Consider the following 72089-nt stretch of genomic DNA (forward strand, 5'->3'; position numbering starts at 1 on the left):
TTGCTTGCAAACTTTTCGTTATCCATTTTCGTAAAATGCTGCCACACTGCCGATGTCGTTGACATGGTAGAGGAAGACTGACAGTAAATTAGACGCTCACAATTAAATTAATATTCAGCAAACCACCAGACCAATGCCTTCTAGTACTTTCTTCAATCTGTCTCCAGTAGGTTGGGTTAATAAAAAAAAAATTGAAAACAAGGGGGGTGTTCTGAAGACAGACTGTTACCTGTGAAACAGGGGTGCTCTGAAAACACCCCCATTTGCAATTAGTGCTTTCCACCTGATGAAATTAACATGGCAAAAAAACGACAAATCAGAATTTTGGTTGATCTAGAACGTATGACGAATAAATCGACTAGTCGACTGGGAGATTACAGCCCTATGAAGAACCTGCTTAATTTGTTGAAAAACAAACAAACAAACAAACAAAAAAACAGCAGGATTGCGAGGTCCCCTAGTGGAACGAGGCCCTGTGCGGTTGCACAGTTCGCACAGTCTATGCGACGGCGAGGAAGACCGCTTCGAGGGTACAGAGGGGCGCTGCTGAGCACACTTCAGAGCATTAAAATGATGAATGGGACGGCCTACGGACTCGTAGACTTAGCGAGCACGCGCAATTTAAGTCCACGAGACCGAAAGTCCACATGAAGTGCGCCATTTGGGACAGGGCCCAACTAGGCCTACTGCACATGCATACAGCGATGGCTGAAACCCCAAGTGCCAGATCATGCGTGGTGCTCCGGTCACTTACGTATCAGGGTGGATCACGGCTGTGTCAAAGCCCTGACCCCTTGGAAGCGCACCGACTGGTACCAGTCAGGTGTAGACATGGGGTTGTGGGGAAAGTGATTACAACATATGCCTCCAACCTGGGTTGGGGGGCACTGTGCGAAGGCAGGCCAATCTCCAGCCTCTGGTCGAGCCCGGAGAAGTGCCTACATATCAACTGTCTCAAAATCAGAGTGGTTCATTTAGCCCTGAAAACCTTCCTCCCAGATCTGGCGGGACACCATGTCCTAGTCCGCACGGACAACATGTCAGTGGTGTCCTACATAAATCGCCAGGGCGGCCTCAGATCGGCCAGCCTGGACGCTATGGCCAGACTCCTTCTCCTTTGGGCACATGCCAACCTTCGCTCGCTAAGGGCGGTGCACGAACCAGGCATTCTGAACCAGGGCGCGGATGTGTTATCCAGAGACAATGTCCCCCCAGGGGACTGGTCTCTCCACCCTCAGACGGTTCACATGATTTGGAGCACCTTCAGCAAGCAGAGGTCGACCTCTTCGCCTCAGAAGACAATGCTCACTGCCAAATATTCTTTTTGAAGAAAAGGGACGTGCTGGATCAGGAAGAGCAAGTGCTCAGTCCTCCTCATAGCCCCACTCTGGAGATCCAAAACTTGGTTCCCAGACCTGGCGAAGGTGCTGAAGGCAGATCCCTCGCCAATACCGCTAAGGAAGGCCCTCCTCCTGCAGGTGAAAGAGTCAATCTGGCACCCCCGCCCAGATCTGTGGGCCCTACATGTATATAACGACATGTAAATAACGACTTTATTCAACTAATGCGGAAGAGAAGAAATTGTTAAATAAAGTCGCTACCGTATTTTGTTTTTTTGGCGCACAAAAAGTATTCTCGTCGCTAAATAGCTGACAATGGAGCCCGCACTGAGCCATCAGATTTCCTCAAAAATATCTTAATTTGTGTTCTTAAGATGAACGAAGGTCGTACGGGTTTGGAATGACATGAGGGTGAGTAAATAATGACAGAATTTTCATTTTTGGGTGAACTATCCCTTTAAAAACGTCCTTCTGCACACGTTGATGAAAGCCTCAAACACTTCGGAAAGCCTCTGTTTCCCATCACTACTCAACATGAGATACACTTCTCTGCCAAGGGAAGGGGTGTGGCTTCGAAGATCAAAGGCAAACAACCCACAAATAACTTAATGTCGCCACCAGAGGTCGCACAAAAACAATTTACTGAACAAAAACTTTTGAGTTATTATGGTGAAAGCCATAACATTTACAGTAACATTTTTAACCCCGTTACATTTACACCTGCATCACTACTGACTAAAAAACTGACCAACAGTTAATGAACCAAAAAACTAAAAAAATGCCATAACCGAAACTACTATTCTGAGGCGTCTGAACCTGTACCTCTAAATCATTGGGTGTCCAATCCTGGAGGGCAACTGCTCTGTAAAGATTAGGTCCTCCAACTCCAATTAAACACATCTGAACCAGCTAATCATGATCTCACTAGACATACTAGAAACTTCCAGCAGGTGTGTTGAGGCAAGTTAGAGCTAAACTCTGCAGGACAGCGGCCCTCCAGGACTGAGTTTGGACACCCCGGTTCAAGAATGTCTTCAAACTGGCAAAATCATGTGAGTTCAGCAAACGGATTACAGAACATCTCAATGCCACCTTTTGATAATCAGAACTGAATCATTTATATACTGCCAAAAACTCCTTTAAAGTAAACTCCTCAGAATTTAATAATTTACACACATATGGTCTTTTCTGTAAAAATGACGCTACAATGGGCACTGCATTTGTATTTTAATGATTGATCTTTCCTGTTTTATACATCAGTTAATATTCCTACCTAATGAGTGAATTCTATAAAGATATTAATTAATTTAAATTCAATTAAAAAACATTAACTTTCACTCGACTTTTTGTTTTCTGTGCTTATTTCCCTCTTAAGCATTTTATGGTCAAGAAAAAAAAACTTTTTTGTTGATTTGTTTATTTATTTTATTTGAAACCTACGGATATAAGAACATATTAATTGTAATAACTGTATTTTTGACTAAACATAATATAATGCACTGGTAACATGCTTCAGTATGTTTATAGAGTGCTATGCTGGAGTTTATTTGGTATTTCTCTTTGGTTAAAGACTGCAGATGTGTGTTTCTCACATCTTCATCCTCTGCAGCGTTCATGGTTGTATGGTGAGCTCAGTCTCTCCGTACACCTGTCTGAGCGCAGCACAGTCTAGACTCGCCATCAGTTTAGTAGAGCCGGCCCGGCGGGGACTGAACGTCTCCGTCCATGTTATAGAGGTGCCTGGAGAAATCAGACTGAAAAACACATCACACACGTCAGAATGACACAAAACAAGCAGTACAGACTTGCATTCATGCATTTGACTGAATGCAATGCAAGTTGTTTTGGATAAATGCATCTAAGTATACATTTGATTAGTTAATGCATTCCCTGGGAATCAAATCCATGACTTTAGTGATGTGAATCTCGCATAAAACATGTTTATGTCACAAAAAGGAACCATTTTTTGTACTGCACATTATTCTCAACACTAATTAGTGTATATTGTAATTTTTACATATGCATTTTATTTTACTTGTATGCATTGCATTTAAAATGTGTATTTATGTACAGATATGTACAATTTTGATGTAATGAATCTCACATAAAACATGTTCATGTCACAAAAAGGAACAATTTTTTGCACTGCACATAATTATCATCGCTAATTAGTGTATATTGTAATTTTAACATGTATTTTATTTTACTTGTATGCATTGTATTTAAAATATGTATTTATGTACAATTTTGATGTAATGTCGGTCTGACAGTGTTCACCTGTACTGCTTTTTTTTAAAGGCCATGATTCCAGGACCCTCCATACGCAGATCCACATTCTCCAGACTGAACTTAAACGGGTTGGTGAACTCAACTGACACATGCATTTCCTCGCTCACTCTTGGAGAACCGGTCACCTATACAGAGAGACATAGCAAAGAGAGAGACATGAACCAGTCTCTAGTCTACCAGTAGAGGGCAGCAGATTCATTTACATTCAATTCTCAACAGCAACTTACAGTCCATTCAAACAACATTTTGACATTTTGTCAGTATGTGTGTAACCTGGGAACAGAACCCAGCTTATATATATATAATATTTACTTGAGGTACCCCTGAGATTTTAAGTAAAAGTTAAAAAAGTATATATATATGTATGTATATATATATATATATACACACATTCATCTAAAGGATTATTAGGAACACCTGTTCAATTTCTCATTAATGCAATTATCTAAGTCAACAATCACATGGCAGTTGCTTCAATGCATTTAGGGGTGTGGTCCTGGTCAAGACAATCTCCTGAACTCCTAACTGAATGTCAGAATGGAAAAGAAAGGTGATTTAAGCAATTTTGAGCATTGCATGGTTGTTTGTGCCAGACGGGCCGGTCTGAGTATTTCACAATCTGCTCAGTTACTGGGATTTTCACGCACAACCATTTCTAGGGTTTACAAAGAATGGCGTGAAAAGGGAAAAACATCCAGTATGCGGCAGTCCTGTGGGCGAAAATGCCTTGTTGATGCTAGAGGTCAGAGGAGAATGGGCCGACTGATTCAAGCTGATAGAAGAGCAACTTTGACTGAAATAACCACTCGTTACAACCGAGGTATGCAGCAAAGCATTTGTGAAGCCACAACACGCACAACCTTGAGGCGGATGGGCTACAACAGCAGAAGACCCCACCGGGTACCACTCATCTCCACTACAAATAGGAAAAAGAGGCTACAATTTTCAAGAGCTCACCAGAATTGGACTGTTGAAGACTGAAAAATGTTGCCTGGTCTGAGGAGTCTCGATTTCTGTTGAGACATTCAGATGGTAGAGGCAGAATTTGGCGTAAACAGAATGAGAACATGGATCCATCATGCCTTGTTACCACTGTGCAGGCTGGTGGTGATGGTGTAATGGTGTGGGGGATGTTTTCTTGGCACACTTTAGGCAAATTGGGCATCGTTTAAATGCCACAGCCTACCTGAGCATTGTTTCTGACTATGTCCATCGCTTTATGGCCACCATGTACCCATCCTCTGATGGCTACTTCCAGCAGGATAATGCACCATGTCACAAAGCTCGAATCATTTCAAATTGGTTTCTTGAACATGACAATGAGTTCACTGTACTAAAATGGCCCCCACAGTCACCAGATCTCAACCCAATAGAGCATCTTTGGGAAGTGGTGGAACTGGAGATTCGTGCCCTGGATGTGCATCCCACAAATCTCCATCAACTGCAAGATGCTATCCTATCAATATGGGCCAACATTTTTAAAGAATGCTTTCAGCACCTTGTTGAATCAATGCCACGTAGAATTAAGGCAGTTCTGAAGGCGAAAGGGGGTCAAACACAGTATTAGTATTGTGTTCCTAATAATCCTTTAGGTTAGTGTATATAATTATTATTATTTTATTTTTTTTACTTTAACTTTTTTAACTTAAAATCTCAGGGGTACCTCAAGTAAATATTTTAGGTAAAAGGGGTTTGTCTGACAAAAAAAAAAGATAATTTAAATTAATAAGAGACCTCATACGGTCAATATGATTAAACTTATGATTTTATTAAACTTTAAATGTATATTGTTTTATTAGTATATTATAATATACAAGTATAATAATACGTTTGATTAAAAGGTTAATAATATTAAAATTACTTTTATCTATACTTTATTTGAGCTTTTTCAGTTCCCTCATCAATGACAGTTTACCCTGGTTTTAATGTAAATGAGAGGTCGAGTAATAGTAATGGCTGACCGTCACTATGAGTTTGGGGTTGTGCATTGTGATGACTTTCATCGCTGTTATGATCTGTCCAGTCTCTTTAATCTTTCCTGTAGCAATGAAGTGGATGTTTCCCTGTTCCACCAGTTTGTGCATGTAGTCCTCACCGCGCACAGACACTTTCTCATCCTTACCTATCGCCAGCAGGGAGAGCATTAAATGCATGAGTATAGATGCAACAATCATATTACACTCTGCAAGGGCTGGGATGAAAATATAAATATCTCGATTTTAATCGAATCTCCTTTCTATCTACTGATATCATTTCTTTAATCCCAAAAAATTATCTTTTATTTTATTCCGTGCTGTTTTCAGTTGACAGCTTAACTAAACATTATTTGTATCACGCCGACCAACCAATAAATTACAATAAGCTTTGGGCCGTTACTTTGGATGTGAAACAAAGTCTTAGCTTTCAAATTCTGTCAATTTTATTATGAATTTTACCATTTTGGCACTCTTTCAATGTAGAGTGACAGATCGCTGTTCAAGCGCCACGTAAACCGATCAGCTCTTCCTCTTTACTAATAGTTACAGCTTCAAATAAACATGAATGAACATCAGAAAGTATGTTAAAAGAAAAGGTACAACCGTGTTTCAACCACAGAAATACGTCAATAAAACGGCTTGTAAACATTATGCCACGTAACATTAAATGTAGCCTTTAGAAAAGCTGTTCAATGACCAAACTCAATAGTAAAAAAGAAAAAAGAACTCTAGAGAGGAGCATTTTGCTAAATATATGCATTAAATTTTGAAGAACAGGTTAAGTAAAAATATAATGAATATTTAATGTGTTCATATAAATCTGTCATGAAAACAAGTTATGACTGCCACTGTGTAAATATTTTTATTTTTAAAAAACGAATTGGAGTGGAAACATAATTATGTCATTATTACTATAACGTTATTATAACAAGAACAGTTTGTATACAAATCAGGTGCTAACTTTAACCTTTAAAATTATATTAATTTACCAACTGACATTATTCCCTGTACAGTTCACAGCATTAGTTGAGATTTTTTTTTTCCTTGACATGTAGCCTACTGTAACTGATTAATATTCAAATGAATCTATAATATATTGAAACAAGATATTTTCGGGAATCGAGAAACTTGTGTACCCAGCCCTACTCTCTCCTACGTGTACTCACTCTGCAGTGGCTCTAGTTTCACTTTGGGAGTCTTAAACACAACCTCGCCGCTCGGGACTCCGGTGTAATACACCACAGTCCCGGTGATGTACACGTCTGCACTGCGGCGCTGGTCGCTGCGGTTGTTAAACTGCAGTGTCACGTCAAAGTCGTCCCCTACGCGAACGTCCAGATTAAGGATCTCCACATCTACATCACCCTTAGGAAGAGAGGATTTCTCCCTCTGACAGCCGAACTCCTCCGCTTTCTCCAGCACACGGCGCTCCTCTGGGGTCCCTGAGGAAAGAAAAGTTGAAAATGGAAGTTGATCCTGGTTATCTGACATTTATATCCAAGAGCAACCTCTCTCACCTTCAGGAAACTTGTATTGATTGGTGATGTCTCGACGCCCGTCGTGCAGCACGGCTTTGGTCAGGACCATGCGGCCCACGTGAGTGGTGTTCACCTTCACCGCGTCCAATGTGCCATCTTTATGTCTACGATAAAAGACCACGTCACTGTTCACCTGCAGAGAGAGAAAGAGAGAGAGAGGGAGAGATGAACATGTTTTGCAGTGGTTCCCTAAGGGTTAAAAGCAAAAAGGACTCTTTGGCCTGGTATAAAGATGTGTTTTGGTCGATCGGGTCACAAGTGGACAATGCTAAATACAGGTGTAAACAGGTGTAAAACGCTTTGAGCTCGTCTAAAACGCTTTGAGCTCGTCCACTTTCAAACACTTCCAGAGATTGTGGAAAAAGCATTCGACCGGATTGTCGGCTGGAGACCCAATTTTGGATTGAAGATGAAATACGTACCAAACACAATGTTCTCTCATCACTCCTGATTTCTAACACACACTCACAGCGTTCGGCTGATCTTACGGCTGTCAGAGCAGAAACTAAAACCGATGCTCTCCGTATGTCTCCGGTCGCGTTCATATGTTAATTGCGTGAGCTTATTTTGACCATTTGATCGAAAGATATGAAAAAAAAATAATTCCCGCCCATAAACCCTCCCCTCGAAGAAATCAGGACAGAAGTGGATGAAAGTGGACAAAATAGACGGATTAAAACACCAGGTGTAACACGGGAATTTGTCTCCCTCGTCTACTAGTGTTACAATGAACAATTGTCCTGTTTGATCCGATCGACCAAATTGCATCTTAATGCAGGAGTAAACGAGGCCGGTCACATGGCTTGCATTACCTCAGCAAAGACAAAAGGGGCATCAAACGGGTAGCAGATCTGGCCGTGTTTAATGGCAGCGACTGATGCAGGTCCACACCTGAACATACCTGACAGAAGAACAGCCTCAATGACATCACGCAACAACAAACAGATGGTGTGTGTGTGTGTGTGTGTGTGTCCTACCATCACTTGTCTCCTGTGGCGTAGCGTCCACAACCTGCCATCCTCCAAAGCCAGAGGGCAGATCAGGTCTCGCCATGTAGCACTCGTTCCAGCAATGATAATTCCTGCACATGAAGATAAAGCAAGTCATTTACTGCATGAGCCGCATTCAACAGGGTGGGAGATTGACAAGGCCTTGGGATAAAAATACTGCCAAACTGAACAAAAAAATCCTCCTCAAATTCAAGATAAGTGGACAAAAAAAGCCTTGTACAAATTAACAATGCAGCATTACATCATGATGCAGGGCGTAACTATTATTACAATATCAATATTATGCAATTGTGTTAATACATGTGTGCCATATATAAAACATTTGATCCAAAACAACGAATTTGTGAAATTTAAATTATTATTTTTTCTCTGCCAAATGTGTTACCATGACATGTTTTTATGTCATTTTAATTGATTATACAATTTTAAATCATATTTAGTAATGTACTACTTATGTATAATGTATTGTAAAGGTATTCATAATGTTCTTTGGTTACAATTATTTATGAAAAGATATAATGCTTTAAAAAGTTAAAACGCATGATAATATTTGCAGAGTCTGAAATGGGTTGTTTGTCATATTTTTTAATGCATTATACTTTCTAAAGGTGTGCTCAATGATTAAATAAGTATTATAATGTATTATGAATAATTGTAACAACAGTTTTATGAGACCATACAATGCATTACAAGGTACATTACAAGACATAGTTAGTGCATAAAAATGCTTTTATAATGCATTATCTATATAGGCTTTAAGTAAAGTGTTAACAAAAATTGTATTGCTATATTGCAGGCTATAAAAGAGCACAAACCAGATGGAATCCTTGGTGCGATTCCGGTCCAGTTTTCCGTTTTCGTCCAGAATGATGTCCATCTTCAAGTTTCCGTCATTGTCGTGGGCGGAGAAGAAGTTTGTCACGACCCTGCTGGGGATCCCGAGACTACGCAAGACTGTGGGGGAAAAGGGGATGATTTTAATTAATTAATTAAGAATTAATCTTATTACACAGCTCTCCGAAATGCTCGGTTCTGATTGGCCAGTCGCAACAATCTGAGGTCAGTTATTCGCCAATAATGACCGTTGTCAAAAGCAACGGTTTATAGCGATTGTTGTGTGCACTGTAATGGGTTTTAAGATAATTAACAGGTAGGATTTTAAAACACTTCTCAAATCCCTATTTCATGACCCCTCTGTTATTTATGTGGTGAAAAGCTGTGTAATAAGTGATATGATTATAGACCTTATGCACCAGAGAAACGTGGGCGCCGTCATCTTTAGAATATTGTCTTTGAACTTCCGTTTTTGCGGTCGCTCTGTATATTTCTATGGCATCGCTGTCCAGGAGTAATTAGCTGGTGAAGTGGATTTACTTATTGTAGAGTTAACAAAAGTTATCATAAGCATTGTAAAGCAGATGTCTTAACAAATGTCAACCGGGAATTTTTTTACGAGCAGTTCATTCATACCTATGCAAGATCGCTGTGAAAATATAGACCGGAAGTCAAAAGACAACGAGCGCAGCGCTAAAAAAGGGCGGGGCTACATAAGGTCTATACAGTGATTAGACTTGTTTGTTGGTCTAGGCTCAAAACTGCTTGCTAGGAACTCTATATTTGTGGAAGCTTTGTGTTGAATGAGCTAATAAAATAGTTAAACTCAAATCAATATTTCGTCTCTAATTATTTATTTATATGGCGTGTAATAAGCTTACATCCAATACAAGCTAATACAATGTAACGTAATAAGCTAATGCATCCAGCCGGTTGTTTCCCCTTCAGGGTGATACAAGACCTGATCACCCTGTCATGGTTTCAGCGATAACAACCAGCTGGATAGACATTATCCCTTACATATAGACCGGCGATCATGTGACCTATAAATGAACGTCTTGTCCTGTTGAAGTGAGCTCTCACAGGAGTTGAAGACGGCAGCGTAGACCCAGCACTGGGCGTAGCAGACCGGCGTTCCTCGGCTGTTGGCGTAGTCCAGGAGGATCTCCACGCTGCCGGTCCAGGACGTCGGTGGGACGCCGTATGTGTAATCTCCACTCCAGTTCCCCACCAACACACCGTCATCATCACGGGAGTTCAGCTGTTTTGAGCCAGGGAAGAGGTGAGCTCAACAATAACTTAAAGAAACAATAACAAAAACGTTATGTTGTTTCGCCATAGCACACATTTTAAATCATGATGTGGAAATTGTAAAAGGCTGTGTGTTTTTAGTATTAAAGGTTACCTGTTATGTAAAGTTTGAACATGTGTGTACACAACCACCCTAATGGTAAAAATCCACCTTTTTTTTTTTTATAATATAATTTTTTTTTTTTAAACCTCCCCATAAATCATAAGTGTCTCAGAACAAGCCATTTGCAGATTATAGCAGTGTGATGTCACAAATGCCCAGGCCCCGCCCACAACTGCTGATGGACTCCGCCCTCAGTGAGCTGTACACAGTCCGCCATGTTTATCTCCTCGCCAGAGCATTTAACAGCAGCGTTCAAGATTCTTATTAAAGGCACAATATGTAAGATTTTTGTAATAAAATATCCAAAAACCAATTGCACAATGTGAATATATTTCATGCAGTTGTAAATCCAGAGAAATTCCATTTTTTAAATAATGTCTCGTCCGTTGTCATTGTAACCTATTAATGACGCAATATCTACGCTATCCTCGGTTTCCGGTTGTAGAAATTATTGTATAAAATATACATAGATGCCTCATTAGCGACTAGTTTTAATGTAGCGCTATACCTGAGTGCTAATGAGGGATCTATGTATAAATCTATGATACAGTATCTCGCACACTGCAGTTGTGTGGGTCAGTCATCATGGATCACGAACATTCATTGGCGAGTACAGAAAAAACTAAACTTTTTTTTACCGTAAATGTAGATCAACTGAGGCAAGCAGGCTTTGGGACAAATGGAGTAATAAAACAAGGATCAATATCAACGTAGTGTTTTCAGGATGGAGAGAGCTTCACGACAAACATGTTTTTTTTAATAGACAGGTAATCAAATATATATTATTTATTGTACACGTACAATTATATTGTACTTTGTTTGTACATCAGTATTGCTTTTCATGTCAAGCATTACTATCAAGTCTGGTGACCAAGTCTATGGCAGTGAAATGAAATACAGTATGTGTTTAGCCATTTCTTGCAAAATGCTGCATGTCCGTTCTAATTTACTTTCATTACGAGCGTTTTAAACGTGTAAAACTGCGCGGCATTAACCCACCAAATCATTTGACAAATAAGTCACATATCAGTAACAGACTATTATAGCATTACATTTCACGTTCCTTGCAGCTAATTCATTACGATGAAAAAACAAAGTGATTAAATGTACAGGTAATACCAAACCTAATTCATTACCTCATCCATGAACATGATTTGTGAATTCTATACATCTCTGAATGCTTCATAGCGTCATCAAGTTTCGTGTCAAGTCAAGTTAGTGTTTTGAAAATGTGACCTCTGGCAGCGACAACTTACATATTGTGCCTTTAAAGCTACTAAAGTTATTCGATAAAGATCAGCGAGTGATTTTCAGTTTTTCTTTTGTTGTTTGATTCATATTCACAGCAGATGTACTGTAGTTTATGTTGCTTTCACTTTAATACAAAGATCTAATGTAGCAACAAATGCGATTTCTTTCCCTGCTGTTTACATTCACAGACATAACCAACTGTGTTTATGTGCATAAAAGTATTATTTATCTGTGAAATTATGACAGTCCGATGCTTGACTGTTAGCTGTGAACATTTACATTATAGTCCAAGTCTGGCACAGTGAAGCTCAGTTCCTCATAAGATGGTAAACAATAAGTGAAGGGGATCATTCAGCGATTTGGAAACTGTAGCTGTAGTTTCTCTGTGTGTGAGTGTGTGAGTTTCTCACCATGGCCGAGGCGACGCGGGTCACTTTAATGATGTCACCACGGTTGGACAGCGGCATATCTGCTTTATCCAGAATGAACAGACAGGCATCCAGGACACCATACTCAAACTAAAAAACAAACAAAATACAGAAAATTGCCATATTTCTATTCATGAACAAGAAAATATTATTACAGCCTTTTAGTTATAATTAAGGATGCACAATATCCCTTTCTCCTCACATAACAACACTCACTTAAAATAATTAAAAATATTTAATAATGCTATTAAATGTAATTTTTAGCCAGTTTTAAAATAAATATCAATCCCACTGTACATTATAAAGTTGTGCATAAAATCACTTGTTGAATATACAACTGTTTTTAAATACATTTTTACTTTATAGTATAGAATTTTGGTAAGAGTTTAAAATAAGGTCTAATTTGTTACCATTAGTTAATGCATTAACTAACATTAACAATGAGCAATATAATTGTACTATTTAAACTATTGCAAATGTTAACTAATGTTAATAGATACAAATTTTGATCTTATGTATGTTTTGATAAATGTTAACAATAACATTAACTGAGATTAATAAATGCGGTAAAAGTAGTGTTCATTCTTAGTTCATGTTAACTAATGTAAGCGAATGCAACCTTATTATAAGCGTTACCAGAATTTTAATACTGGCCCTAAATCAATTATTGTTCGTAACATTAAACTAAATATTGATTTATTGATATTAGCACATATTTTATAATAAAAGTGCATGCCTAATAATAAATAACTGTTAATATAAGATGTTTCAAGATTAAATGCGTCCCAAGTGTCTTTTATAAATTGTGTAGGACAAATGAATGCAGGCACTCAGATATTCCTGAACATTAGAGGGAAAAAAAGTGCAATTAAACACATTAATCTGAACATTTAAAGAACAAAAGGAAGCCGCAGCAAACCTGTCCATAGTTCCAGGCCCGTTCGGACACATCGTCATATGCTCCATGATAGATGATCCCCAGCTCGTTCATAACACACTCTTCCCGCTCCTCCTCATCGTCCAAGAACACAGCATCAGCTTTCAAAGAAACATCAGTTATTTTTTTCCTTAACACATGCACACATGCAATTTCAATGTGCACTGGCATCCATACATTTCAAAAATACAGCCTATATAATATGGGTTCTTCTACCAGAAAGAAAGAAATGTAAAACCTGATGACCACGGGTTAAAAAGGATGTAGACGTCGGTGCTCGGGTCCCTCCTCGTCCTGCGGATGCCGTAGGGCGTCACCACACCGATGTATATCACGTACTTTCCCACAATGCACTCTGGTGAGGGTGTGATGCCCATCGTGACAACATTGTCGCTGGTCTCTACGACCCGACCCCTCCAAAGACTCTGTCGATCCGCAGTGGGGAAGACGGGAATGTATGTGCCCTTACTGTACTGAGGACTCGGCCCTAGTGCACAACCACAATCATATTACAGGCTTCATCATTATGCACAAATATACACTACAGTAAGATTGGTAACAATTTACAATAAGGTTCATTAGTTAACAAACATGAAGTAAGCATGAAAAATACTTTTACAGCATTAATTAATAGTTTTAGTTAATTAATTTTAACATTTACTAATACATTATTAAAATCAAAGGTTGTATTAGTTAACATTAATTAATGCACTGTGAACTAACATGAACAAACAATGAACAGCTGGATTTTTATTGACTAACATTAACAAATAAATAAATACTGTAACAAATGCTGCTTATTGCTAGTTCATGTTAGTTAATATATTAAATAATGCTAACGAATGAACCATATTGTAGGTGTTACCGTAAGATTTTTCAGGAAAAAAAAAGTTTTTGAAAGATGTTCAACAAGGCTGCATTAATTTGATTTAAAAAAAAAACAGTAATATTGTAAAATATTGTTACAATTTAAAATAACTGTTTTATTTAAATATATTTTAAATATATTCCTGCGATGCACAGTCAGATGATTCAGAAATAATTCTAATATGTTGATTTGCTGTTAAAGAAAAAATGTCTTATTTTTATCAATGTTGAAAACTGCTTAATCTTTTTGTGAAAACTGTGATGCATTTTTTCAGTCTAATTTGATGAACAGAAAGTTAAAAAGTGCAGCATTTATTTGAGATAGAAACATTAGAAATGTCTTTACTGTCATCCTTCCTGAATAAAAGTCGAAATCTTACTGACCCCAAACTTTTGCATGGTTGCGAATGGCAAAGTCTGTTCAGCAACAGTTTTCTCAAAAGGTTTGCCTGGTCTGTTTGTTCAAATCATTTTCCCGTAAAGAGAACCTTGCTCAACTAGCCACGTTGACTTCCTTCAGCTCATGTGCTCTGTTTCCTTAAATATCAGTGGCAATGTGCAAATATCTGGATGTGTAAATATTATCAAGAAAAAAAAGAGAAGTGCACAAGGTTTCGTCACTGAAGGGAAGTGTGCCAACGAGAAGGGAAAGTGTTGATGGTGCTCAGAAGTTGCAGAACAATGACATCTCTTGTGAAATTTCACTGTCAAACACATGCAGAAAATGCATAGTGAATTACATTTATTGCTGTGCTGGACAATATGCCTCTTTAAATAATTCTTAGGGATTGCAAAAGGAGGAAACTGATCATTTAAGCAGAAGGAAGCTTTAAAATACAAAAAACATGGAGGGCTTCACAGCGATGCCATAGAAGGACCTTTTTTGGTTCACTAAAGAAGCTTTCAGGGAACAGTTCTTAAAAAGAGTTTGGTTACACTTTATTTCAATAGTCACTTTAGACATTCTAGTAACTATAAGTAACTTTTCAACTACATGTCAACTAACTGTCATTAGAGTATTAGTAGGCTGTAGTAGACTGTCAGTAGACTGTTAGGTTATGGTTAGGTGTTAGGGTTCGGGTTAGGAGAACAAGTTGACTTGTAATTGCTAAGTTACTTATAGTCAGTATAATGTCTGTTGGAGGACCAACAAAATAAAGAGTTAGCAGATATTAAGCAGACAGTCTACTAATACTCTACTGACAGTTTGTTGACATGTAGCTGCAAAGTTACTTATAGTTAGTTGAATGTCTAAAGTGGACTATCGAAATAAAGTGTTCAAGAGTTTTTTTTTTCTTAGTGTGAAGAACATTCTAAAAATTCTAAAACCTTTTTCCACTTGAATAAGCTTTTGCGGAATGGAAAGATTCTATGAATGTTAAAGGTTCTTAAATGGAACCGTCAATTCCAAAAAAGAACCTTTTTTAAGAGTGAAGAATGCTTAAAAAGAAAAAAAATGGAAAGACTTCCAGATTACCATTTTGAGATATAGTGGCGCTCATTTACACAATACTCAATTTAGACCAATAAACAATGGAATATTGACTCATTGAAAAAAGTAATTGTTTTTTAAAGTACTTAAGAATTAAAAGCGCTGATATATGACCCATATTTATTATTTATTCTAGCCAGTACTAGTCATTATCAGCAATATTAAAGATTGGTGCAGACATTTAATATGTATTGATCTGCAAAAAAAAGAAGCTAACTTTTAAATGTATTACCAAAACTTATTGACCATTATACTGATTATACTTCTTATAAACTTTTACAGATCTAGTTCACAAATAACTGACAATCGTGACCTATACGATTTTCATTTACAAGAATCAATACTAAAATTTGGGATTAGTATAACTTACTTTTTGCGCTACAACAATATCCTGGTTAATTTTTACCTAATCACTGAATCGGTGAGTTGCAACCAAAGTTTGTGAACCAATTCAACAGGTTCATTGGAAAGAATCATGTTCATGTGGATTTCTTAAGTTCGAAATAGCGAGGAACGACATGTTTTTATGAAATGGACTAAATGTAATGCTTTGGAGTGTACTGAAGTAAAAGTTTCCCAAAAGAAAAATACTTAAGAGCAGAGATACTTGAAATATCAGTAACTAAGTAAAACTACTTCATTATTGTCCACCACTGGGAAAAAGACTTGTGAACCAGTGGAGGCTCGTGAGGGAGGTCAGGGAGGCCAAGCCTACCCAAAACTTTGAAGCAAAAATGGGAGAAGGACGATTTAATGGTAATAACATTCTCAGTTATTAATTTCATGTCTCAGAATGTGTATTTATTGTTTGTAATTTCACCTCCTTAAGTCTAACCACCGCAAGCCTCTTCCCGAATGTGCAGAATCTGCGTGTTGAGAAAAGTAGCCTAACAGAGGCTAGCCTCCCTTCGTACATCAACCAAACATCGACGAGACGTAAATGACGTGATATTAGTTTGTACTGCTACCGCTGATGTAACTGGAGAGTAGAGATTTTGAATATTTGATCACAAACAAATTTATTGAACTACCATTCAAACAACCTGTTTTTAAAATTCGTTAAATGACGGACGTTTTACTATTAACACAGCCCTATGTCAGATTCTTCTAACATATAGGCTACTGATATTCTTTTTAGAATAAGTGAATCGTTTTGCTATTATTGGTCATGTGACAGGACTCCTGTCTATTCATTGTCAACTATTTTCTATAAGTATGTTTGTATTGGCTAACGTTTATTCAGCTAATGTGTGTCCTGTTTAAAATGTGCAACGTTCAAATGCAAAGACAGCACGGCACAAATAAAAGCCCTTTTTTCATTTATTTTTATCAAGTAGGCTATCATATTTGGATATTGGAATAACAAATTAAGTAGAACTATCTTAAATGTACAAATGTTTTTTTTACTGTTTTCTAGGGGTTTCTTAATTTTAGACTAGTTGACCAGCACACATTATTTTGCAATGCAATATTAATCATAAAAAAAATACATTGCAGTGCAGTGCAAGTGAAATTTAGGATTTGGGTCGAATTCAAAAAACTTTAGAAATCAAGAATTATGAAGATAGGCATGTCTTTGTGTGTGTCTTGCATTCTCAAAAAATAATGACAAAAATATATGACAACAATATAAGACTAGAAGAACAATCGCTCATTACTTTGTGTCAGAAATTAGCGGAGGATAAACTCGCCCTTACGCATCTGTCCCAGGGAAAAAAGTTCAGGCTCAGGATTTTTTTTCTACTATCACCCCTGTAAAAGTGACCAAAAAGCCATTTTAAACTAGTTAAAAAAAACAATTTTTGTCCCGCTATTTAAAAACCCACCATTCAGAATTTTTTGAAGACTCACCTATGACAAACTCAAGTGCAAACTTGTCTTCGGCCGGTTTGTAGGGCCGATTGAATGTGATCTTGATCTGGAACTCTTGAGCGCGACGCACGATGAGGAAGTCGCTGGAGTACAGGTGTGTGTGGTGCTCTTGTTTATTAACCTCATGAGGTCGTTTCAGCACATCCACACCCCACACATCAAGATACTCTGAGGGACAGAAACAAAGTTAAAGGCTCAACCATCAATTAGACTTTTTTTTTTTACAATAAATAATCTACAAAAACAGTGGCATGACTTTCGCAGAGGATGTCTTTCATTCTTTATCTCTGGGGGTTTGAAGAGAAGAGGATGACGAAAAAGTCAAATTGTTACAAGATAAAAGTGATGGGCTTCCTGCAATAAATGTTGGGGACAAGAGCTCACTGTTATCTGGTGGAAATGGTAAGCATGGAGGAAACGGTCTTCAGTGATCAGGATATTTGTTTCAGTTTTTCAGTTGAGGGTTTGTAAGACCAAGCAAATATTTTAGTAAACAAAGAAACGGTACCAAGTGTGTCTGTATGAATTATTACTGTTTTGAATTTTAACTTTTTGTGCATGTAATGCAAAAGAACCTATAAAACAAACACTTTTTCCATTTAAAATATTTGTTTGTATCAGCCAATTTTCATGTCCCTATTCATCACCATTAGCCTACATTTTAATTGGTTACGCATACAAAATTTGCTTTGACAAAATTTTTATCATGCTTTCACTTTATATGTAGTTTATATTCATTTTCATAGGAAATGCTAAATGTACGTGATTTTCTGATATTTTTCACTGGAAAATAATGGTGAGTGTTATTTTAGTATTATTTATATTGTAGTCTTTTATTCATATTTGTATTAATATTTTCAATTATGGTTTACATTAACAATTTTGTTATGTGCTTATTTTATTCATTTATATGTAAATAGTTTATTATTAATTTATTTTTATATCAGTTTGCGTTTAGCACTTCAGCTCAAACTTATTTTTTCTCAATTCCTAATTTCAAATTTTTCTAAAGTTTTTCATTTAATATTTATATTTCATTTTATTTCAGGTTTTAGTGAACAATAACAACACTGTTATAATGTAATAATATAATAATGACATCATATTTAAGAGAGAGACATTGCTTTTTTAAATAAAGTTTATATTACAGTATTTAACTCCTTTTTATTAAGTTGACACTTTGTCTAACTCAATAGTTCTGATTTGGGACAAAAATAGAGATACATTTTACTCAGACAAAAGTGTGAAGAATACTAATATTGATTATATTAATATGTATTGCAATAACCGTAAAAGATTATTAATATGTGATTTAATAAAAGGCACACCAAATAAAAGGATACTACTAAAATGTACTCTACATATAATTTCTTACAGTGACAAGATTTAAATATTCTAGCACTTTAAAGTTAGAATGAAATCAAAATGGCTAATTCTTGTTTAAGGAATATTGCAGTGTTTATTATAAATTATTTATCCGTGCACATTGTTTTTAAAATTTGTGCCTCATAATGTTGTATCTAAATTCCTTCCCTCTTGCAGTGACATCTCTTCTCTGATGAAGAGGGCGGGGCCACCTGTCAATCATATTAGATCCACCAATAGCAAACCACAACCATCCAATTAATTATTGGATGAAAAATCAACATTTATTCCTGTTCGAGAAGCCGCTAAAAAGTACTCGGTTCTCATCCTCACCACTGAGTGGAGGTGGTCCTCTGGGCATTAACATGAAGGGCTCGAACTCCTCCACTTTCCCCTCTTGTTGATTCGAGCTGGCTTTGGCTCCTGCAGTGCGCCCGCGGTGGGACACGCGTTTGGGGCGTATGGCGGGTGTGTCGGGGGGGGCCGGGTTCTCTCGGGCCTCTTGATCCGCCATGGCAGGTACTGGTGTGGTGGCCATTTAACTGAACTCAGAAAGAATACAGGTCAGCTGCACACATCGCATACACACTTCAATGATAAATCAATGAAAGAGCCTCTTCTTCTGTTTACACATCCATGCATTTTTATAAAATGTTGCTCAGGAAGGGTGTCATTTATGGCATCTGTTTTGCATTGAGGATGAAGCACTGCATGCACACAAACACAAACTCAAAGCATGTGCTGCTGCACAGTTTTATTGCAGGATTTGGCCTTTCTTCCTTTGATTTATAGCACCATAAAGTCCATAGAAACGTAAGCTAGACTAATGAGTAAGATGCAGTCTGGCTTTTCTTTCTTTCTGTCATTCTTTGAAAAAGTGGCGACACTTTACATAAAGGTTTCGTTGTTAACGTGAACAATGCTTCTACAGCATTTATTAGTCTTAGTCAATGGTAATTTTTAAATTCACTAATACATTTTTAAAATCCAAAGTTGTATTTGTTAACATTAATGCACTGTGAAATAACATGAACAATTATGTTTACTAATTAAGGTTAACAAATTAATGCTTTAAAAATGTATTGCTCATGCATTGTTAGTTCATGTTGGCTAATGAATCATGAGACCTTCATTTTGAAAGCGTTACTGAAAAAGTAGCCTATCTGCTTGACTAAATTAGTGTTGTCTTTTATTTTAAAATCTAGAAATTTTAAAAAAACTATTAAACTTGTGAAAATAACAAAATGACTTGCTTACAACCGTTTAAAATAAATAAATAAATATTTCTAAACCAGATTTTTTTTCTGTACATTGAAGTCATCATGAAACGCAAGTTGTGATAGTATTTTCTGCACAATTGTGATGTATATCTGGGTGAAACTGATTCTCAAATTACAATAAATGTAGGGCGTGGTTGATTGGTTGGTTGTGGTTTGCTATTGGTTGATCTCCTGTGATTGACAGATTGCCCCGCCCTCGTGTCAGAAAACACATCATCAGAGAAGAGAGGGGAAGTTATTTTGATTAAAGATTATGAGGGCAAATGAATTACAAAAAAAAATATATATATTATGATGTGCACAGATACATAATTTATAATAAATACTTCAATATAAAAAAAAAACATTTTGATTTCATGGTGACTTTAAGAACACAATATGGGAATAAGTACAGTGTGTGTTTTTACACAAAACCTTGTGGTTCCCTCTTCGGTGCTGTTAATGCAGGCGACATTTTCCCATCCAATAGTTCCCGGCATTTAAATGTGGAAAACTTATTTTTATGATAGGCTGCACAATGGCTGCTTTTACACTGGCAAAATCTGTCACCACAGACACACAAACACCTGTGTGATGATTACATAAACTGGGCGTCTCTTGAATGAGGTGTGTGGTTTGAGGAGATGTTTGGCCCCACCGGAGCCGTGAGTAACACCTCGAACAGTGAAGTCTCTGTTCACTTCTGAGCCACTTAAAGACATGGCTCTACACACTTTTCCACACGTTATCTTGGCGAGGTTAACTAGACGGAAAAGCTGATGCTGATTGAAAAAAAAAATTGTGTCAAGATTTTGTTTTCTGCGGTTACCAAGTAGATATAAAACAGATGCTGGGACATATTAAAATAGTTATGTTTTGTAAAGTACACAGAAAACTGGCTCTGCATGTAAACACACAGACTTTCACAAACACACATATCTGCACTAATATCCAAAATATAGACATTAAAATAACTTCAAAATTCAAACACTAACATCTTTAAAGACAAAAGCCTGTTCTTTGCAATCACACACACACGTATAGGATAAACATGCACATATATGTTTTTTCACAATAAGTTAGTTGGAGGTATTTGGATAATTGCAAATATACACTATCCTTCCGAAAGTTTGGTCTCAGTACGTTTTAATAAAACAAGAAATTTATTTTTATTAAGAATAAAATTAAATAAATACAATTTTACTTTTTCAGCAAGGATGCATTAAATTGATCAAAAGTGACAGTAAAGACCTTTATAATTTGACAAAAGATTTCCATTTCAAATGCAGCGCAGTTGAACTTTTTATGCATCAAAGAATATTGAAGAAAAAAATGTAGAAATATGAAGCAGCATAACTGTTTTCAACATTGATAATAATCAGAAGTGTTTCTTGAGCAGAAAATCAGCATATTAGGATGATTTCTGAAGGATGATGTGACACTGAAGACTGGAGTAATTCAGCTTTGATTCAACTCATCTCATAATCACATGGGTTAATGAGCTGATGAGTTGAATCAGGTGTGTCTGATTAGGGAGACAAAGAAAACGTGCAGAGTTGGTGGTCCTCTAGGACAGGTTTGAGAAACACTGGTTTAAAAGAATGATATTCAAATAGAAAACATTTTAAATTGTAAAAATATTACAGTATTTTTGATCAAATTAATTCAGCCTTAAAAAGTACTCAAACTTTTGAAAAGTAGCTGGCAATTTCCATCTTTTCCAGAGTGAACTCTTTACTATTAAATATGTAAAAGTAAACTAACCTGGTTTATGTCTAGGTAGAAAGACGGCACTGGTCTGCAGATACTGGAAGCTGGAGTCCGGGATCACACCAGGACAACTTCTGCCTTCACTTTTATATGGGGCTGGAATAACAGAGTGTGTGTATGTGTGTGTGTGTGAAACCTCATGGTGGGCGTGTCTATGTATGCAGATTAGCATGGCATTATAAAAGCAGAGTGTGTGTAGTGTATGTGTGAGATTAGAGTGGAAGTGCAAACTGCGTGTGTGAGTCTGTGAGGCTTGTAGTGAGCAGAAATGAGACCAAATAAAGAAAAGTGTAGAATGTGTCACTTCCTTCTCTTTAGGCACCGACTCAAAACACGCAGAGACAATTTACAATCAAATGCCTAAAATATTCAGTTTCATTTTTGGGCAAAACTTGCACATGCTATATTGCTGTATAAAGGCAAAACCTAGTAACTTTCAATAAAAATAATTGTATTGATATATAACTGAAATCGGGTCTCTTAGATTGTGATCAGATAAAAAAAAAAGAGTTGAAAAATGTTTATATAAATCATAATAACATCAAAGCCATTTTTTTCTAAATCCCAGTGCTTCAAAATGACTGCATATTGCCTTGTATGGCAGTATAAGTAGTTATGAGTTATAATACTGAACAGTTCCCTGTATTTCTACAGTAAACCTTTCCTCTTCATCAGATCAGTCTCTTTGCTTACCTGTAAAAAACATCTAGACATCCTTAAAGCAAGATATATTCACCTGAGAAGCAAAAGATGATGCATAAGTTATTAAGACTTGTTTTCAGCGAATATAAGAGCATTTCTTCTTCCTCCATTTTCGCACTGCATTATGGCTCTAATGGGCAGTTTGAGTCATTGCTTCAGGCATTATATATGGAAAAATCCCATTTGCCAATGTTTCTTTGAGAAAACATGTTCAGACCCCTTCGGATGCTTTGGGAGACTATGAGTCACAGGCATGAGCTCACCTTTACATTGGAGAACAGGCAACTTTCTTTCACCATGAACTTTAATTCAGAAGATGTAATGCTTTGGTACAATAAGAGTGCTTGTCAAAGCAGTTTGACCGTAGAAAGTTACATCTAGTTGCATAACAGAGGGTGGATGCAGTCCAGGGATTATAAATGGGCTTTTCATGAACATTTTTGGTGGGCCAAAACTAAAAGGTTAGGGGTTATGAGCATATATGTTATTATACGCATGTATGTTAATATATGCATATATACCCGGTCAAGACACTTCCCCTGAAATACAACAACAACATAAAACACAAATAAGCCTTACTGATGACCAAATATTGATTCAAAACAAAGCATGATGAGATAGAGCTAGTCAATGCACATATGAAAAGAGCAACACTGACCACAAGGCTCCTTTCTGATTTCCGCCATACCCATGCGAGCAGTACATGGCGTTTCCTGTGCGAGTTTCAGAAAACCACAGGTTAGTCACGTGAACAAGCTTCCACGTTCAGCACTTTGTTCCGCTCTACTGTCGTTCCATGCATGTAGGAAGTGAATCGATTATGCTTGAAAGATACTGAGGCGTAAAACAATGCCAACGTAAAACAATACAGCTGAAAACGAAGAGCAAAGGAGGACGAAGACAGAGACAAAGATGGAGAAACAGGAGGAGGATCCCTCGTTCTTGGGTGAGCAGAGTATGATCATGATTGAAGAGAGACCACAGATGTACACATGCATGACAACATGTCTGAACTTCTTTGCATTAGACAAACAATATATCAAAGCAAGTGTGTGTACCTTCAGAGCCTTTTTACATTTACTAATGACAAACCAACACAAAGTGTCACAATACTCAGGAATAAGAGGAACCTCTTTTCAAAAGGTACATTTTAGACCTTATTTACCCCTAATGTCTGCATATTAGTACCTTATACTGCCCCTCTAACAGCTTTTGTACCTTTTTTTCTGAGAGTATACTGACTGACTCATTTTCAACACCCAAATGGCTTTATGTCAAATGATTTGCTTGAAAGGTGCGTTTTTGCTATCATACTTAAAATGAATGATACTTGCTTTAATATTTTGCTATCTAATGCAATAAAACTCAGACATTTTTAAGTGTGGCTTAGGTCTGTGAATAACTTTTGGGGTCACTGCATAAGATCTTCTTCCAAAGGGAGATTCAGGCTTTTTCTCACTAAAAAGACAGTGATATGACACCTGTAAACTTTTTTAAAAATAATATAATAAAAAAAATACAGTTATTTAAATACAATACATACATATACCATTCAGAAGTTTGAGTGCAGTAAGATTTTTTAATGTTTTTTTAAATTCTCTTATGCTCTAGGCAGCATTTTTTGATCAAAAATACATTAAAAACAAAAATATTGTCAAATGTTACTACACATAAAATAACTAAACTAATTGAATATATTAAAAAGTAATTTATTCCTGTGATCAAAGCTGAATGTTCATCGTCATTACTCACATGATCCTTCAGAAATCATTCTAATATGATGATTTCTGATTATTTTCAATGTTGAAAACAGTTTTATATTTTTATAGAAACTATGATGCATTCTTTTCATGATTCTTTGATGAACAGAGAATTCAAAAGAACAGCATTTATTCAAATGGAAATGTTTTGTACATTATAAATGTCTTCAAAATCCCTTTTGCCCAATTTAATACATCCTTGCTGAATGAAAGAAGTATGAATTACTTTTGAACGGCAGTGCATTAAAACGAAAAATTACCTATCTGTCACAGACAGGAGGCCGCAGACAGTTGAGGCGAATGGAGGAAGTCTCAGTCACCAGCCGTCTCCTCTTCCTGAACTTCGTGTGGTTTTACTCGGCCGCAAAGGTGCCGGGAAGAGCTCAGCTGGAAATAACATCCTCGGCCTGGCAGGAGGGTTGGAGTCGAATAAGCCGACTGAGGAGTGTGTGAAGAGACGCGTCGACGTGGAGGGAAGGCGCGTCACGGTTGTGGACACACCGGGATGGGAATGGTACTATCCGGTGAACGGGACTCCCGGCTGGGTGAGGAGAGAAACTAAGCGAAGCATGTCCTTGTGTCCGCCAGGCCCTCACGCCGTTCTTCTAGTGGTGCGATCCTGTACGTCAGTGACAGCCGACTACCATCAGCAGATCGAGGAGCACCTGGAGCTTCTGGGAAAAGCGGTGTGGGATCACACACTGGTGCTGTTCACACGCGGGGACGAACTGGGCTCCGTTCCCATCGAACAGAGGATTCGAAACGGCGGCAAGGCCTTCCAGAGGCTCCTGGATCGATGTGGGAACCGATTTCACGTTCTGGAGAACAAGAGGCGCGTCGATGATAGATCGCAGGTGAAGGAACTGATGAAGAAGTTGGATGAGCTGGTCGCAGAGAGAGGAGGGAGATGTTATGAGATGGATGTGCTGCTTCTGGAGCTGGAGGTGGAGAGTAAACGAAGGGCGAGAGAAAGGAGGAAGAAACAGAGGCTGATGGAGGCGCAGACGCACAGAGGAACCATCAGAGCCGTGCTGACGAGTGAGTGACACAAAGACAGAGACACAGAGAGATAGAGAGATAGAAAGATAGATAGATAGATAGACAGACAGATAGACAGACAGATAGATAGACAGACAGGCAGACAGAGAGATAGATAGACAGACAGACAGATAGATAGACAGATAAACAGAAAGATAGACAGACAGAAGGATAGACATAGATAGATAGATAGATAGATAGATAGATAGATAGATAGATAGATAGATAGATAGATAGATAGATAGATAGATAGATAGATAGATAGACAGACAGACAGACCGATAGATAGACAGATAAACAGAAAGATAGACAGACAGAAGGATAGACATAGATAGATAGAAGGACAGACAGACAGACAGACAGATAGAAGGACAGACGGATAGACAGACAGACAGACAGACAGACAGACAGACAGACAGATAGATAGATAGATAGATAGATAGATAGATAGATAGATAGATAGATAGATAGATAGATAGATAGATAGATAGATAGATAGATAGACAGACAGACAGACAGACCGATAGATAGACAGATAAACAGAAAGATAGACAGACAGAAGGATAGACATAGATAGATAGAAGGACAGACAGACAGACAGATAGAAGGACAGACGGATAGATAGACAGACAGACAGACAGACAGACAGACAGACAGACAGACAGACAGACAGATAGATAGATAGATAGATAGATAGATAGATAGATAGATAGATAGATAGATAGATAGATAGATAGATAGATAGATAGATAGATAGATAGATAGATAGATAGATAGATAGATAGATAGATAGATAGATAGATAGACAGACAGACAGACAGACAGAGAGATAGATAGACAGACAGATAGAAGGACAGATAGGCAGATAGATAGATAGATAGATAGATAGATAGATAGATAGATAGATAGATAGATAGATAGACAGACAGACAGACAGACAGACAGACAGACAGATAGATAGATAGACAGATAGATAGAGAGAAAGATAGATAGATAGATAGATAGATAGACAGACAGACAGACAGACAGACAGACAGACAGACAGACAGACAGACAGACAGATAGATAGATAGATAGATAGAGAGAAAGATAGATAGATAGATAGATAGAGAGAAAGATAGATAGATAGATAGATAGATAGATAGATAGATAGATAGATAGAGAGAAAGATAGATAGATAGATAGATAGATAGATAGATAGACAGATAGATAGAGAGAAAGATAGATAGATAGATAGATAGATAGATAGATAGATAGATAGATAGATAGATAGATAGATAGATAGATAGATAGATAGATAGATAGATAGATAGATAGATAGATAGATAGACAGACATCTAGTGCCTATTTACAGTGCATATTTAATATTTAATGCAGTGCATTACATTCAACAGATAGACTTTACGGTATTTGCAGAAGTAAAAAAAAACATTCTAAACTGAATTTGAAATGCTTGTTTCTCTACAGAGGAAAACTATTTAGTTTTCAGTAGTCAGATGGATAAATTCACTAAAAAGAACCAATTGAAAAGAAACTGTTCCAAAAAAATAATCACTAAAGATTGATTTATACAAACATCTTACTCTAGCTGATGAAACTTTTAGAGCAGAGCATAGGTATTAGCTATGAAAAAAAATATTCACTATAGAAATATCTATTACTTTAAGACTTAATTCCATTAATTTTGCTGTGGCAGTGTACAAGACACATTTTCATCACCCAGAAATAAACATTTTGTCATGATTTACTCCCCTCATGTTGTTCCAAATGCGTAGGCATTCATATACATCTGTGAAACACACACACACAAAGTTAATGCTGTATTTTCTCACACACTGCAAAACAAAACAAGCAAACAAACAAAAGTACCATTAAAGAAAAAACATAAAAATACCTTTTTGACTACTATGTAAAATCTTCCAGTCCACCATAGCTTAAAACATAATTCATGTTCCAGTTTAATTCAACCTTGGCCCATTTACACACATTGCACTAGGTGTGATGTCACTGATGTAAATCAGCATGGTTCCTCCTCACACAAAACAACATACTAGTTTGGAACAAGATGAGTAGGAGCAACTAAAAGATTTTTGTCAAATTATTTATTTGTCAGCATTAATATGTAGTTAAAACAGTCACATGTATATTAGTGCTTTTACAGCAAACAATATCTTTTTCTCCGTTTAACATTTAAACATGAATCATTATTTAAATTGAAATTATGGAATAACGTAAATTCTAAATGTGACTTGAATGCATGTAAGCACTACAGTTCTGTAAGATTTGAATATGCCTACATAATACATTAACACAATGATATATATAAACTTTGTTTGGCAAAAAAACGTAATAATAAAAATGCATCTAAATGATATGTCAACAAAATCCATTATTCACAAGTAGCCACTTCATTTAGTTGTTTCTGTGTATTGTGTCTCTTCCTAGATGATAGTACTCAAGCTGAAGACATGGATGAGAAGAATCTCTTCTCCAGAGGTTCACGGCGTCTCCCGGAGCTGAGACTGGTTCTGCTGGGAGAGAGAGAGACGGGGAAAAGCTCGGCTGGGAACGCCATCCTCGGAGGACCGGGATACTTTCAAAGCGGAGAGGCAACGGAGGAGTGTTCGAGGCAGCAGATGGAGGTTTCTAACAGACTGGTGACAGTGGTGGATGTGCCGGGATGGGAGGGCGGACCGGAGGGAACGACTCCGGAGAGAGTGAAGCGAGAGATTGGAATGAGTGTGATGCTGTGTCCTCCCGGACCTCATGCGTTTCTTTTGACGTTGCGCGTAGATGCGTTTGTCCAAGCCCAGTCGGTGCGGGAGCACTTGGAGCTTCTGGGAGAGACGGTTTGGAGACATACGTTTCTTCTGTTCACGAGGGGCGACCAGCTACGAGAGGGAGTCACGATCGAGCAGCACATACAAGGAGGAGGAAAGGAACTTCGCTGGCTGGTGGAACGATGTTCAAATAGGTTCCACGTCATCAGCAGCAATTCTTTTTTGGAACCTCGGAATTCCAAGACACAAATAACGGAACTTCTGGAGAAGATTGAAAGGATGGTGGCGGGAAATCGATGTGAGGCCTTCTCGCCACTAGTGCATGAAATTCAGGAGTTAGGAAGACAAAAAAATGAGAAATTTCAACTGAAGGTCAAGGAGTTTAGTGAGAAGCTTCAACGGCAGGACGAAGAACTGAAGAAGATGAAGGAACGAGAGGTCAAGAGCATTCGGTGGTTCTTCGAAAGACGCAAGAAGGACAAAGTACAATCTCCCGGGAAGGCCGAGAGGGAAGAGGCGCCCTACAAAGGCGAAGATGACAGGAGAAGTGTGATGGGCGAGCTTGAGGAGAGGATGGCGTGGTTAACGGAAGACAAGGAGCGAGAGATACATGACCTGAACGCTGAAATAAGCAAAGTCACGGTGACTCACCTTCAGGGACTGAAAGAGAAAGAGCAACTGCTGATGAGATTAGAGGAACGAGAGCGCGAGGGGGAAGAACTTAAAGAGAAAGTGGATGAGCTTCAAATGAAACTGCTAGAACTGGAGCGCTTGGGTGCCGTGAAAGAGCAAGAACGAAAAGAGAGAGAGGCCAAAATTCAGCGAGCACACTTGGATGAGAAGAATGAACTTAAAAACAAATTGTTGGATGCTGGAAAAGAGAATGATAGGATGAGAGGAAAGGCTGAGGAAACTCAAAAAGAGATGGATTCATCACAACGCAAGTATGAAGAAGAGGCCAGACAGAAAAAGCAAGAGATGGAGAGCAAACTGAAAGAGAAGGACAATGAAATTGAAAACATTTTAAGAGAAATTGAGGAGGTGAAACTTAAGGCTGAGAGCAGAGAAAGAGAACAAGGTGAGATATTCAGGGAAAAGGTTGAGAAGAGAGAGAAAGAGATGGACAAGCTGAGAGAGGTAATAGAGATGATGACAAAAGAGATGGAGCCGCTACGAATGTCCTATCGAGAACAAGTGAAAACAACAGAAGCCGAGAGAGAAATGCATGGAGACGTTATGGAGAAATACAACGCGCTCATAGATAAACTTGTAAGGAAAGACAAAGAAATAGAGCGAATGATGAGAGAGAAGGAAAAAGAGCTGAACCGAAATGCTGAAACGCAAAAGAAGCTTCAGCAAAAAGAAGATGAAATAGTCAAATTGAGACAAAGAGATCAGGAAAAGGACAGAGAATTGGAGACATTGAAGCAAAACATTAACGAAAAACAGAGGGATACAGAAAAGTTAAAAGACACTGTCCAGGCAAATACTGAAAAACACACAGCGGAACTTAAAGTTTGGGAGGAAGAGTTGAAAGCAAAAGAAGATGAAATTGACAAGTTAAAACAAAGAAACCTAGAGAATGACAAATACATTGACAAACTAAAGCAAAACATTAGCGAAAAACAAAATGACATTGAAAAGTTAAAAGACAGTGTTCAGGCACATATTGCAGAAAATGCAGCTCAACTAAAACATCAACAGGAGGAATTCAAAGTCAAAGAAGAGGAAAATGAAAAATTAAGACAGAGAGACCAGGAGAAAGAAAGAGAAATTGAAATACTTAGGCAAAACATTAGTGAAAAACAGAAAGACATTGAAAAATTAAGAGACTGTATTGAGTCGCATACTGAAAAAAGTGCGGCTCAACTGAAGCATTTAGAGGAAGAGCTGAAAATAAAAGAAGAGGAAATAACCAAATTAATACAAAGAGACCTGGAGAAAGACAATGAAATTCACACACTTAAGAAGAATATTATTGGCCAACAGCAGGACGCTGAAAAATTGAAAGACAGCATTCAGTCAAATATTGAAGAAAGTGCAGCTCAATTGAAACGTTTAGATGACGAATTCAAGATAAAAGATGAGGAAATGATCCAATTAAGAACAAGAGACCTGGAGAAAGACAGAGAAATGAACACACTGCGGGAAAATATTTGCGAAAAACAAAAAGACATTGAAAAGTTAAGAGAGAGTATTCAAGCACATATTGAGGAAAGTGCTGCTCACCTAAAACATTTAGAGGAGGAGCTACAAACAAAAGAAGAAGAAATAACCAAATTAAAGCAGAGAGATATGGAAAAAGACACACTGCTGCAAACATTCAATGAAAAGCATATAAGAGACATAGAAAAGTTAAAAAACAGCATTCAAGCAAATACTGAACAAGGTGCCGTTCAACTAAAACTTCTAGAGGAGGAGTTTGACGTAAAGATGGAGGTCTACAAAAGAAAGAATGCGGTGATAGAAGAGGAGATGGAAAATATAAAGAAACAGTATGAGGAAGCAAGACAAATAATTGAGATGAAAGAGAATATCATCAGTCAGTTACAACAGCAACACGCAGACACTGAAAGACGCTCAGAAGAGCTGAAACAACAGCATAGTAAAGAGCAAATACGTAACAACGTCCTACAAAACGTGAACGCAGAACTGGAGAAAGAATTCAAAGAGCTCAAGTGTAAATGTGAGGGACTTCAGACTTCAGTTGAGCGCTATGAGATCCAGATGAAAGAAATGAACGGGTTAGAACAACAGCTAGACGAGTTAAAACGGCTGCTGGAGGAGAAGGAGAAAGAGAAAGAGAGTGATATGCGAGACATGAAGGTGTATTATGAGAAAAGACTGAGAGAAAGGCATGAAGAGCATGAGACGGAGATAGAACAAGAGCTTAACAGAAGAGAGAGGGAGGTAGAAAAGAAAGAAGAGAAATTAGCTCAAAACAAACAAGATTTGTTAACTAGAGAGGGTGAAATTAATAGGAGAGAACAAGCGCTAACAGATGAGAAGCAGGATTTGGAGGTGCAAATGTACAGGATTAAAGAAGAGGAGAAGAATCTGGAAAACGAGGGCCAGAATAATGAACGTTTAGCAGTAGATCTGATGAGAATGAGAGAAGAGATTGAGAAAAGAGCAGAAGAGCTTATGGTTCAAGAGGAAAAATTAAAGGAGCAAGAGCAGCAGATAAAATGTCGAAAGGATGAATTACAAGCAATGGAGAGGATATTGGAGAACAAGAAGATGGAAATTAAAGACCTGACTGAAAAGCAGGAGAAAGATATGGAAAATCGTAGAGAGCAGCTAGAAAGGAGAGAACGAGAGCTGTTTGAAATGGAGGAGAAATTTGTTAAAGAACAACACAGGCTTAAGGGAGAAGAAAAATCCTTGGAGATGCTCAGAGCAAATCTGGAAACGAGAGAAAATGAACTTAATAAACAAGAGCAGATGTGGGAAGTAAAAACCCATGAGCTTTTAAAGAGCTCAGAGGAATTTGAAAATAACAAACACAACGCAGAGAAACGGCAAGCCGAGTTGAGCAATGAGGAAAATCATATTCTGCAAAAAATAAAAGGATTACAAGAAAAGGAGCAAGAACTTGAACTCAAAGGTCAAAGGCTGATGGAGCAACAACGAGACATGGAAAAACGGGACAATACTCGGCGTGAACATGACCTGGAGCTTGAGAGCATTAGAAAAGCATTAGGAAAAAGGGAGCAAGAGCTGGTAAAAGGCGAAGAAGTGCTTTCTCAAAGAGAACAAAAGCTGAAGAGTAAAGAAATCTATTTAGTGAAAAGAGAGCAAGTCATGCAAAAACGGGAAGAACAGCATGAAGACTTGTTACGCGGTCTGAAGAAACAGCAGGATGTTTTGAAAGACAGAGAACGCTCTTTAGACACCAGAGAAACAGACCTGCGTCAGCTGGAACTGGAGCTCGCTACGAAAGATGATAAAAACAAATTTCTGCAGAACCAAGAATTAGATCTAAAGAACAAAGAGAGCGATTTTGAGGCCAAAACCCAAATGCTAGAGCTCCTAAAAACAACACTAGATGTGAGAGAAAAGGAGCTTGAGGAACGTCAAAACCATCTGGACAGCAGAACGCAGGAGGTAAAAAATGAACAGGACAAGCTGGAAAAGAAGCGAGAGGAACTTGACAAATGGGAGAAGTATTTGTATAACACCGAGCTTAAATTGATACACAAAGAGCCTTCCTCAGGGTATCGCCCATGGACAAACAGCGCTGAAATGAATGGGAAACAAATGGAAGGTGAAGACATCCATCGAATGAATCAAGAAATAGGAGTGGATGGTGTCATTTGCGATGCAAAGGACACAAGAAGTGAAGAGCGATTGGTGCTGGCTACTATAAACTGTGCAAACAACCGATCGGTAAAGAACCAGAGGGTTAAACGAACACTGCAGGCCAAGCAAAATGAGAAAGATGGTGAGATTGACAATTCTGAAGGCGAAAGTGAGGAAAACTTCTTTGAATCTTCAAGCACCAGTTTCCAACCTATCGGACATACACCCTGGCCCGTGTCTGATCTAAGGCTTATGCTTTTAGGAGACTCCTGGTCATCCCGTCATCCAGCGAGATGCACCATCGTGGGCCCTGATGCAAATGGATGCAACCCCTGGAGAGGAGAGATTTCCGGCAGGCAAGTCACTATTGTAGAGCCTCAGGGCCTCAAGTGGAGATCTGGGATTGACAGTAAAGGCACATTTCAAAAACATCTCTCTCAAAGTGTCTCTCTGTGTCAACCTGGACCACATGCATTCATCCTGGTGATTCCCGCTTATATATCCTTCACTGGTCAGTACAGTCGTGCCGTGGAACGTACCATATCAGCGTTAGGAGAAACATCATGGAGCCACACTATTGTTCTGCTCACCTGGGGGGAAACATTAGGAGAGAGTGTCCAGCAGCACGTGAAGAGAAACGGGGACCTGGAGCGGCTGGTTCGGAGGTGTGGGAATAGATGCCACGTGCTTGACAACAGATATCGGGAATCTCACGTGCTTAAGTTGCTGGAGAAAGTTGAGGAGATGCTTGGAGGAAACAATGGATGTTACTACAAACTGGACTGAAAAGGAGTGTTGGGAATTTAAAGAGAGCCTTTATGCCTGTAAATGACATTTAAATTATGATATAGACCTATCTGGTAAATTGTCTAGACATTCTTGGCTTTTAACAATATTTATGTGTTTAGGAGTAGGCTACAAATGAAAATAAACAAGATTTTCAAAAGACTTTTGAGTAAAATCTGTTTATGTACTAAGAGTAGGCCGAACTACAGCAAACATGCAAGTATGTAATTCACACTCTTAACAGACGGTGGCGCACTTGTACTAAAAGTTCCACTAGGTCGTTTCACAAACAATAATGTTTTTCACAGTATTTTATAATCTTTAGCTAATTTTCTAGCAAATATGAGGAAGTATGCGCTATTTTCTCTATTTGATACAATGAGGTCAGCTAAAGTGCATGGTTCATTTGCAAAACGCCTGACGTTAACAGAACTTTTTTATCTTTAATGTTCATTTGAGTCTAAAAATGAATCATAGAGAAGTTTAGCCGAGCTCCTCATAATGTGTTGCGAGATTGGAACGATATAAAGACGACAAATTACTCACATTTAACACCGATTCAAGCATATTCAGGGATCCTCCGCAACACACAGATTGTATTTTCCATTAGTGCCGCGGTGAAGTGGCGTCTTGCTGTGCTTCCGCTGCGATCCTGACAGGTAAATTATTACCTTAAAAATAGGGGTCTGTTTCGTCTGAAAGAGACCCCCTTCCCATCAAGTGAAAACACACATTTAAAATTCTCTTTTATGGCCCACACACAGAAAACCCAAACGCTTACATATAATCTGAGGTAATTACGCGAGGATATAATATTCCTCCGCCTCGCTATTACGCGCGTCAAACAGATGAAATGTTGAAAAATAATTCCTCAACAGCGTGTCGTTTCCCCCCACGACGTTTACATGTGTCTGAATGGGTCTATTTCCAAGTCTTTGAAAGAATCTATAATTTATCACTTATGACATCAAGTACAGATTTTATTTTATAAGACCAACATTGTTAGATTTTAGGGGGGAAAAAACACTTCAATTAGACGAAAATAATATGCAATCTAACTGAAAGTGTGTCTGGGTGCATTAGTCGACTTCTTTCATTTACCCATTAATTGCTATTTTGGGGTTTCTAGTCATTATCTGCACTATAGCTTTTTAAGGTAATGAACATGGCCATGCTAACATCATTTCATCAGCAGAAACTTCAAATTTCAGTCTCCTCTTAAACTACTAGACAGATGTGCATTCAGTGGCATGCTTATTGTATGTGTAGTAAATCCTGCTATCTCTAATGGATGATAAAACCTCTTGACAATTCTAATTAGCCTAAATTCACTGCAATTACCATATGTGCCCATTTCTCTTTTGGTCAGATCAGATCAAGCAATGTGGAGGTTTTTATAAGAGGATGTAAAACACTCACTCCAGTCATGTTTCAACTTATAATTACACTGTTTTAGTTTGACTGCGTGAAACTTTTCCCAATGAATGTAGATTCTTCCAAATTCCCAACATGCAAAGTCACAAGTCAAAGTTGGTGCATTGTTGTGTGTCTCCTAAATGGTAGGAAAGGCATCTTAAAACATTAACTCCAGGAGACTCAATTCAGATGTAACAGAGATTAACATACAAATACAAATGCAGATAAAATGGTGCACTTTTCAACTTTCTGGGTCTATAAGTAGGGTCAACTTCTGGAGAAACCATATAGCATATATAATTGTTGCATTACTTGAAGAGCGAGAGGGGGGGAAATCCACAATTGCATTCCAATGACTTTGCAAAAAAAAAAAAAAGTGATTTGTGGCAGTCATGTCAAATCCAGTCACTCCCAGCATCTCAATTAGAAACCACAGCAGTGTTAACTGTTTTATTTATTCATTTATTTATTTGTCATTTAATGATAACACAATGTGATAATGTGCACTATACCATTTAAAAGTTTAGGATCTGTAAGTGTTTTCCGTTTCCAAAAAATTATAATTTTTTTCAGCAAGGTTGTATCAATTTGATCAAAAGTGCCAGTAAAACATATAGTTATATTTCAAATGCTGTTATTTTGAACTGTCTATTCAGATTTGTTTTAATTAAATGCATCACCGTTTTTACAAAACATCAAGCAGCTTAGCTGTTTTTAACATTAAAAATAAGGAACGTTTCTTGAGCATGCAGAAAATCATCATATTAGAATGATTTCTGAAGAATGTGACACTGAAGACTGGAGTAATGATGCTGAAAATTCAGCTTTGATCGCAGTAATAAATTACATTTTAACGCATATTCAAATAGAAATCAGTATTACTGTTTTGCTCTATTTGTATTGGTTTGCTGTATTTTTTTTATTATTTGCTGTCAATTCAGCCTTGCTGAAGTAAACATAATGGTAATATAAATGTACATACTAAAAAAAGAAAATATAAAAAAAATCTGCTTGTTTTATGAAGTTCATTATTTTGCAAAGGGTCCATCCTGGTAGACACAATAGCAATAAATATGATAATATTAAACAAGAGTAAAATAATAAATTTTTGAACAGTTGATAATAATCATGCAAGAGGTTTTAATATATTGGTTCCAAATAATGCTTTATTTTTGTAGTCACTTGTTTGTCAAACTTTGAGAGACCCTGACCCTCCAGATGCCCTTTAAAATGCCCCTTTGGTGCTTGAATTCCCCTGTTTTCAAGAACTTCAGATGCTGTCTGCATGCACAGTGTGCAGCGAACTTATAAAGGTCAACCCGATGTCTCTGAGGACAGACATATCAATTCTGATGGACCATGAGGAGCAACGCTCTAAATAATGTCCTCTTGTAAATGCTGATCCAGGAACAGTTTTCCGATCCCAAAATCTATCATCATACTTGGAGAAAACTAAAGAACTGACCTCAGATCAGCATATTTGTGAGTAAAGGCCAACCTTTAGCCAAATTTACACATGGACCATGAAGCAAAGACAATTTTAGGCAAATTTTTTTATTGTATCTTGAAAAGTTTCATATTGAACGCGCATATTGCACCTCGACTCAGACCTGGACAAGAATGTGGGCAAATGTTTTACCAACCAGAGTTTGTAGCTAGTACTGTGTTATCGGACTTATTCAAAACAGCCAATGTTCGATCACCGAGCCTTTCGGCGTAGGTCATAATACTGTCCATGCTAAGGCAGAGTCAAGCGAGTTATCATTGATAATTTTTCGCACGAAAATATTTTCTCAGAACATGATAAGTTCTGCTATTTAGAACACAATTTAAAGTGTAATTATCATGCGCCAAGCACTCAGATAAAACATTCAAACACAGAATGCCTAAAATAAATAAATAAATAAATAAATAAATAAATAAATAAATAAATAAATAAAAAGCAGCAACTACAAATATTTATATTTTTAAATGATTTTTTTTTTTACTTTTAGATAATTATTTCATGAAATGTCAGTAGCCTAACTCAATGTCAATGGGAGTCCATGTTTAATCGAAATATGTATCAGACGTTTAACAGTTTAAATCGTTATAGCTACTTCATAACTCACTCCAGTAAAAGAGTGCATGAGGCGATGAATCCCTTTATGTGCGTGGGAAATTGCATACGCAATAGCAATGCCTTTTTGAGCGTATAGGCAAAGTGACACCAGGCCCCAGTTCTCACAATAAACTACAGACCCAGATTACAGACGTCTGTAGCCAGCTGTACACACGCATATATCTGCGTTATTCAGAGAAACCTCGCAGCAGAAGATATAACACAACTTTTCTCTTGTAGGCTATGTTGGAATGTATTTAAGATGAAATTAGATTGTTTTATTTAATAATTTTAGGCTATGGATTGCAACATTCTTCAATGTAATTAGTCGTGTTAGGATGAAATATAACGATTCTTAAACGATTATGACCGTGTAGCCTACAAAGTAAGCTAAGTGCTTTGGAGTAAACCATTTACAAAAACCAGGGGGGGGGGGGGTTTACAGTGCTCAAGTCAACTTCACATCAAAAATAAAAGAAACCTATGATAGTATTCATATCAACACAATGCAACGTTATTTTAAGAAATAAATGTATATAAACATTTCCCACATCACACAACATAGCCGTATAGGGTTGGCGCCATTATTGGCGAAGACCGTGACAGAGCGCTATAAATACCGGAAGCCCTCGATACCAACAAGCACGTTTTATTTTCGTCTCCTTCACACCAGGAATCAGACAATACAAGCTAACAGGTAATTATACTTACAAGTATGTGTATGCGGTTTGAGTTTATTGTAGCTGGCCGGGCGATGAGTGAATTTGACGCGATGGGTCTCCGCCCGGACAAAGCGGTAACAGATGAGGCTAATTAAAATGTGTTGTGTGTCAGAGCAGTGGCATCCTGCCCCTCTTCTCAAAATGTATTTGCATTCAGTATTGCGGCTCCTGGCCGTTAGGCAGGGCAGATTGTGCACAAGTTAATGTTTTCATTTGGCATGCTCTTTATTCGCAAAAAAGTCCACTTTTACGTGCGTAGGCCGATGAAAAACTTTTTTTTTTTTTACTTTAATTGGTTATTTAGTAGCAACAGCATTCCAACAGGTTGTTTAAAATGAAGTTAGTTACATTTTAAAATGTTATTTGTAGGTTTAGCAAAAGGTGGGGGAGGATGATCGGTAGTGAATGGCTATGATAACTTTTTTTTCATGCACATTCCACATTCACGAATACGTATGAATGAACAAAATAAGGTAATCGGAAGACTAATTAAAAAGCAAGTAAACAACTGGCCTACTTGGATATCAGCACTTTGTGACGTTAAAATTGAACGTGAAATGGTCTGCAAACATAATGACCGTAGGCTAGTAGAGGGTTTTAGTGAGCAATCAGCTTGGTGAAACTAAAGGTACATCTTTGTCTCTGATCGTGTTTAATGAGCTTGATGACTGATCAACACCAGTTCAGAAATAAAATGGGCCTATATTTCTTTCAATTATTACTACCTCCAGTTATTATTTTGGAATACATGTAAAAATGCTTAAACACTAACTTTAGATTTATACTTGGTTTTAATAAACGGAGCATTTAATAGCCTTGTTAATTAAATACAAAATAGAATTGTATTTGGTCTATTTTTATGTATTGTTATATAACCAATAAAATATGACAATAAGTGTAACTGGGACATGAATTTTCAAATGATTTATTACAAACAAACCAAAAACTGAGGACTTTTCTGTCTCATTCCAGAACAACACTGTACACCATGTTGAGGGAACAATGTTTTTTCTAGTGGCCATGACTTATGTTGAGGAGCCACGGGACATGCACTGTTGAGAATTCATGGTCGAGAACGCTTTGTAGCCGTGCCAAACTATAACTTTAACCATTCTAAGAACTGTTTGGCCTGGCAGTGGAAAAGCTGCTAATGTTTCCCAACCCTGTTCCCAGAGCCAAATTGTCTAATTGGTTATTTTGCATGTTTGCCTCTTTAGACACACCTGATTCGAGTCCGCTTATTGGTATACACTTCAAGACCCAAAATGAATGGGTCAGTTAAGAAAGAAATCCAGCGTGTTGTCTCCAAAACCTGGGTTGGGAAACGCTACAATTAAGCATAAAGCTGATGCTAATTCTGTTCTGTATTTTTCAGATTGATTTAATCCAAAGATGTCCCACCCAACAACTCTTCAACTTTGGTGCAAGCGGAGGTTGTGGATTCTCATTGACTGGTGAGAACAACGGTGCCAGATTACAGAAGATCGGAGTCTGGCTGGGAGGATGGCAGGTGAAGGCTGACAAGGTTTGGCTTACAGATGGGAGAGTTCAAGTTTTTGGAGAACCAGCCGGACCGTATCAAGAGTTCCATTTCCAGGCTGGTGAGTGTTTCACCTCACTGTCCCTGTGGGACAACGGAGAGGGAACGCGTCTTGGAGCCATTTATTTCAAGACCAACCAGGGCAGAGGATTTTTTGCAAAGATGACAGAATGGGGTTTAAAAACCGAGTATCCCATTTATGTCGGATATTGTTTGGGAGTTGTAGCAAAAAGTGTGGTTTAGACATTGACAGCATTGGATTCATATTCCTCAATGCAGTTTAATCGACAGTTCACACCAATGTCAACTATCCCACTATCAACCAACTGATACCACAGGTGGCCGTTGAAAAAATCAACTTTTTAGATACATTGCACACCAACTGAAATATTTCAGGTCTTTTATTGTTTTAATACTGATGATTTTGGCATACAGCTCATGAAAACCCAAGATTCCTATCTCAAAAAATTTGCATATTTCATCCAACCAATAAAAGAAGTGTTTTTAATACAAAAAGTCAACCTTCAAATAATTATGTTCAGTTATGCACTCAATACTTGGTCGGGAATCCTTTTGCAGAAATGACTGCTTCAATGCGGCGTGGCATGGAGGCAATCAGCCTGTGGCACTGCTGAGGTGTTATGGAGGCCCAGGATGCTTCGATAGCGGCCTTAAGCTCATCCAGAGTGTTGGGTCTTGCGTCTCTCAACTTTCTCTTCACAATATCCCACAGATTCTCTATGGGGTTCAGGTCAGGAGAGTTGGCAGGCCAATTGAGCACAGTAATACCATGGTCAGTAAACCATTTACCAGTGGTTTTGGCACTGTGAGCAGGTGCCAGGTCGTGCTGAAAAATGAAATCTTCATCTCCATAAAGCTTTTCAGCAGATGGAAGCATGAAGTGCTCCAAAATCTCCTGATAGCTAGCTGCATTGACCCTGCCCTTGATAAAACACAGTGGACCAACACCAGCAGCTGACATGGCACCCCAGACCATCACTGACTGTGGGTACTTGACACTGGACTTCAGGCATTTTGGCATTTCCTTCTCCCTAGTCTTCCTCCAGACTCTGGCCACTTGATTTCCGAATGACATGCAAAATTTGCTTTCATCCGAAAAAAGTACTTTGGACCACTGAGCAACAGTCCAGTGCTGCTCCTCTGTAGCCCAGGTCAGGCGCTTCTGCCGCTGTTTCTGGTTCAAAAGTGGTTTGACCTGGGGAATGCGGCACCTGTAGCCCATTTCCTGCACACGCCTGTGCACGGTGGCTCTGGATGTTTCTACTCCAGACTCAGTCCACTGCTTCCGCAGGTCCCCAAGGTCTGGAATCGGTCCTTCTCCACAATCTTCCTCAGGGTCCGGTCACCTCTTCTCGTTGTGCAGCGTTTTTTGCCACACTTTTTCCTTCCCACAGACTTCCCACTGAGGTGCCTTGATACAGCACTCTGGGAACAGCCTATTTGTTCAGAAATTTCTTTCTGTGTCTTACCCTCTTACTTGAGGGTGTCAATGATGGCCTTCTGGACAGCAGTCAGGTCGGCAGTCTTACCCATGATTGCGGTTTTGAGTAATGAAACAGGCTGGGAGTTTTTAAAAGCCTCAGGAATCTTTTGCAGGTGTTTAGAGTTAATTAGTTGATTCAGATGATTAGGTTAATAGCTCGTTTAGAGACCCTTTTCATGATATGCTAATTTTTTGAGATAGGACTTTTGGGTTTTCATGAGCTGTATGCCAAAATCATCAGTATTAAAACAATAAAAGACCTGAAATATTTCAGTTGGTGTGCAATAAATCTAAAATATATGAAAGTTTAATTTTTATCATTACATTATGGAAAATAATCAACTTTATCACAATATGCTAATTTTTTGAGAAGGACCTGTAATTGTTTTCTTGCTGCGCAAAACATTTCTTTATTGGGTGGACATTTTAACAAGAGCAAAACATTCCTTATACCAGACCTGAACATACACACAATAGTGGTTACATCATGTAGTTGTAATTTTAAAGGAATAGTTCACTTATTCTGTGGCAGAAACGAGCTTCCATAATCCACTGTCTGGTTACCAACATTTTACAAAATATAATATTTTGTGTTCAGCAGAAGAAAGGAATTCATACATGTTTGAAACGACTTGAGTGTGAGTAAATGACTATTTTTGATATAAGTGAACTTTTCCTTTAATGTGCCAATCTAATTTGACCCTTGATAATTACTTGAAATGACGGAAAACAATTAAACTTGTCAAGTTGTTTACAGTCCAGTTAACTAATTATTTACCAAGAGGATTTTTTTTTTTTTTTTCAATGGAATCTCATGCAGAATAGTTAAATTCTTCTTTTTCATATACGAATAAAAAACAAAGTTGTTACTCTGAGATGGTTTGGGACAGCCATAAAGGGTTTTGTACCGTCAATTATTGGCTACAGACAGTATAAAACCATCAATTTAAATATTTATTGCTTATCTAAACCTCCTTGAAATCCACACATGCAAATCTAGTTAAGCTGAGGTAGTCTGGGTTTGTGCACTACACTTGCAATCGGTGTGTGATTGTAAATGATTCAGATACAGATATTCAGATATTAAATGATATAATATTAATGGAACCTTATATTTCTTATTTCAATCATTACTCTGTAATAGTTAATAATTGTTTATTTTTGTGCATCATAAAACATTTATTAAAATAAAGTAGTTTGAAGTTAAACCAAATACACAGTACATTGTCAATCTCTGTATCACATATTATGCAACTCAAACCAAACTCATAACAGTGATAACCTTTATTTCAAAACAAAGATGATAATTTTGTAAAAGAAATATGCACACACACTACTCCGCTTGAAATTCCCCTCCTTCATTGAAAAAACAACTGAGCAATAGCCCTCAACCTCCTTATCAAAATAAAATACACACAGGACTCCGCTTCTAAGTTACTGTAATTAAGATTTACAGTACCATACCGTATTTCAGTTTTACAGTAACTACATGGTAATGTAATTGTGTAATACAGTGCATAACTGTAAAAATCAAGCTAATCAGTACACTATTGTAATTATTTTTACTGAAATTATTTTTATTTGTACCAAATATAAATTAGATTTCATAATTTTGTTATAGAATTAATTTTTATCCTACATAAGTACTACTGACATTCAAATCAATTAGACATAATTATTACAAAATACCTTTTTTTTTTTTTGTTATACAAAATATATTTTTCATTTCATATACATCACAAAATAAACAGTCTGCCGATGCTGGAAATGATGCGTTACATTTTTACACATTAATGGGTGAGAGGTTAGTACAAAGATGTGTAAACATGTTAAATTAACACATTGTGATGTCCATCACTGCACACACTGTTAAGAAAAAGTACATACAATCCTAAACAAAACGTTAGCATTTGACAAAATGATTGTAGAGGCATTGGTTGTTTAGCTTATACAATTATTATAATGAAATAGCACCCATTATATTTCATAAAACTGCAGAATATAAATACATTAAGCAGTCAAAAAGGAAATGTCCAACACAGGGCAAAACAGTTTTTTCACAATGACTAATAACCCCACCTTGTAAATTGTGAGATTCATGTACACTGGTGGCCAAAAGAAGTATTTAAGTTTCACTAATTTTTTTGAAAGAAGTCTATTTGATGCTCAAGAAAGATCTCTTATTATCAATGTCTGACTGTCTACTCCATCTTTTCCACAGCATAGGAGTAAAAGTCATCATCAAAATAATCTTTAAAAAGCCAACACAATGTTTTTGTCCACCTTTGTGAATAAATGATCTCCTCCAAAGATTGGTTCCTGTTCAGAACTTGACTGACAACATCAGAATGTTCCCTGGGGCCCGTTCTTCGTACGTTGCTTAAAACATCCGAGATCAAACGAGACATCCAAGATAATATCATCGTGCTCATCATGATCCGGCTAATTAGGTTCTTCGAACACTCCTGCCGGTTATGATTAGTATAGCTGGATTGAGTTATCTGAGATAACTGTGCGTTCATGCGCTGGGTTAAAAGGGGATATGTATCGATAGTAGAAACATTGATCAGCAACGCTGCTATTGGCTGTTCACCGTGGCCAAAGAGCGCGCTCAGTTTTTTTCTCCACAGAAGAGCAAGAGTTATTGCTTGAAGGATATGCAGAATTTGATAACTTAATTAAAACGCCAGGGAACACCTCAAAGTGTGCAAAAGCCAAGAGAGAGGGCTGGCAAAACGTAGCAGACAAATTAAGTTTGTAGTTAGATGTTTTTATCACTTATTAAAGTATATATTTTGATATTTTAATCATTTCTAAATAATTAATAACTTTGTTCATTGTAATGTCAGAGTCACCCCCCACTAATAGAACATGGGAACAAGTAAAAGTGAAGTACTAGAATATTCTACATAATAGTAATTTGTACTAACTAATCTCTTTTAAAAAGGCACTGTTAATAAATGTTTGCCTGTTTATAAAAGCAACCAAGAAAAAGGCTGAGAAAAAAAAGAAAGAAAAACAAACAGGTGGTGCTGCTGCACCCCCACATTATACCCAGGCAGAAGAGCTGACCCTTGGGTTGAGTGTGAACCTTGGAGGGCATCCCTGGGTTCAGCTCTTCCTCAGACCCACAGCCAGAGGCCAGGAGCAGAACACCTTCACTGCTGGTAAATGAACTTTAAATGATCCTACACTGTAAAATAATTTGTTGCTGCATTAAATTAAGTAGGCCTATAATCCAAATGGCTGTCCAGTCATATCAGCTGTTAAACCTTGAGGGCAATGAATTGCTTTGACTTGTGAAAGTCTACATGTGTGACTGTGAAACTACATAGTTAATGTAAAAAAAAATGTTGTCATGAGTTATTGATCACATTTCCCCCCAGTGTACTTCATTGTAATGAAATTGTGTTTTCCTCTTTTTTGCAGTATTCAACAATACACCAACACTTTTATGTGTTCCCAAGCAAGTGGCTGAAGCATGTGCAGTAAGTGGACTTTTTCTAATGTTACATCAAAAGGGAAGAAAGTAGCTACAACACTTTGTGATGCCCATTTCCCCCCCCAATGCACAGGACAGTGAAGAAACCCTCTCAGTGCATAAATAACTTTACTTAATTTACACTTGAGTACCTATTATTTCTAATATGAGTTGCAGGAGTCCACATCTACAGAAGAGTCTGCACAAAGCAGTGATGCAGAGGTGGGCAGTGTTGTACTTTTCCTTTTAATTTTTGATGCATAAGCCATGTGTTTGACAGGTGTACCCCTAGAAAAAAAAAAAATACTTTTTTGAAAATACTTGACAACATAAAGAAAAAAAAACTGGCACTAGAGAGAGTTGCTTCATAGGAACTTCAGAGTAAGTGCTAATATATTATTTCACACAGAGTACAATATATATTATTTGCAGGCAAAAGATGACTTGATCACTGGCTTTTCTTTACAAAGAAAAATAAAAATCAAGGAACTAAGCATATTTGTCTTGTCTTTTTGTTAAACATTAGGGTTAGTTCACCCAAAAATGAAAATTAAGTCATTAATTACTCACCCCCATGCTGTACCAACCCCGTAAGATCTTCGTTCATCTTCGGAACACAAATGAAGATATTTTTGATTAAATCTGAGAGGTGGATCACTGCTACATAGGCTGCCTAAGGGAATGAAACTTGACGGCCCAGAAAGTCATTGAAGAAAATGTTTAAATATTCCATGTGACTACAGTGGCTCAACTATAAGTTTATCAAGCGACGAGAATACTTTTTGTGCGGGAAAAACAAAACATAAATAACGACTTTATTCGACTATTCCTTTTCTTCCTTGTGGGCCTGAGACGAGAGTTCAAGAGATTTCCACGACGCATGCGCGAGAACTGAACAAGAAGTATCAGAAGAATAACGTTCTCTTCTCAGTTCTCTCGCATGCGTCGTGGAAATCTCTTGAACTGTCGCGTCTCAATGACTTTCTGGGCCGTCAAGTTTCATTCCCTTAGGCAGCCTATGTAGCAGTGATCCACCTCTCAGATTTAATCAAACATATCTTCATTTGTGTTCCGAAGATGAACGAAGGTCTTACGGGGTTGGTACAGCATGGGGGTGAGTAATTAATGACGTGGTCAGGCATCTGATTGACTCGTCATACGCATGCGTTTCGACTGTCAAGGGACTCGCGATTTGTCATAAAAGCGCGCGTTGTTAACGTGCGCTTTGTGGTCACGGAAAAAGCGTTTTTTGCATCAAAACGTGCGTCCTCGACGTGTGATCTGCTATTTAAATGATATGGTTTCTGTCTGCAGGCGTTTTATGCCTCTGAAGTGTTTTTGTAACAAGAAAAGAAAAACAATTAACTCTCGGTTTCAAGTTCACTGTTTTTTATTTCAGCACCTCGGACAGTCCCTTAATCCCTTCGTTCGAGACGCATCTTGCAAATTTTCCAGTTGTAATTCCGGTAACACTTTACAATAAAGTTTCATTTATTATTATTATTTTTTTATGCAAAAACCACAAATTTTATGGCAAATCCCGCATGCTTTATGAATACTTTAGCTTGCCATCAGTGTTGCCAGATGTACGATAATTATCGTATTTGTACGATAATTTTGACCTCTGTACGATGTACGATCAATAATGAAAAAAATCCCATAATGTACGATAATTTCAGAGTTTTCAGTCGTTTGTCCAAACACATCCTACCGCTTCTCTCTCTGACCTAGAATCATTTTGCAACGCAAGCACGTATACACACACACACAGTCACCACACGTGTCGCCCGGCCCGCACGTCAACACTACTCCATCTACCCAGCTAACAATTTTAGGTTATAAGAACGTTTCCATAACGTTCCCATTAAGTTATGAAAACATTATTTCTGAATGTTATAGGAACGTTAAAAACGTCCAGTTTTTTAGACGTTGTATTAACGTTATTTCTTGGTTATAGGAACGTTATTAGAACGTTCAATTATCTCGTTATATAAACGTTGCATTAACGTTATTGCTTGGTTATAAGAAAGTTATTAGAAAGTTGAATTATCTTGTTATATAAACGTTGAATTAACGTTCTGGCTTGGTTATAATAACGTTATTCAAACGTTATTAGAACGTTCAATTATCCCGTTATATAAACGTTCTCTTAATGTTTTTCTAAGATTATGAAAAACGTTCTCAAAACGTTCCATTCACTTATTTAAACATTCTCAATGTTTTTACATATAATGTATATAATACATGACAATCATTTTATGAAAGCACCTTAAATGTAAGAACCATTCAGATTTTAAAATTAAGACAAAAATATCTAGAAAGATAATTAAAAACAAAAAGACCTATGAATCATGTCTATAATATGTGTAATGTAGTCCACTGAAGGCGAGATGAAGTTAACCAAAGTGTAGTTTATTCCAATACACAGACACAAATGAAACAGACTTGGGTTGAATTGAAATATGAAATTAACATGAAAATAAACCTGGACTAAACAGAACAAACTGTTATTAAACTTCAAAATAATTGAAACATGAAACAAAACCTAAAACCAGACATGACAATAAAAAAATTAAAACTATTTAAATGGCATTCTCCACGTCAGCTCCACTTCCGGCGCATCGGACTGGACTGAACCCTGAGAGGATCTCTGAAGATACTGCAGGGAGAAAAGAAAACAGTGTTGCATTAAAGTGTGGCGAGATTTGTATAAAAGCACTGATTCAATGATGGAAACAGACTATATTTCGGCTGTACAGCAAGCGCCAGTGGCGCGAGTCTATAAATACCAATCCCAATGCGTCTTTCTCATTATCTACATGGATGATGAAATTGCCAATTAATTTGGACTTTTATCTGTAGCCAGTATTAACTCAGATAAAAAAATCAGCTAATTCTTTGATAAAATCTCTATGGTGACCTGTATACAGTATTAATTATACTTGAAACTAGACCTCTGAGTAATACTGAAAATATTACTATTTAAAAAAAAACTCGTCGGGCCAACTACGGAATCCAACGACATAGGCGAAGGTAAGTCTTTTTAGCGTTCTGTAAAGTTCACTTAATTTATTAGAATTTAGTTTTAATTTTACTTTTGCTCCGTGCTTAATCTGACTCCAATTTCAAATGATTATCAAATTTAAATAGTGATTCTAATTACAAACTAATCATAAACATTGGTTATTGATTCCTTCATTCGGGACCCAATGCCGCACAGTCACACGGCCCGGTCTATTTTGTAATTCTCACTCGTACAAAAAAAGTGCAGTTTATTTAGTTCAGTACAAATCTGCCAAGTCAATGATAAACAGATCCGTCTCGGATACATATGTAACCCTTGTTTCCTGAAGGAGGGAATGGAGACACCATGTCGGGGACTGACGAATAGGAATCTTGCTAGAGAGGCCAATCTACTTCGATTGTAACTAAACAAGCCAATGCACATTGGCATGCGATATTTGCATCATCTGCTCCGCCTGGCAGCGCGGGTATATAATGAGCAGCAGGCGCATTTCATCTTCAAGTTTTCACTGAGGAGTCGAGCTGGTGGCCCAGCCGCCCAGTGGGGTACAGCAGCTGTGGCAATGGGACGTGACGTCTCCGAGGTTTACATACGTAACTGAGACGTTCCCTTTCAGTCGGTCACGTTTAACGCCATGTCGGTGACCGAAGAATAGGAATCCCAACCAAGGCACCACAACTTCTGCCCCCTTCCAGTTCCCAGCTTCCTGATCCCTCCTGCCTATTAGAGCTGACGATGGGACAGGGCTTACACAGAGAGTGTCAATCATGCTGTCCTGTAAAACCCATTCATTAAAAGACTATTGGATAACACTGGGGAAGTGTACCCCTTTTACTGGAAAGGGAATGGTGCGTGGAGTTTTACATATGGACTAAACACGTAGGACCGAACTACGTATGGGATATTTCGGGGGCTGATCTAGCCTCACAAGGGGGCCTTCTCCAAGGGAAAGAGACAGGCTTCCGTTTAGGAGCTAACTGAGAAAGAATTCACATGGGATCCCCTCTGGGTCACACATATAGGCACCCAGCATAGTACCAGTTCTCATGGATATAACGGAAATAGGCCTGGTGCCAGATGCTCTGCCACATTCTGCTGCCGAGGGAGACGGAGGACTCGACAGGGTTTACCCAAGTGGGAACTCTCTGGAGAATAAGCACAATTAGGCGCAGTAAGCCGTCATAAACCCGGTGCCTCTACCTGATTGAGTTGGAGAACACAGGAGCACACTAGGTGTCGACAGCCCGCAGCTCAACAAATATCTTTCAGCGAGGTGCCACGCACCAACGCCCAGGAGAATGCAACACTTCTAATAGAGTGGGCTCGCAACCTGAGGGGGCAAGGCACGCCTTGTGCTTGATAAGCCAAGGTAATGGTATCCTCTATCCAGTGGGCCATCCTCTGCTTGGAGATGGCCTTTCCCTTCTGCTGGCTTTTTGTTCGGTCCACATACCATCACAGAGCGTGGACGGGACAGAGCAATACTAGGGCTGGGTCTGCCTCCTCCTCGTAGGCCTACCGAACTCTAGGCACGATTCGTCGACCAACAATGCCTGCAGGTCCCTTACGCTCTCTATGGAGGCCAATGCAACGAACAGTAAAGTCTTCATAGACAGAATCTTTAGATTTACTGACTGCAAAGGCTTCAATGGGATGTTGTAAAGCATCAGAGGGAGTTTCCAAGAGGGTATGGAAGGAGGTCGAGGAGGATTTAACCGACCAGGTTGTGCTTCCCAACCGACTTACCTCCCATGGGATCGTAATATGCAGAGATAGCAGCGGTGTATAACTTGAGGTGGAGGGAGAGAGCTTTCGCTCCAACCCGTGCTGCAGGAAGGAAAGTACAGCAGTGATCGACCATCTTCGGGGGTCCTCTTGATGAGAAGAACACCACTCGATGAACAGGTTCCACTTCAAGGCGTAAGTGTGTCTTGTAGATTGTGCTCACGCCGAAGTGATGGTGTTAACCTCCTCTGGGGGTAAGTCACCTAGAACCTCCGACATGGAGTTTCCAGGGGTCCAGACGTGGGTGCCATAGAGTGCCCGTCTCTGAAAAAGTAGATCCCTTCTCAGAGGAATGTGCTAGGGAGGGGTTGTCGCGAGGAGCATGAGTTCTAGTAACCACGTCTGGTTGGGCTTATAGGGTGCAACTAGCAAGACCTGCTCCTCGTCCGCCCTTGGCACAGGGTCTGTGCGAATAGGCTCACTGGGGGAAACGCATATTTTCGGAGGCCCCGGGGCCAACTGTGTACCAGCGCATCCTTGCCGAGTGCTCCCTCAGTCAGGGAATAAAACAAACTGGCATCTGAGTTTTCTGGAGAGGCAAACCAGTCTATCTGAGCGACTCCAAAACGTCTGCAAATCAGCCGGACCGCCTGGGGGTGGAGTCGCCATTTTCCCGGGAGCGCAGGTTGTGAGAGCTCGTTGGCCACACGGTTGAGCACCCCGGGAACATGAATGACACGAAGTAAGCTCAGATGCTTCTAACTCCATAGGAGATGGCGGGCGAGTTGTCAATGTGTTGCCCCAATCTACTATTCGAAAGATGAAGCAGAAGGCGGAAAACGAACCGGCTGGACAACTGCAAAATTACACCTAAACTTCATACAGTAATGATGCACAACAGTGATTTAATAATGATCCAGTTTCCCAACTAAATGAAACACTAATCCCGATTCTGAGGATCTGAAATGAAACAATTACTGTCGATAAAATAAAACCATTAAATATTTTTCATTTATGGTTTTATTGATTGTCAGATTTAGCATTTGAAATTCTAATGATGAAATATATCACATAATCTGTTACTTGAGGTTATTTAGGTTTGATTACAGAGTATATGAAGCCATAAGAATACATTATAACAAAATCAAAGAATATTGCTGGGAAAAGACAGTGATGAGTACATATTTCCGTTTAAATTCATTGAGCATAGATCCAAAGAAAAAGAAGTCAAAACAAAACACTATCAATCAGTTGATTAACAGTTGATACATTGCTAGTAAAAATCAGATAAAGACCAGCCAAGAACAATCTGTCTTAACATCACAGATCAGATTTTTTAGTGTTCACTGTGATGTCAGTGTAAGTGATGCCTTTGTATGTGCCCTGGGTTTCATACTTCAACACACTGCCGTTCTTGCAGGTGATCTGCATTGTGCCAGTGTAAGGCAGCTCAAAAGTGGCTCTGCCAATGGCGATGAAAACATCCACCACCTTCCCTGGTGGCACTTCTACATCGGTAGACAGAGTTTCGGTTCTCTCATCTGTCTCCTCCAGACTGTAAGTGGCTTCTAATCCAACAGTGACACTGTATCCTGTAGAAACTTCTAGAATCTCTGGAATCCCAGCCTTGACTTCGACACTAAATGTTGATGTTAAACTTTCACTCACAGACCATGAAGATTGTTTGGTTATTTTCTTTGAGGTTTCAACTCTTTGTTTCTGAGTGATGGAGGAGTCGTTCCTGTAAGAGATGGATTTGATTTCTTCCACGGCCACCTGTGGTATCAGTCGGTTGATAGTGGGATAGTTGACATTGGTGAGAACTGTTGTGATTGAACTGCATTGAGGAACATGAATCCCATGTTGTCAATGTCTGAACCAGCACGTCCTTCAACTCCCAAACAATATCCAGAGCCGACATCAATAAGGATTTCTGTTGGTAGTTTAGTCATTTTTGCAAAGAAATCTCCACCCTGGTTGGTCTTGAATGTGATGGCTCCAAGACGTTTTCCCTCTCCGTTGTCCTACAGGGACAGTGAGGTGAAACACTCACCAAGTTTGAACTTGCAATCTTGATACGGTCCGGCTGGTTCTCCAAAGGTTTCACTTCTGCCGTCTGAAAGCCAAATCTTGACAGCCTTCACCTGCCATTCTCCCACCCAAACCCCGATCTTCTCTAAAATGGCACAGTTGTTCTCACCAGTCAATGAGAATTGAACACCTCCTTCACCACCAACTTTTTGCAGCGTTGTTGGGTAGGACATCTTTAAAGTAGATCTGAAAATTATCATAGAATAACATACAAATTAAAATCAGAGCTTTAAATCAACTATATGAATTAATGTCTTATGTACTAAAAATGTTTTTTAGAATTATTTTGAACATTTTTGTTCCATGTATTCAACTGTTTAAAGTAACTTGTATTTGCTTTCCCCCATTTACTCGCATGTATACTATATTTTATAGTCCTGTGATAAACTCCTGCTAAATTATCACATAAATTCCATCTTAAGTTCCCATCACTGGAAATATAATTACTATAGATCTGGAAAAACGAACCCAGAGACCCAGAGTCAGAGTCATCTACAAGGCGTATCAAAATCAGGGTTTAAATGTGACTGGAATTATTCTTACATAGTTGAAAGGTTGGTCATAAAGGTAGTAAAATGCTTTTCTACCAGAATAATCAGTCCTGATTCTGAGGAAACATTTGGGCTCCTGGTCATTATTAACACAATCAGGGCTTTTACATGTATTACATATACATTGTATTTGTGATGTTTAAAAACTGAAAACCTTATATTGTTGAGCTACAGTAGTTCCTGTCATTGATCTGGTAAAGCATGGCACTATAGCAACACCAAATTCATAGGGTTACTTCCAAAGGAGCACACAAAACTGATAAGATGTATACCTTCCATGCACCGCACGTTCATTTGGATTAAAGTGTTTGCCAAATACATCAGTTTAATGTAAATGTCTAGGAAAATACCTTATTGATTATTTGTGTTTTTATTCAAACATTGTGACTCATGGAAGATAAGGTAATTTCTTTGTAATAATTAGATCTTTCAGCTCTATTTAGAGATTTTTAATGGAAATAGTTGTGTGTGAAGGCTTTACTTTAGTCTGATTACTGCTCCTTTTGATGAATTTTGAGCCTGGCTTGATTAAAAAAAAAATCTGACTCAATGAATGCCTTGCAATATAGATTGCATCATAGATTTTGTTGTGTTGTGTTACATTGGGGAGTGAAAAAGTGCTGACCGACTTTCTGGTAATACATCAGCACTCTTGCATTTATACTAAAGCATTTTTTGGGATAAGGATTAGTAAATAGTAATACAAAAATGTTTGGGGAAAGTTAATGAAACAACACTAGTAATGTGTGAGGGGTGAGTTTTTATGCAACAACTAAAAATATTTTAAACATTTATCAGTCAATGTAATACGGCACAGAATTCTGATGAAGAAATGAATGAAATGAGATAAAGATTTCAAGATAAAGATTAGTCTCACAGGAATGAAGACTGAGGTTTTGAGGCACACCTAGTGTGACGCTGGTAATGGTGTGCGGTAGAAGCACGGGAAGGAGGCTGGATCCAAACGCAGTGTACAGGCTTTATTTAGACAAACTACAAACTTAGACAAAGACTCAAGACTGGAATACAGGACTCAGAATCAGAAGCGACCAACGTTGACATCAAACATTCAACAACTCACAAAGACAGGGCAGGAACTCAGGGCTTAAATAATCAAGGACAAACGAGCTAACAAGGGGGTGTCAAGAATAACGAGAAACACCTGGGAGAAGTAAAAGACAGGTCAGGGAATCACTGAACATGAAAAGACAAGACACAAAACCCACATCATGACACCTAGATTAACAAATTAAAAATGTTAGTGTTGAAATATTTCGGGGTCAAAAGTTCCAGAATGTTTACAATAATTAGGATTATTTTTATGTGACAGTTACAAGACCCAATGCCCATTTGGTGGGATTTTTGCGGATAAAATGCTGCACCTATGTACACAAAAATATTTTTTGTTTTATGTCAGTCAGTTTTGGCTGTAAATAGTTTGTTTATATAAATGCATAAAAGGAAAGAAAAGTGTTATGATTATTTCATTTGAACCAAGACAACAAATGAAATGAACTCACAGTGTTTAATAATTGTGCTTAGATTTAGATGGCTAATGCTAATATTGATTTGTGATATAAACTGGAGACCATTTGCCTGGAATACACACCCTCCTTTGTGTGTGAATTATCTATAAACCCTTAATACCTTATTGCCTTTTGGTTTACTTCTTTGGGAATGAGACATTTGTACCAGTCGCACTGGGACATTTAAAATGATATTAAACATGTGTGATACTGTATGATAATTATTCACATTAACCCATATAGATTTTGGCTGAATTTCAGGTGATCTCAGCATGATAACATAAGATAGAAATTCAAATGTTAATTTCCATTGTTTTCTCAGAGAGTTGCCCTCTTTTCCAGTTCTTCCAGTTTCTTTAGTCTTACAATAGAATTTTCCGATGTACTTTAAAGATGTCCAACCCATCAACTCAGAGTTTATTTCAGTGTTTTTTATTTCCTAAAGCTGAGCTTTTTTTTCACCTTTTCATTTTCAGAATCAGTGAAGAAAGTAAACATGGGGTCCACTGATTTTTATCAGTAATTTTATTGAATATATTATATACTGAAAGCTACCAGGTAAATATGTTTAAATTCATTCACAATATGTACACATCATTATTAATCTTATGCCTAATATAATGAAAACGTCTTCGCCAAAGGAACTGTATGTAAGAAATGTATTTCAATTAATCATAAAATGGCCCTGATATGTCACTAGACATTAAGAAATTATGTTCATTTCAAATACTTATATTACAGTAGTGTTGCGGTATCCGGGTTGCCAGCTCTGCTCTAGTTACCACAGCTGCAGCTACAAACGTGTCGGAATCGGATAAAAAAAATGTCTAAGATTGTGAAACCAAAAAAAAAAACTCGTTATGAATCCGAAATACTTCGTGACAAAGTCCGAAATAAAACAAGGATCTGTATAGGAGATGCCTTTGAAAGTTGGAGACGGCTGAAAACGGAGAAGAATTTGAAGACCGACTCCAACATTGCTAATTTTCTCCTGGACAGGTAAGATTCATCTATGTTTGCCTAACTTGTACTTGATGTAAATGGACATTTCAAATATTCATGACAGTCAAACAAAGTTATGCATGTTAGTGCAAAGTAACGTTACGTTAGCTCATATGGAGGAGGTGGGTCATCGGATTGAAAAGGTAAGGAATTGTTTTGGTAATAAAAATGGCGAGTCGTCATTACTAACATTAGCAATGCATTATCAGAGCCCGTTTCTCTGTCATTATGATGAGACGCTGAGGAAAACATTGAAAAGGAAACAGGAAAAATATTGTTTATCATGCAAGTTCTACAGCCAAAAATAATAGAATGACACGTAATCTTTCACATCACATATTTTAGCGTTATGGACGTGTACTGCAGGGTAAGTTAAAAAATACAGCTAGTCGCTTTCACTTATAGCGTCAGCTATATAGCAAGGGGACAATTTAATTATTTATTAATAAAAGTGTTTTCTGTGATGATGCTGACTCGCCACCTTCGCAGTAGGTGAAGGTACTTATAGAGATAAATGCACACTTCATACGGATTATAAGAGAGTTGTCTGTTTCTTTTCGTTTTGAATTGTTTTGTTTAAAAGTAGACATTTCAAGCTTAGATATACAGGTTCTCAAAAAATTAGCATATTGTGACAAAGTTAATTATTTTCCATAATGTAATGATAAAAATTAAACTTTCATATATTTTAGATTCATTGCACACCAACTGAAATATTTCAGGTCTTTTATTGTTTTAATACTGATGATTTTGGCATACAGCTCATGAAAACCCAAAATTCCTGAGGCTTTTAAAAACTCCCAGCCTGTTTCATTACTCAAAACCGCAATCATGGGTAAGACTGCCGAGCTGACTGCTGTCCAGAAGGCCATCATTGACACCCTCATACAAGAGGGTAAGACACAGAAAGACATTTCTGAACAAATAGGCTGTTCCCAGAGTGCTGTATCAAGGCACCTCAGTGGGAAGTCTGTGGGAAGGAAAAAGTGTGGCAAAAAACGCAGCACAACGAGAAGAGGTGACCGGACCCTGAGGAAGATTGTGGAGAAGGACCAATTCCAGACCTTGGGGGACCTGCGGAAGCAGTGGACTGAGTCTGGAGTAGAAACATCCAGAGCCACCGTGCACAGGCGTGTGCAGGAAATGGGCTAAAGGTGCCGCATTCCCCAGGTCAAGCCACTTTTGAACCAGAAACAGCGGCAGAAGCGCCTGACCTGGCCTACAGAGAAGCAGCACTGGACTGTTGCTCAGTGGTCCAAAGTACTTTTTTCGGATGAAAGCAAATTTTGCATGTCATTCGGAAATCAAGGTGCCAGAGTCTGGAGGAAGACTGGGGAGAAGGAAATGCCAAAATGCCTGAAGTCCAGTGTCAAGTACCGACAGTGATGGTCTGGGGTGCCATGTTAGCTGCTGGTGTTGGTCCACTGTGTTTTATCAAGGGCAGGGTCAATGCAGCTAGCTATCAGGAGATTTTGGAGCACTTCATGCTTCCATCTGCTGAAAAGCTTTATGGAGATGAAGATTTCATTTTTCAGCACGACCTGGCACCTGCTCACAGTGCCAAAACCACTGGTAAATGGTTTACTGACCATGGTATTACTGTGCTCAATTGGCCTGCCAACTCTCCTGACCTGAACCCCATAGAGAATCTGTGGGATATTTTGAAGAGAAAGTTGAGAGACGCAAGACCCAACACTCTGGAGGAGCTTAAGGCCGCTATCGAAGCATCCTGGGCCTCCATAACACCTCAGCAGTGCCACAGGCTGATTGCCTCCATGCCACGCCGCATTGAAGCAGTCATTTCTGCAAAAGGATTCCCGACCAAGTATTGTGTGCATAACTGAACATAATTATTTGAAGGTTGACTTTTTTTTTTGTATTAAAAACACTTCTTTTATTGGTCGGATGAAATGTGCTAATTTTTTGAGATTTTGGGTTTTCATGACTGTATGCCAAAATCATCAGCATTAAAACAATAAAAGACCTGACATATTTCAGTTGGTGTGCAATGAATCTAAAATATATGAAAGTTTAATTTTTATCATTACATTATGGAAAATAATGAACTTTATCACAATATGCTAATTTTTTGAGAAGGACCTGTATTTCTGTGTCTGTTCATTTATGAGACAAGCTCCAGTTCAAGTGCAATGCAAGTTATATCAAGTCAGCGCCTCCGTGTCCTGATGGCTATTCTCTGCTATATTTACTATATATACTTTTCATATAATCAACATAAATGAAATGGAAAAAATAACATATTATTTAAACATAGATTTGAAACTAACTTTTCTTTAATGGCTACAACATGTAGGCCTACAGTACAGATAAATTTGATGTCGGAGCGAACGCCGTGTTACCGGTGAGCACGAGGGGCAGAGGTGCGTTTTTTGAATAATAATCAAATAATTCCCAGCGATCGTCGAATATTATTTTTGCTTGAAATGCCCATCCCTACAAAATACGAAATGTCTTAATCAGACAAAATACAAGCATCATAGCATAAGCAACAAATATAAACAAATAAAGAAGTAAAATAATGAAATAAAATACATTAAAGTAGGCCTAAATAATAAATAAAGAAATAAAAGAGGCTCAGTAGCTTCTGAAGCATGAACTCAAGCAAGTAGTCGCAGTTGTTATTGCTGTTAGCCTACTGATTTAGCGCGTCTGACTAGTCGACACGTGGGGTGATGACATCATCGTTTCACAAAATATACGGATTGGCCGTACACAAGACGCAAGGGTGTCGTTTTCAGATTTATCCACCCTGGCTCCCGGTTTAAAAAAATAGCGGTTTCAGTCTCCCAAAACGCCGGATCCGTCTGGACGAAACGCCAATCCGATAAAAAATGTGTACGTATACAGCTATCCGCGTCTCCGTGTGGACAGGGCCTTACATACGGCTCCTTTAATGTTTCATCAGATTCATCAGCCCTCCACCTTAAAGATATAGTGTTAAGATATGTATGAGGAAAAATGCTGTGGTCAAAAGTTCCAGTGTTTACAGTAATTCGGATTCATTTTCACATGACAGTTACACGTCCAAATGGCCGTTTGCTTTGACATTTGCAGATGTGTATAATGTACTGCTGTCATACAAATCTATATAGTGGCCTTTAAAAAGCTCTGAAAGTATTATTTTGTCATTTGTTTCCTTTAAAAACAAACATCCTGAAAGTTTCTTTGGTCTGTGATTTGAAAACAGTCTTGAATATTGAATCATGTTTAGGAAAATGTGCCTCAGATGCCATTGCACATTGTTATAAAACAATACAATAGATTTTGAACCATGGTTATGTTTTTAGAATGGCAGTTCTATGAATAAAATAACCTTTAGACAAAATCTAAAGGAAAAAAAACAACCCTTTTTTGTTGAGTATCATATTTTTTACGTCAGGCTTTTATTGCTCTATGATTTAGTGAGAATGATCTTACCAGTGCTGATGCCACTCTCTCTCCTATTGCGGTCTTTTTTCTTAGCTGATAATAAATAACATGCAGCTATATGTGGCTTTCGTTGACATAAACTCTGTTCAATTTGTAATATAGCGTGGGAATTGAAGGTCTTTTTATTTTATATTAGTTTTGTGGAGTCACATTTATGTGGCCAAGTGTAAATGAAACTGTTATCAGATAGCTATCGGATCAGTAAAAACATATGAATTACAAGGTGTAAACAGGCCTAAAGAGAACTGACAACATACTGTACACTAGTCAGGATTATGGGCTATTTACACTAAATGAGTGAGATAACGAGGAACAGGTGGACACAACAGATTGCCATGGGAACAGATGTAAACAACACACTAGTGCTGCATCTGAAATTTTGAATAATGCCGAGTCCCAATTCGTATACTATCCATCTTAAATAGTGTTCGAAAATAGAATTAGTACGTCCCAAATCGTAGTATGTTGAAATGAGTGTTGATTCACATTTGATTATTCTAATTGACTTTGACATTATTTTCATTCAAGAGTTTAAAAGAATAGTAAAACATTCGCTCACATTTAATGATGCACAGATATCATTAAAGCCTTTTCATTTATGGAGTCAAATGAAATAACAAGAAAATACATATGAGAAAATGTATTGCATTTAACCAAACATACTTTGCCACGATAAAAGACAGTAACACACAAAGACCTTCACCGCTAATTCGAATACCGCCATTGGATCGAGTTAGACCGCCTTACAAAGTGGTGACCAGCCTCCGTGATCCCGCATCACAAGCGAGCAACGTCTTATCCAGCAAAGTATTGGGATTTTAAAATCAACTTGAGGTTTGAAAATCTTCTCTTTCTTCCGCCGTTATGGTAAGTCAACTTTTCCTGCCCTTTTTTAGAAGTGTTGAGAAAATGTTGTTTGCATTATTACGGATCGGAAAGCCATTTGTTTAGTCCGGAACTGCATATGCCCCCTCAGATTTTTCCTCCCTGATAATTTTTTTGTCACAACTTTATTCCTATTATGCTCCATAATTACCAGAGCCTATAACGACTCAAATGTATTCTTCTGTAGTGTAATAAATCAGTCAGCATCAGCCTGCCCCTTTTTCCTAATATGGTGTATATCAAATCTAGAGCGCTACGCGCGTATCGCTCTAGAATCTTTGCTGTGTATGTTCAAGCAACTCACTCGTCTCGCACGTTGAGCTGGCAATGTTTTACAGATGGTCTTGAAGTGGTAAGTGGGCAAAGCAACAAATCGGCATTGAATTAGTTATCGGATGATATTAGAAGGTAGTGGGATTATTTGTGGTTGACCTGGAAATTTTAATTTGATTAAAAAGTTATGGATTTGATATTAGCTGCGAATTCAGAGCATTAACTTAAGTTGTGTCTAACTCTATCAATAGCTAGCCTAGTCTAACCGTAAACTAGTTGGCTAAAGTTACTGCCTGCCATACAATTTGTAGGTACTCTTTACAAGTTCCTTATTTAAAATATAATAATGAGCAGTGTAACTACAGTATTTCAATGATTTTACTAAAGTAATGTTACATATTACATTTGATTTGATTACTTTTTTACATTTCTGTCAAATATTAACCATTTTCTAATAAACGGGGTAGTGTTCACCTTATTCAGCAATGAAATCTGTCAAACTTCTTTCAAAGTCCTTCATCATAAATTAATATTAAAATAACTTAATTTCAGAGCACCACAAAGTCAGTCCTCAGCACCTTTATGCACCTTTAATGTAAGATCGTTCTTAGGTCACATACCAATTTAAAATCATAACATAAAAACTGCAATGGTACTGTTTTAAAATCATGTGTAGTAGGCCGAAGTGTGCAGTAAGTGTGTGTGTAAACATGCTTTAATGAAGTAGACTTCAAATGCTTTTGAATTTGAGCTTACAGTTCTTTCATCAACCGGTCTTTTACATAAACTTACAAAATAGATACTTTAACTTAGTCCTCAGATAGAGGAGGGTTGCTGCGAGCTCCGTTAAGGTATTTCTGTCCCTCCCAAACTGCATTGAAATGGTATGTTCAGCAGCCAGAATTTAAAAATGTTCAGGGGGAGAAACCCTGACCCCTCCTAACATGATCCATATCACCCTTCAGAAAACAATTGCAACGTCTCAGATTGTGCCCCCCCAGGATTTTGGCTTGCATGTCGCCCCTGTGCCTACGCAACGAGAAACGAAACCTAAATTGGAAAACATCTTCCAAATTATATTCTGGTACTCTATGAAGAGCTGTAAAGTTGAGCCTCAAGTTTTAAAGTCCGCATGTTTTCTCCATTGTTGCATGGCCTTGTTGAAACAAACAAGCAACACGTGGTTAAAAATGAGCAAACAACAGAAAGAAACTTCTAAGTTTGTAAACAATCGGAAAACATGTGATTTTATATAAAAAGGCAAGTCGATGCATTTGTTTATGAAAAGCAAATTTGGGAAAAAATAGGACTGTATGATCACAGTTTAAAATTTAGATTTCAAGGCTAAGCTAAATGCTATGACCATGCGTCTCCCAAAAAATGATTAACAGGATATGGGACTAAAAAGCTTAGTTTGTATTTTTAGATTTGCAATTGTACTTAACACATTGTGCTCATAGAACACACTTTAGGGTTGTTTGTGCCACTATATGTGCACATGGGGTGGTGATGGCGCAGTGGATAAGATGCATGCCTTTGGTGTGAGAGACCCGGGTTCGAATCCACTGTGAGACAGCAATGTGTCCCTGAGCAAGACACTTAACCCCTAGTTGCTCAAGAGGCGTGTGACCTCTGACATATATAGGAATTGTAAGTCGCTTTGGATAAAAGCGTCAGCTAAATGAATAAATGTAAATGTACGTAGGCTAGTTAAGTTTATTCTTTGAAACACATGATTGCTTAACTGTAAGTGTTGGATGTAGCACTGAGGTTAAGGCTGTAGATGCCATGCATTCTAGGCCATGTATCTTGAGTATACTGTGTAAACGTGTCTATGAGAAATTTGTTTGCCTCCTTATACAGGAGCATAGGATTGCCATGTGGCTAAAATGTGTTTTCACAGTGCATTTGAAATATACAAAAGAGAAACAACAAGTGCGCATCTCATTAATCCTGAAACAAAAACTTTAGAGAACGCATACTTTACCTCTCCATTCTATGGGAGCTGTTTTCGCCTACATTTATAAAGGGTTACGTTTGAATTAATTCTGAATTGCTCTACAATTATTTTCCCAATTAGAAACGGATTCGTATGTTACCGCATTTTTTGGATCTGATTGTTGACAACCAATATTCTACACAGGTTCAAGTGTACTTGGTTTGCAAAGACGAGTTATTTCCGTCTAGAAGAGCGAAAAGCTGTTTGACCGACCTAGATTCGGGTGCGTCTGCTTTGTCTATTTTGGTTTAGCGTTATTTCAGATAAGTGTGACGTGGGACACCACGGGCTTGGCCATTCCAAAGCCATTATAAGAGAAGTGAAGTTGGTCGACTAGCGTCTTTAACCCTCTGGGGTCCTATGTGTTTTTGGGGTCCTGGAGGTGTTCTGACATGGTCTAACATTTGTGCTTTTTTCAGTTATTTATAAACATGTTAATGGCAAAGGTGTAAATTCACTCTATATAGCACAAACAGGGCTACCATAATATGTTAGCAAGATGTATGTACATGTTTGTATTTTTGAGAGAATATTGTTTATGCATGGTTATTGAAAAAACTAAAACTTAAAGTCTCTGAAATAAGGCCACAAAACACATACTAAATATGTGTCCACAAGACTTTTGACTAATGGATGTTCTCGCCTAGGATTTTTGCTTCAAAATGATCTGAAAATCATCCTTCCAAATCATTCACATAAAACAATACATTGATTTAAATTTAGTAAAACACTTTTTGTTTGGAAAGGCAATATGCGAAATGGGCGAGACTCATGTATAATGGTCTGATTCACACCTGTGAAGACAAAAGACCTGTTTAATGAGCCTGCATAATGAGCTTTTCACAGGTGTGTCACTGAGCCACAAGAAAGAATACAAGGACACAAGAAAAGAAATGTGTATATATACTACAAAATTGGTTCACAGTTGGAAACATCTATAAAAAAATAGTATTTTTCCACTTGTATTTTTGCTTGCAAATTGTATAATATCCAAGGTGAACATTTCTAGTAATTGTGTAGTTAATTCTCATACTGTATTTTCAGAAAGTTTTGGATATGTATCCTCTCCCCAAATTTGTTACTAATAAAACACAATACAAATAATTTGAAGAGAAGGCTTATATTGACCTTTTAAGATTTTGTTTACATCTACCTTGTAAATATATTATTTGCTATTTTATTAAAAAGGTTACAATTACAGCAACAATTAAAATAACAATATTTCAAGTGTAATATTTCTTTGTGAAAACTAAAGTATACATTTTATCATACATATTTCAAATTTAAGGATTCATTAGTTTGAATAAAGCCTACATTGGAACAAACACTATAATAGCATCCTAGTTGATGACTTTATTTTTGACAAAACAAACATAGCCTAATATATTTAACATTTGAGCAGAAATTGGTGAACAAAAGCTTATTCAATGTGGCAGTAGTCTATAGTTTAGGCTACAGTAATAAGTTAATAATCTATCCAAAAACTAGTCAACGAAATGTTGTCTTTCATATTTCTTCTGTAACATAGGCATATCGTTTGTTGTTTTTATGATAGCCTATATTAGGGCATATAAATATTAATATGCAGTTTAATACGTTGCTAATACAAAGACATTTTCTCAGATGGATATTTCATATTTCTTTGTAAAAACTAAAGTATACATTTTATCATACATAGCCTATTTCAAAGCTAAGGATTCATTAGTTTGAATAAAGCCTACATTGGAACAAAGACTATAATAGCATCCTAGTTGATGACTTTATTTTTGACAAAACAAACATAGCCTAATATATTTAACATTCGAGCAGAAATTGGTGAACAAAAGCTTATTCAATGTGGCAGTAGTCTAGTTTACAGTAAACAGTTAATAATCTATCCAAAACTAGTCGACGAAATGTTGTCTTTCATATTTCGTCTGTAACATAGGCATGTCGTTTTTTGTTTTTATGAGCCTATATTAGGGCATACATATTAATTTGCAGTTTAATACGTTGCTAATACAAAGACATTTTAACATTATTTCAACATAGGCCTATTTCAGTCGATTTTCACTCATCTCAGTATAGCAATAGGGTTTGGTAAAAACTGTTCAGTTCATTCATTCACACACAGACGCGATTCATATTTAAACAGTCTTTTTGCTGTTTACATACACTATGATATCGCGATTAGAACAATAATAAATAAAAAAACTTACTTATCAGATGGATCCGTTGCTCCTCGAAATGAAAAAAAAAACAGTAAATGTTCTGAGGTAAATGTCCCAGGATTATTCCTCACACAGCCTCGCAAGAAGAAATAGTAGGCTACATTAATCTGATGATTACATTTGTTGTGTTATCGCGTTTATGAGGGGCGTTGACACTTTGCATGTGTCGCTTCAGATCATTTGCGTTTGAATAGCGCGCGCTCTCCGTGGGCGTGTCAGATTAGCAGAATAATGAGCTAAGAGAACGATAATGAGATCGGCTGATACCTCTCTCTTTTTTAATAGATTACATAAACAGAGAATATTTATTTTAGTTTTGAATTAGATATTTTAAAAGTACAAATTTAAATGATTATAAAGATATATTGCTCGTGCTTGTGTGAATAGTATTCGCTGAGCTTTGTTTAAGTTTAGAGACGTGCACCAGAAAAAAATGTAACGGAGACAGAGAGGCAGAAAGCACACCCTGTTTATTTTCTTCATTTTACAAAAGCACACGGTTTTGATGTTAATGTGAGTGTACACAAAAAAAAGAAGACCCTCTATAGTTTATAATCATGTGTTGATTTTATTTATATGACCAAAAATGACGGAGTATTTTAAGTCTATGTTGCTGCTATGTGGAAAAAAAAACAGCAAAACGCGCCGGCGCGTTTCTCGACCTCTTCTTGTCCTCTCTGGTCGAGGTGGCCAAAACCTCTACTGAGGTAAAGTGACTAAATTAAATTCAGACAGATGCAATTCCATGGGGGCTATTAAAGTATCTTTGATTGTGTACGTGTGAATACGGCAAATCGCAGGTATATAGCCAATTACCTCTGTTCTGTGATGAAACTGATCGGATTGTGATCGTGAGACCAACGTTAAGACAGAAAACGCGAGGACCTCTAAGCGACATAGTTTCCTAGTCTAAAAATGGGGAAAATATAAAATAGAGTAAAAGAGAATAATCGAATGTTAAAATGGCCACGTTGCCTTTATGTAGTCTTTAAAAAGACTAAATTAAATGAACAGGCATTTGAAATCTACATCAGAAACCGCGATTGTGCTTCTAATCAGCCCTGAGCCAAGAAACCTTTTCATATTCAAATGTATTGACATTAGAATGAGCAGAGATTTGACCATGTGTTTAGCATGTGCTTGCGGTTCATTGGGTGTTAACAACAACACAATTCCTCATTGTTTATCAACCTGACCATTGTTGTACATACAATGCACGGACCAGTAAAGCTTTGACACTTTGACAACTAAGTTATTCCAGAGACTATTTAGAGACCAGACACAATATAATTTAATTTATATTCCTTTTAATATAATATAATTGTATTATAACTCAAATTATAATATACATTATATTGCAATCGCCAAACAGGGCATTCATTGGAGAAGTGTGACATTTAATCCTTACAATTCGACTTCATTGGCTTGATACCCAGTGCCAAAAGGGGGAGGGGATGTGCGTTTATTTTTTGCCTATACAAAAACACAACCAGAAGTGTGGCAAAGGTAATAGCAAACCAAATCATCCTTAACTGGGACGCACCAACTAAAATTGAATCTGATCAGAGAAGTAAATTTACAAGGAGGGTGTGAACAGAAGTATCACAGCCTTTTACATGTCACAAGAGATCTGCACTTGTGTGAATGACACCACAAAAAAGCAAATGCTAAACAGGCAACACCGAAACAGGTGAACTAATTTCTGCCCACCGATCTGAGGGTAAAGAGAGCAACTTTGAAATAAAGCCATGGGCATGGACCCATTTGATCTCATAAAAATATGAGTGAGAAAAACTCTGGTTAATCCAGAAAATTTCCCCAGCAGAACTTGGACCTCTAATGCTCATGACACAGCAGACTGTGAAGGCTCAACTGCAGAAGCAGCTTTTATGTGTCACACACTGCACTAAAACAACAGCAATAGTTCAGACCTGATCAATGAATTCTACATGTCTGAATTTGAAACTGTTGAAAACATCAGAATTAACTGTGATTCTCTCTGCATTTGTTTCTGTCTCCGGTGTTTTACTGCAATTCCTTGAAGGACGGATGCCAGGATGGGCCGGACCCAACCTGCATCAGAGCCAGGACAGCGGTATTGTTAGAACATAACCTGAGACTCGGGAGATGGGTGAAAAGACACTTCAAGAGGCCATTAACATCTCACAATAGCACATCACTATATAAGCATGGCCTCCCAGTATAGAACTGGAACTAAATTTACAACACAATTATTATAGATTAGATTCCACCCATCTTCTAGACATGAACACTGAAGACACTCCTCCATCACTACACAATCCTCCATCTCTACACACTCCTCCATCACTACACACTGCTCCATCACTACACACTCCTCCATCACTGTTGAAGCCATTTAAATGGAAATAATAATATTTTGAGTTTTTTGTAAAACCTGAGAAAACCTGTGTTAAAAATGGAATGTAGAAATTTGAATGTAAACAGCTGACCAGTGATCTAGTATAATGTAATGTGATTGGTTGTTAGATCTAATATGAAAAGAAATAGAATCCTGCGAAGCAGCCAGAAGCCACTGGACTTTGGAGCAACACAGTCTTTTGACCTACACGGAACTACAGTTAATTTGTAAGGAAAGTTAAGATCCTGAGTTTTTGTTTTATTTTATGTTTTGAAATTCATAATTAAACAGTCAAACGAAGAACTTTGGATTCAAGACTTTTATTCGCTGACGTTTTGTGTTGAGTACAAAAGAACTTTGAAGTCCTAAGCTAGTGAGTCAGGTTGCTGCACTCACATCAAAGTCAAAAGACTGCTCGACATAGTCAAAATATCGAGTAAATTCAGAAGATTGCTCGACGAAGCCGAAGTACGAGCCTCGTGAGACGATCGCAAAAGAAGGCAGACACTCGCGTGAGGACGGCAAGCGAATCGACTGGGCTGAGCTGAGGTAATTTGTTAGCGGCAAATACAATAGACCAATACGGCCGAAGAAAACTACGTCGCAGCTCAAGAATACAGAAAGAAAACCAGAGGAAGCCTAACCTAGAGTGTGAGTCGTCGGCTGAATGAAGTTTTCCCTGAAACAGGTCTGATATTTTCTTCGTGGCTCTATTAGCCTCCTGATGATGCTAATACTAACCATTGTCAAAAGTGACAGTAAGTGTTCACTTTATATTTCGTTCTGAAAGTCATAGAGCTTTATTTAAAGAAATCCTACACTACAGTGACTCTTTTTTACGAGTGTTTGTGAAGACATAAGACGAGTAGAGGCTGTGGACAATACCAGAAATTGTTACAGTTTTGTGTGAAGATTTTAAAGTGACATGACATGGCAGATGAAAGCGCCGCTGCGTGTTTTGACCAAAAGAGGGCGCCAAAGCCCACAGAAAAGGCTGTAGAGGAGAAACTACAAAGGCTGAAAGGAGAACGCAAGGGAAAGTTGGCACAAATAACCAAACAGAAGAATGATTTAGCCAAATTGAAGGAAAATGAACACAATGTTAATTTCATTAAAGATGAAGCATTGCTAAAGTTTGAAAGATGCTTAAGACAGTATGAACGGATTAATGAAGAGTTGTGTGAGTTAATAGATGAAGATGATAAGAAAGCGGTTCAAGATGCTTATGAGAACAAATGGTCGGAATTTAAGCTGTTTATAGAAGACACAAACAAATGGATTGCAGATGTCTTAAAAGATGAGGAAGATGATATTAGGCCACAAGATAGTGTATCCAAAGCTAACTCCATGGTAAGCCACACTTCCAGTACTAATTCTGCAATGCTGAGAATTAAAGCTGAGCGTGAAGCGCTGTTGGCAAGAGCTGCAGCAATGAAAAAGAGAGAAGCAATAGAACAAGAAGAAATTCGCTTGAGAATTAGAAAAGAGCAATTGGAGCTTGAAACTGAGCTTGCTGCTTCAGATGCCAAATTAAAGGTGTATGAAGAATTTGAAGATGCTCGTGAATCTAATTATGATTTATTAGAGCCACCTTCAGGACCCAGATTTGAACCCCTGATACGAAGACAAGAAAAGCATAATGTAGAAGATTATGTGCGTCGTGGAGCCGGTAAGCCATCCCTTTCATTCAGTCCAAAGCCAGCCACGCAAGTTGGTGCGTCAGATAGAAGAAAGTCATCGTTAAGGTTTGATGCTGTCAGCAGCACGCCACATCTTAATTATCATGATCACACTGATTCTTCTACAGATAGCCTGCACGAAGTACTACAGCGTCAAAACGAAGTCACAGAGATGCTCATTAAACAACAGAGTTTGTCTCAACTGCCTCAAAGAGACATATCCACATTTACAGGAGATCCTCTGACTTACAGATCTTTCATAAGGGCATTCGAGCATGCTATCGACAGTAAAACAGACAGTCATCAAGACCGGCTGTACTACCTCGAACAGTTCACGAGTGGAGAGCCACTTGATCTTATTCGGAGCTGTGAGCACATGAGACCCGACAGAGCTTACAAAGAAGCCAGAGAACTGCTTGATCGTCACTATGGAGATGAGATGACCATCGCTACAGCTTATATCAAGAAGGCTATGGAATGGCCTCAGATAAGGCCAGAGGACAGAAAAGGATTGAACGCTTTTGCTTTGTTCTTGGTTGGATGTGGTAACACAGTAAATGATGTAGACTACATGGATGAAATGAACAATCCTACCAACATGAAGTCCATTTTATCCAAACTTCCATTCAAACTGAAAGAAAGATGGAGAAGTTATGCTTATGACATTCAAGAAAGAACAAGAAAAAGAGCCAGGTTTCCTGATTTAGTGGAATTTGTGTACCGCCAAGCAAAGGTTGCCAATGACCCGCTGTTTGGAGATATCCTGGACTCCACTTCAAGTAATCAGATCAATTCAAAAAAGCAAACAAGCATTAGAAAAAGTGAGTCTAAAAGAAGTAGCTTTGCTGTAAATGTGTCTGCTACTGAAAATAATGTCAGTAAACGCCAACCTGAGAAGAAACCCTTTGCAGTCAAGTCAGCAAGTGTCTTTCAAAGTCCATGTCTTTACTGCCAGAAGAACCATGCACTGAATGCGTGCAACAAGATTCGAGAACAGCCTCTGAAAGAAAGGATTCAGTTCTTGAAAACGAATGGCCTTTGTTTTGGGTGTCTGACAGCAGGTCATATGTCCAAGGACTGTAAAAAAAGGGCCTCTTGTCCAGATTGTTCACTCAAGCACCCAGCTATCTTGCACGTTGTTAGGGAGGATGCTACATTAAAGAACAACAGTGCAGATGACAGCTCACAAAGCACAAGTGAAGTCACAAGTGCTCTCGTGTCTTCAGGGTGCAAAAGAGGTGGCCATACTGGGGCCGGGAACAGTGAGTGTATTCTTCCCATCGTACCTGTGCAGATAAAACATAAGAAAGACACAAAGATAATCAAGACCTATGTTTTTCTGGATCAAGGAAGTACAGCGACTTTCTGCACTGAAGACTTGGCGAAGAAGTTGAATATGCGAGGCAGAAAGACAGAGTTCCTGCTTCGCACTATAGCGCAAGAACAGAAAGTTAGTAGCTATGAACTTACAGATTTGGAGGTGTGTGGCTTAGAGGAGCAAGATTACATTCAGCTGCCCAATGTGTATACTCAGCCAGATATACCTGCAAAAAAGGCCAACATCCCACAGAAGAAAGATTTGGAAAAGTGGTCTTACCTGAGTCGAGTCCATCTCCCAAAACTAGAGGCAGATGTTGGTCTGCTCATCGGTGTCAACGCGTACAAAGCCATGGAGCCATGGGAGATCATTAATAGCCAGAACGAAGGACCATACGCTGTGAAGACAGCTCTTGGTTGGGTTGTCAATGGGCCAATCAGCAGATGCCAAGAGAAGGAATCAGACGATGGCAAAAGACACAGTTTCCTTGTCAACCGTATTTCTGTGATAAGTGTTGAAGACATGCTGATGAAGTATTACAATGCAGATTTTCCAGAAAGAAGATGTGACGACAGACGAGAACAGTCTCAACATGACAAGCAGTTCATGCATACGGTGACAACATCGGCCCAGCTTGTGGATGGTCACTTCTGCATCAAGTTGCCTTTGAAGGATGACAAGGTGAAGATGCCATGCAACCGTGGTATTGCTGAACAGAGGCTTAACTCTCTGAAGAGGAAGTTCAGTAGGAATATTGACTTCTTTCAAGAGTACAGGGCTTTTATGGACAACATACTGGAAAAGGGCTACGCAGTAAAGATTCCAGAAGAACAATTGATTCGCAGTGATGGAAGAGTATGGTTCATTCCACATCATGGGGTGTACCATCCAAAAAAGAGGAAACTCCGAGTCGTCTTTGACTGTGCAGCAACTTACCAAGGTGTGTCGCTAAATGACCAGTTGTTGCAAGGGCCTGATCTAACTAACACCCTCATCGGAGTGTTGCTGAGATTCAGACAGGAGCCTGTTGCCATGATGGCCGATATCGAGTCCATGTTTTACCAGGTGTGGATTCCAGACACGGACGCGGATATGTTACGCTTTCTCTGGTGGTCAGGCGGTAATCTGGATGTGGAACCAGAAGAGTACAGAATGTGTGTGCATCTGTTCGGTGCTACATCATCCCCTAGTTGTGCGTCATATGCATTGAGAAGAACAGCGGAGGATGCAGCATCAAAGAGTACACCAGAAGCCACACAGACAGTCCTCAAGAACTTCTATGTGGATGACTGCTTGAAGTCGGTAGGCACAGAAGACAAAGCCGTTGCTCTTGTCAGGGAGCTGATGACGCTGTGCGCCAGTGGTGGTTTCCATTTGACCAAGTGGGTCAGCAACAGCCGAGCCCTGCTGGGCTCCATTCCTGACCACGAACGAGCGGCTGAAGTCAAAGATCTCGATTTGGAGCGTGATGAGTTACCAGTGGAACGGGCATTAGGCATGCAGTGGTGCACAAGTTCTGACTGCTTCAGATTCAAAATACATCTGCCAGACAAGCCATGCACAAGACGGGGCATTTTATCTGTGGTCAGTTCGGTGTATGACCCAATGGGTTTTTTGGCACCACTCCTACTACCTGTCAAGCTCATTTTAAGAGATCTCTGCCAAGAGAAGAAAGGTTGGGATGAAGAGATCCACGAAAAGTCATGCCAGACATGGATGAAGTGGCTGACAGACTTAGACAAGCTTTCAGAACTCAGTCTGAACAGATGTTTCAAACCCCCTGCATTTGGGCCTACAAATGTTGCTCAAATCCATAATTTCTCAGACGCTAGTCAAGATGGATATGGCGTTGTGTCATATCTCTTGCTGACAAATGATCGGGGTGAGAAACATGTATCATTCTTGATGGGAAAGTCCAGAATCGCTCCACTCAAACAGGTCACGATCCCGAGAATGGAGTTGACAGCAGCGACTGTTGCAGTCAAAATCGATCGGATGTTGAAAGAAGAACTAGAAGTTCCCCTAATTGAGTCTGTCTTCTGGACAGACAGTACAACAGTACTAAAGTACATTGAAAATGATGCCCTTCGTTTCAAGACATTTGTGGCAAACCGTGTCTCTTTCATCACAGAAGCGACTACATCTTCTCAGTGGAAGTATGTCAACACCTCACAAAACCCAGCTGATCAGGCTTCAAGAGGTTTGAAGATCCAGAGCTTCATGGAAAGTAAAAGCTGGTTTCAGGGACCTAGTTTCCTGCAAAAAGAAGTTGAATGGCCGGAACAACCTGAACAGTGTACTTACTTGACTGAAGACGATGTTGAGGTGAAGACATCCGCTGTAGTGTCATGCACAAACTCAAACGAGTGCACAGATCCATTGAACCAGCTCGTTGAGTATTATTCCAGTTGGTATAAGCTGAAAAAGGCGGCAGCCTGGATTTTGCACTTGAGAAGGATGTTGCGGCACCTGAGCGAGAAGAGAAAAGAGTTTGAGCAAAACATACAGGAGAATGAGAATGATCCAGATAAATGCAGATCTATAGTTGAACAGCAAATGGTGATGTGCAAGAAGAACCTGGAAAAAAAAATACTTACCGTGGAAGATCTATCCAGAGCTGAAATGGAACTGGTTAAATACAGTCAGAGACAAGCTTACACAGAGGAGATACAAGCCTTGCAGCCGGGAGGCTCCTGTGTGAAAAAGAACAGTTCTATCTTCAAACTGGATCCATACTTGCAAGATGATGTGTTGAGAGTAGGAGGACGTTTGAACAGATCGGCGATGCCTGAGGAGGCCAAGCATCCTGCCATCCTGCATAAACAGCACAGAATAGCTCACCTCATTCTCCACCACATCCATCAAGAGTGTGGACATGGAGGTAGGAACCACGTCTTAGCCATATTGCGACAACGGTATTGGATACCAAGAGCCAATGCAGCAGCAAGAAAAGTAATTTCAGAGTGCAACCTCTGCAGAAGACTGCATGCAAAGGCAGGAGAGCAGAAAATGGCAGATCTGCCTCAAGACCGTCTGCTCCCTGATAAACCACCCTTCACCAACACGGGTGTGGATTATTTTGGACCTTTCGAGGTCAGAAGAGGACGTGCAAAGGTTAAGCGTTATGGTGTGCTCTTCACATGTTTAACTGTCAGGGCAGTGCATATAGAAGTAGCCCATTCTCTTGACACCGACTCATGTATTAATGCCATACGGCGTTTTCAAGCCAGAAGAGGCCAAGTGTCAACCATTCGTTCCGACAACGGCACAAACTTTGTCGGCGCTGAACGAGAGCTGCGTGAGGCATTGGCAGAGCTGGATCAGTCTCGTATCAATGAAGTCATGATGAGAAAGGGTGTGCAATGGATTTTCAACCCGCCTGCTGCATCCCACCATGGTGGTATCTGGGAGCGTCAAATTCGCACAGTGAGAAAAGTGCTGAGTTCTGTTGTGAAACAACAGCTCTTAGAAGATGAAGGACTACACACTCTCCTTTGCGAAGTTGAAAGCATCATCAATGGGAGACCCTTAACCACGAACACAGATCACCCCAATGACCTTGAGCCGCTGACACCGAATCATCTGCTCGCATTGAAAACACAGCCTAGTTTTCCACCTGGTGTGTTCGCTAAGGATGATGTCTACGCCCGCCGGCGCTGGAGACAAATACAATATATGGCGGATCTGTTCTGGCGAAGGTGGACTCACGAATACCTACCGCTTCTGCAAGAACGGCAAAAATGGCTTGGCCTAAAGAGAAGTTTCAAGGTTGGAGATGTCGTCCTCGTCGCAGATTCATTCCTGCCAAGAAACTCCTGGGTGTTAGGCAGAATCATGAGGGTGATGCCCGACTCCAAAGGTGTTGTCCGAAGTGCTGAAGTTCGAACGAAGACCAGCATCATTCAAAGACCCATAACTAAACTTTGTTTATTGCAGGGAGAAGACTGAAGATAGAAGAGAAAGACTTGAATAAACTAAAAATACTTACCAGAGTAGATTGAATGTTGAATAGAAATTACCAGTTTGATTAGTCTGTGAAAAGTATTTAGTTGTTAATGCTTTCCAGTTAATGTTTACTTAAAATACTTAAAAGAAGATTTTTGCCAAAAGGAATTGAGAAAGTGTTACATTTAGGAGTATAAATGGCTTCAGTTTAAGTTTAAGTTGATAATTGATATGTTAAGGCCTAGTCAATTAGGGA

At 38.4% G+C, this 72089-nt stretch overlaps 2 protein-coding genes, 1 long non-coding RNA gene and 2 pseudogenes across 3 annotated transcripts; 2 read left to right on the plus strand and 3 right to left on the minus strand.

The window, feature by feature from the left end:
* Positions 1-2740: 2740 nt before the first annotated feature.
* Positions 2741-21882, minus strand: f13a1b (coagulation factor XIII, A1 polypeptide b). Its single transcript, XM_077227504.1, has 15 exons — positions 21637-21882; positions 18947-19155; positions 17228-17416; positions 13256-13504; positions 13000-13118; positions 12063-12170; positions 10071-10248; positions 8969-9107; positions 8121-8224; positions 7956-8044; positions 7123-7276; positions 6772-7047; positions 5591-5751; positions 3618-3754; positions 2741-3094 (listed from the first exon to the last, which is right to left on the minus strand). The coding sequence occupies exons 2-15, from the start codon at positions 19149-19151 to the stop codon at positions 2953-2955; spliced, it is 2250 nt and encodes a 749-aa protein (XP_077083619.1). The 5' UTR covers positions 19152-19155; positions 21637-21882; the 3' UTR covers positions 2741-2952.
* A 709-nt stretch (positions 21883-22591) lies between these two features.
* LOC143736800 (uncharacterized) lies at positions 22592-24462 on the minus strand. Its single transcript, XR_013203577.1, has 3 exons — positions 24365-24462; positions 23003-23057; positions 22592-22883 (listed from the first exon to the last, which is right to left on the minus strand). It is a non-coding gene; the product is annotated as an uncharacterized LOC143736800 (long non-coding RNA).
* LOC143736799 (uncharacterized) lies at positions 23105-33172 on the plus strand. Its single transcript, XM_077227505.1, has 3 exons — positions 23105-23290; positions 24378-25142; positions 27588-33172. The coding sequence occupies exons 1-3, from the start codon at positions 23257-23259 to the stop codon at positions 33008-33010; spliced, it is 6222 nt and encodes a 2073-aa protein (XP_077083620.1). The 5' UTR covers positions 23105-23256; the 3' UTR covers positions 33011-33172.
* A 5455-nt stretch (positions 33173-38627) lies between these two features.
* On the plus strand, positions 38628-39175 carry LOC143737834 (aerolysin-like protein; annotated as a pseudogene).
* Positions 39176-49843: 10668 nt separating this feature from the next.
* Positions 49844-50788, minus strand: LOC143736540 (aerolysin-like protein; annotated as a pseudogene).
* Between the last annotated feature and the right edge of the window lie 21301 nt (positions 50789-72089).

This window comes from Siphateles boraxobius, unplaced genomic scaffold (assembly GCF_051911475.1).
Source record: "Siphateles boraxobius isolate OS27281-9 unplaced genomic scaffold, OSU_SipBor_1 130, whole genome shotgun sequence".
In the NCBI taxonomy this organism is placed as follows: domain Eukaryota; kingdom Metazoa; phylum Chordata; class Actinopteri; order Cypriniformes; family Leuciscidae; genus Siphateles; species Siphateles boraxobius.

Coding starts and splice junctions, on each gene's coding strand:
- LOC143736799 (XM_077227505.1), top strand. CDS start 23,257: ATGGAGAAACAGGAGGAGGATCCCTCGTTCTTGG. Junction 23,291..24,377: donor GGAGGATCCCTCGTTCTTGG/GTGAGCAGAGTA, acceptor TATCTGTCACAG/ACAGGAGGCCGCAGACAGTT. Junction 25,143..27,587: donor CATCAGAGCCGTGCTGACGA/GTGAGTGACACA, acceptor GTCTCTTCCTAG/ATGATAGTACTCAAGCTGAA.
- f13a1b (XM_077227504.1), bottom strand. CDS start 19,151: ATGGCCACCACACCAGTACCTGCCATGGCGGATCAAGAGGCCCGAGAG. Junction 8,225..8,968: donor CGCACCAAGGATTCCATCTG/GTTTGTGCTCTT, acceptor CTTCATGTGCAG/GAATTATCATTGCTGGAACG. Junction 3,095..3,617: donor TTTAAAAAAAAGCAGTACAG/GTGAACACTGTC, acceptor TGTGTTTTTCAG/TCTGATTTCTCCAGGCACCT.